At 40.8% G+C, this 71,613-nt stretch overlaps 6 protein-coding genes across 8 annotated transcripts in view; 4 read left to right on the forward strand and 2 right to left on the reverse strand.

The window, feature by feature from the left end:
• LOC308083013 (nuclear GTPase SLIP-GC-like) overlaps window positions 1-10,530 on the forward strand; it is a 69,243-nt gene extending 58,713 nt beyond the window's left edge. For all 3 annotated transcript variants that reach the window (XM_080425107.1, XM_080425106.1, XM_080425105.1), the window contains 5 exons: window positions 6,731-7,250; window positions 7,708-7,954; window positions 8,296-8,369; window positions 9,910-10,025; window positions 10,479-10,530. In XM_080425107.1, the coding sequence (XP_080281233.1) occupies window positions 6,731-7,250; window positions 7,708-7,954; window positions 8,296-8,369; window positions 9,910-9,942 (874 nt within the window). In that variant the 3' untranslated portion in view covers window positions 9,943-10,025; window positions 10,479-10,530. The remainder of the gene's footprint in view (window positions 1-6,730; window positions 7,251-7,707; window positions 7,955-8,295; window positions 8,370-9,909; window positions 10,026-10,478) is intronic.
• Window positions 10,531-12,562: 2,032 nt separating this feature from the next.
• Window positions 12,563-16,458, forward strand: LOC308083015 (caspase recruitment domain-containing protein 18-like). Its single transcript, XM_080425110.1, has 3 exons — window positions 12,563-12,927; window positions 14,010-14,157; window positions 16,036-16,458. The coding sequence occupies exons 2-3, from the start codon at window positions 14,070-14,072 to the stop codon at window positions 16,353-16,355; spliced, it is 408 nt and encodes a 135-aa protein (XP_080281236.1). The 5' UTR covers window positions 12,563-12,927; window positions 14,010-14,069; the 3' UTR covers window positions 16,356-16,458.
• Window positions 16,459-24,703: 8,245 nt separating this feature from the next.
• LOC308082756 (nectin-4-like) lies at window positions 24,704-36,414 on the forward strand. The gene is made up of 9 exons (XM_080424755.1): window positions 24,704-24,796; window positions 27,280-27,345; window positions 28,468-28,815; window positions 29,636-29,944; window positions 30,413-30,506; window positions 32,117-32,271; window positions 32,797-32,908; window positions 33,000-33,106; window positions 33,243-36,414. Exons 2-8 carry the CDS (start codon window positions 27,291-27,293, stop codon window positions 33,091-33,093), a joined length of 1,167 nt encoding a protein of 388 aa, XP_080280881.1. The 5' UTR covers window positions 24,704-24,796; window positions 27,280-27,290; the 3' UTR covers window positions 33,094-33,106; window positions 33,243-36,414.
• A 4,196-nt stretch (window positions 36,415-40,610) lies between these two features.
• Window positions 40,611-46,489, forward strand: LOC308082758 (nectin-1-like). Its single transcript, XM_080424757.1, has 6 exons — window positions 40,611-41,028; window positions 41,847-41,940; window positions 43,930-44,084; window positions 44,604-44,712; window positions 44,815-44,915; window positions 45,059-46,489. Coding segments are annotated over exons 1-6 (693 nt in total). The 5' UTR covers window positions 40,611-40,796; the 3' UTR covers window positions 45,061-46,489.
• A 1,577-nt stretch (window positions 46,490-48,066) lies between these two features.
• Window positions 48,067-55,074, reverse strand: ccndbp1 (cyclin D-type binding-protein 1). The gene is made up of 11 exons (XM_080423672.1): window positions 54,917-55,074; window positions 54,216-54,275; window positions 53,764-53,843; window positions 52,023-52,104; window positions 51,548-51,644; window positions 51,070-51,143; window positions 50,761-50,837; window positions 50,376-50,638; window positions 49,534-49,594; window positions 49,342-49,388; window positions 48,067-48,381 (listed from the first exon to the last, which is right to left on the reverse strand). The coding sequence occupies exons 1-11, from the start codon at window positions 55,026-55,028 to the stop codon at window positions 48,270-48,272; spliced, it is 1,065 nt and encodes a 354-aa protein (XP_080279798.1). The 5' UTR covers window positions 55,029-55,074; the 3' UTR covers window positions 48,067-48,269.
• Window positions 55,075-56,688: 1,614 nt separating this feature from the next.
• Window positions 56,689-67,092, reverse strand: pck1 (phosphoenolpyruvate carboxykinase 1 (soluble)). Its single transcript, XM_080424225.1, has 10 exons — window positions 66,750-67,092; window positions 65,437-65,717; window positions 63,846-64,030; window positions 62,902-63,105; window positions 61,827-62,014; window positions 61,211-61,373; window positions 60,016-60,240; window positions 58,935-59,066; window positions 58,652-58,747; window positions 56,689-58,144 (listed from the first exon to the last, which is right to left on the reverse strand). The coding sequence occupies exons 2-10, from the start codon at window positions 65,658-65,660 to the stop codon at window positions 57,687-57,689; spliced, it is 1,875 nt and encodes a 624-aa protein (XP_080280351.1). The 5' UTR covers window positions 65,661-65,717; window positions 66,750-67,092; the 3' UTR covers window positions 56,689-57,686.
• Window positions 67,093-71,613: the final 4,521 nt, after the last annotated feature.

Here is a 71,613-nt window from a genome sequence, read left to right on the forward strand (position 1 = left end):
TTTCCTACAACAAGAGAACAGTGAACATCTCCTCTTTCATTTAGGAGTCTCACGTATGAGCACTGACCATAGCCTTTCGTGCTTGCGTCCGAGAAATGATGCAGCTCCGTCCTTGAGACCTTTCCAAATCCAACAGGTGAGTAGGTGCGGGCTATGGTAACATTCTGCAAGTTAGCTAGATCACTTCTCCACAGTTCCCATTTTTGACGAAGCTCATCTGTGAGAGGTTCGTCCCAGCCTGTGCCACGTCTACATATCTCCTGAAGAATGATCTTGGCCTTGAGCAGCACTGGCGCTACAAACCCGAGAGGGTCATAAAGAGAGGCCACTGTGGACAGAATGCCACGGCGAGTTACAGGCTGCTCCTTAAAGCTGACGTTAAACCTGAAGTGGTCGGATTCCAGATCCCATTGAATCCCGAGAGCTCTCTCCAGTGGTAGATCATCGAACGCGAGGTCCATATCCTTCACATTGATTGCACATTCCGACAGTGGTATACTCTTTAGAACATCTATGTCATTTGACACAAACTTGTGTAGCCGCAGACCACCCATAGCGCAGAGTTCACGTGCTTCTCTTGCCAGATGTACAGCATCTTCAGTGGTTTCGACACTAGTGACCCCGTCGTCTACATAGAAGTCCCTCATAATAAACCGGGAGCCTAGAGGGTAGATGTCACCATTCTCCTTAGCTAGATGCTTCAGCCCATAGTTCGCACACCCAGGAGAAGAGGCTGCACCGAACAGATGTACTCTCATGCGGAACTCGCAAGGTTGTGAGTTAAGGTCTCCTTGCTTCCACCAGAGGAAGCGCAGGTAGTTGCGATCGGCTTTAGACACATGAAATTGGTGAAACATTTTTTCAATGTCGCACATCAAGGCAACAGGGTTCTTTCGAAAGCGGATGAGAACTCCACTCAAGTTGTTCAGCATGTCAGGGCCAGAGAGGAGGTGATCATTCAAGCTGGTTCCCTTGTAACTGGCCGAACAATCAAACACTACACGGAGTTTGTCTGGCTTCTTGGTGTGATACACTCCGTGATGAGGTATATACCATTTTTCTCCTTCCCTACCTTCATCGTGCACTTCCTCTGCATCCCCTTTCTCGATCACCTCTTCCATAAACCTCACATAGCGTTCCTTATACGTTTCATCTTTTAGCAGCTTCCTTTTAAGATGACTGAGCCTTACGATAGCAAGATGCTTATTGTCAGGCAGGTGAGGTCTCTCTTTGAAGGGGAGAGGCATCTCATAATGCCCATGGTTGTTCTTCCTTATGCCTCCTTGTAGTTTGTTCAAGAAGACGATGTCCTCCTGGGACACCGTTTTTCTATCTTCGCCAGAGTCTTTGAAATCAGACTCCAATACCTGAATGACATCAGCTGGAGTTACAGGGGGGAGCTCCTTAATGTTTACCCGGTGACAAATGGTGTTGACACTTGGTGATTCATGGCTCGGTGCTAAGCAACCCACAATGCTCCATCCTAGGTCTGTGTGAACAGCATAGGGTTCATCTTCTCCCCCGAGGATCACTTGTTTTGGTGCTAGTGCCCTTGGACAGCTGTAGCCTATCAGGAGGCCAACCTCACAATCCTGCAGAGGTGGAATTTCATCCACAATTGTAGACAGATGCTTCCAGTGTCTAGCTGTCTGACGGTTAGGAATGTGAGTGCGGTTTACTGGGATGCAGTCCTTAGTATAGGCAGGGGGAAGATTGATGACAACGTTGGAGTTGTAGCCTCTTACTCTGAGACCTGAGACTCTTTCACTCTTTATGACAACGTCCTTACCAAGCATGGTAGTCAGCTTCAGTCTGACAGGACATGAGTCGGCTTGAAGATCGTTGCTCACATCCTGGTCGATAAAGACAGTATCACTCTGAGTGTCAAGTAATGCATAAACAAGTTTTTCAGTGCCTGGATTGCTCTGTGATGATACCCAGACTGGCACGATCATAGACGTATTTGCTGACGACTTTTCATGCTCGACATTGAGGGACAGAGCAGTAGCCTTTTTCTCGTTGGTGTTACCTTGGCTTGAGATTGGTGCAAGGTTAGTTTTCCTATAGTTGTCATCGTGCAGGTATGTAGGATGTTTGCCTTTGCAGGTGTTACAGGAGTGTCGGTGACGGCAGTCCTTTGAAATGTGGCCAGGTTTCATGCAACCATAACAGAGCCTATTTTCCTGCACGTACTGTCGTCTCTCATCCAATGACCTTGTGACAAATTCAGTGCAGTCGTGAATCATGTGATTAGTGTCTTGACAAAACAGGCATGGTTTAGCACTTACTTTAGTCGACTCTCGCTCATTGTTCTCTGCAGATGCTTGTGTTTGAAGAACGTTGGCCTTTCCTGTTCTATTGTCTTTAGGATTCCGTTTCTCCCATGTGGGCTCTGAAGCACGAAGAGCACTGAAGGAGGTGATCGGGTTGCAGGCGATCTCTGCTTCCATCGACATGAATCCTGCAAAGTGTTGAAAAGTTGGGAATTTTTGAGTTTCGTTCAAGGCCTGTGTTACTTGACGGTTCCACCGAGCTGCTGCCCAGTCAGGTAACTTATGCACAAGTTTCTGGTTTTCCTCACAGTCGTTCAATATGTCAAGGCCTTCCACATGAGGCATAGCTTCCTGACATGCATTCAAGAAATCAGTGAAGCCTCTTAAACTTTCAGCATCCTTTGGTTGTATCTTCGGCCATTGTGCAAGCCTTTCTCTGAATGCCCTCTGTATTGTAAATGGTTGACCATAACGTTTGTTCAGCTTGTTCCATGCATCCTTATAAGCTTCATCATCGCTTCTAAAGAAGATGCCGTCTAGAGTCTTTCGAGCTGGACCGCCAACATACCTTTTCAAATAGTGCAACTTATCAGCTGAAGAGATAGTCTTTCTGTCAATGAGTGATACAAATGAGGCCTTCCACTCAATGAAATTAATTGGGTCACCATTGAATACAGATGGTTCAGGTATTGGGAGCCTGTTCAGGGCAATGCTATCTTGGAAAGCTTGAGCAAGGAAGGATATATCTGTATTTGAAGGTGGAGAGGCTGACATGACATCAGTAGGCTGTCGAATGGAGGAGGATGGAAACAGAGGTTGCTGTGTTGCTGCCATTAGGTTAGCAGGCTGTTGAATGGGAGATGAAGTTACATGCGATGCTGTCATGACACGTTGAATGGGGGCTGGAGACACAAGTGACGCTGTCATGACATGTTGAATAGGGAAATGAGACACATGTGGTGTTGTCGTAACATGTTCAATGGGGGATGGAGACACATGTGATGCCGTAGTAACATGCTGAATGGGGAATGGAGACACATGTGATGCCGTAGTAACATGCTGAATGGGGGATGGAGACACATGTGACGCTGTCATGACATGTTGAATGGGGGATGGAGACACATGTGACGCTGTCATGACATGTTGAATGGGGGATGGAGACACATGTGATGCTGTCATGACATGTTGAATGGGGGATGGAGACACATGTGACGCAGTTATGCTTGTCTGCTGCTGTTCTTGGGCGTTGGGGCGAATAGTGGCCTCTTGTTCCATTTCTTGAGTGTAGGCCTGTAGTCTTGCTCTTGCTACTCTTATGTCCTTTTGTTCCTCAAGTCTTTTCAGCTCCCGCTTCTGTCGTGCTATACTTTCTGACATTTCATACTCGGCTTCCTTGCCTGCTAATTCAGCTAATGCGTCTGCCCGCTTAGCTGCAATAGTGCTTGAAGACCTACTTGTATTTGTACTGGACCTTGAAGACCGTTTGCTTGATGCTCTGCTGGACTTGTGTGTCGCAGATGAGGCTGTGGATCCATATACAGAATGAGCATAGTCTGGCTCAAGTAGCTTACGAAGGCATTGTTTCACATTTTGACTGTCAAAGTCTTCGTTGATGCATTTTATCCTCTCATTTATGATCTTCACTATGTCCTTTGTAGCTGCATCACAGACATCAATCTGGCCTCTTGTCTCATTTGATGGAATGATGTGATCTCGTATTTCTAGGTAGATGCTTGTGACATCATCCCTTGCCTTCATAAGTGTATCAACAAGCGCTGTAAGTTCACTTGCAGGAATCTCTGTTTTTAGCTGTTTTCTTGCTTTGCAAACCTGCACCTTCCATTGTTCGAATAACTGGATAATTCTTTTCTCCTTTTTCTGAGCCTCCTCTTTCATAAATGCAGACATCCTCTCTGTGGGATTTCGTCGGCGGTCAGAGCGGCGAAGCCTTTCCATCTCCGCTTCATCCTCATGAGGGGTCTCCTTTTCCATGGATGCAAACATTTTCTCCACTGAATTCCCTTGATGACCAGTGTGGTGAAGCTCCTCCTCTTCTGTTCCTTCATTATGAGGGGGCTCCATCTGTTGGTCTGGGTTTTCAGATGTTTCCATTTTCTTTATAGGAGAACCACAGTCTTCAGAGACGTTGTGGGATCGATGAGGTGAAACTCTACTGTCATCAGACAGCGTGGGGTGATGCTCTTTGTTGCTGTCATTAGACATGAAGGGTCAAGTTCTTACTGTAAGCAAACCCCGGCTGATCAAGGATGAATTCTCAAACTGATGATAATGAAAGTTTATTCCAAAACACCGTAAGAACTGTATAGGTGGGAAAACAACAGAAAACAAAACATACATTACAATATGGCTGTAATATACTGTAACAAATGCAAAATAATACAGAAACAACATTTGACAAAGAGCCTGTGAGTTGCAAAACCTCAGCATAAATAGTTTTGACACAAAATGACAATCTCCTTGTTTAGAGTGCAAACATAAGAAATAGCAAAAATATTAACCATCTTAATCACAATAAAATGTCTTATCCTTTGAAACCAACAATAAAGAAATTGTTACTGTACTGTTATTTGTATTATTTATGTCCTTTAGTAAACATGAAATGTATGTTTTACTCCATGAATTATGCATTGCAATTGTGGATTACCGATCTAAACCCACGGTAATTATTTAATTATTTATTCACGCCACTGAGGCCTCCCAATGGGTCCAAGAACAGATCGGCAGAACGACACCCAATAAGTGACTAGTAACTTCAACTTTGTGAAAATATGCAAAAGATACAACATAACATAAAATTCAAACGACACAAAGCAGCATGTAACTAACATACCTTATGCCCTCAGCCAGGTGCTTAAACAAAATAAACGTTTCGGTAAGAACGCTGAAGTTCTTTGTTATTGTTTCATTCATTCGTTTACGTGCATTTTGCAAAGACGCGCGCTCTCAAAACAGTACAACTTCCAGTTCCTACTTCCTTCCTGTTTAGGGCGTTTTCACAATAAAAGCTTTACAAAAACAGATTAATAAAAACGAACTCAAAGAGAATAATTTCAAGCAACCAAAGTAAGTGTCAGTAGAGGCAAGAATAATAAGACATTATAAGGCCAATAAAAACAATTAAAGGACCCAAATGAAGTGCATATATTAAACTTTGGCAAATGTCCACATCAAAGTATTTTGAAGTCCAAAGGCTTGTGTTGTTTTAGGGAGACAATAGCGCCGTCTTCTGGCCAGGAGGTACACTGGTGGGCCTTTCTTATGGAAAGTAATACTTAATTCTGGTAACAATTTCTTATGCAAGGCAGTGCTTAAATGGTTAGTTACAGTTAAGAATACTCTTTATTGAACAATACGGAATATACGGGTATTTCTGCGGGACCATACAGAATTGTAACATCAATGGCCATGCGGTAAGCACTTTATATTTGAAATCTGAACGTTTATGTAGATGTACGGGCCGTAAATGGAAAAGTGCAAACACCTGGTTGAAGTTCGGTCGGGACAGACGACCGTCGCGTATCCATGGCTTGTTGTACATGTATCCCATCTTGTCCGTGTAAACTCCTGAACCTCTTCTTTCTGGACAGACATACGATTCATATAGCATCGTTTCGAGTCCTTTTGCCGTGCTTTTGAAGGATATTTTCATTGTTTTGACTTATTTTCTTCAGACTGTAACGTTGCTATGGCTGTTGTTGCAGGAAATGGTGGAAAATAGAGGCGACCCCATTGGTTGTAACGGGAATCACGTGCCAAAAACCGCACCACCCCTTTGAAAGTATTACGACGCTGCTAAGAAAATAGTACCGACTTTTAAACACTAATTATATAAATACTGCGCCAGGACAGATGTCGGTAATTTTTTTTCTTACTTACTACCAATAGATCTTTTTTAAGAAGCAGAGATTATTTAGGTCCACTTGATGGGAACGAAACTGAACGAAAAGGACCTAGCCAACATGGCCTATATGTATCGGGTCTGGATAGCATCCTAGTGAACTATCCTACAGCGTGTGATCCCTAGTCGGTGATCAATCGTATAGTGTGAAAACCACAAGGATATATGAGAGACGATTTCAAGAAATAGACTCCTGTAGTGTGAAATGCTTAACGATCAGACGACCCCCGACCACTTTAAAAGTCCTACAGTGAGTACCTGCCCTTAGAATAACCCAAAAAATGTAATATAGCTGATGTACAAGCTCACAATGCAATGCGACACGTTGTGAGCTTTAGATCAGCTATTGGCCCACGTGACAGTCTATGACGAAGGCATTAATTTTCAAATATACATACAGTAAAAAGTTTAAATATGGAGATAGAAGGCTTCTGCCCTCGACATCGGCAATGTTAATATATATAGTCATTGCATGTGTATGTCTCTCTCTCCATCTATCATTCACTCTCACCCCGTCTATCCCCCCCCTCACCCCCAGCTCCAGTGAGTTCAGCTCCAGTGTACTGACCGCAGACGATGTAAGGTGTTGTGAGTGTCGTTCCACCATGAGGGATCCTGTCTCCATTCCCTGTGGACACAGTTACTGCAAGCATTGCCTCAATACATACTGGGTAGAGCCAAGCCCCAAGGGAGACTATGTGTGCCCCCTGTGTAAGGAGAGATACCCAGTCCGCCCTGTGCTCTCTGTTAATGTAACCTTGAAATGGGTGCTGGAGGCTCTCCAGCGGACAGCCAGCGGACAGCCAGCTCTGGCACAGACTGGATCTGGGGATGTAGCTTGGACACAACAAGAAGAAGTTGCTTGTGATGTTTGCTCCAGCCTCAAGCCCCGAGCCGTCAAGACCTGTCTGACGTGTAGCGCCTCCTACTGTGAGAATCACCTCAGGGAACACAACACCGTACCAGCTCTGCAGAAACACACCCTGACCCCGGTCAATGAAGACACAACACTCTCAGAGCAGGAGTGGAGCGCTGGTAGAATGGGGGTTAACAAAGTGGTGAGAGCAAAGTTTGTAAAGTAAAACAGTTATTTGTTTGTTTGTTTGTTTTTTGCCATATATACTATACTACAGTGAAATACTAGACTATGGTTAGGAAGTAGAGCTTAAAAAATGCAGGCACTACTCTACTCTCAACGATCAGTCTCTTATTGGCCGCCGCCGGTTGCACGACTTCTAATAAGTTAATTTAAGCACAAATATCAGCACTCACAAAAAAAGTATTTTAGGTCACTTCTATTTAGCAGCATACAGATGCATTTTGGCCGAGACTTCCGCTGCATAAACATTTACAGATTATGCTGAGGAAGGCTCTGCTGGACTGCATCCAAATGCTGGTGATGTTTGTGCTTTTTGGTAGAGCTATGCTTAGTCTATCCTTTTGATCAAATCCAAGTATGCCAAATTTAGATACCAATGCATAAATAAATAAACTTGTGATCATAATTCATGAAAGGAACCAATTTGCGAGCCTGAAGAGCATCAGGGGAGTGCATGTAAGAGGAGGAAGCTGGCTGGAGAAGAGGAGGATGAGGTGTTCCAACATAGCAGCGAGCTGCGCCCAGAGCAGTCTGACCTGAACACACAAGTCTACACACAAACAGAACCCCAACAGGGAGGAAACATTGAAATGGTCAGCCCTGCCAGCTCCCCAATGCAACCACAACAGGACAAACCAGGAGACAGACACCCACAGGCAGAAGGTGAGAACACAAAGACCATTCTCTACTATTGATCATTTACTCTACTTCCAATACAGAGCTGGAATAGACTCAGTTGTGAAGAGCTGATTGAATGTTGGTGTAATCTGCATAAGTAGTGAAACAGGCTGGCTCAACCAGCTGACTAATCATTATGTGCACAAGAGACCTCAGACTTTCTCCAAATGTATTTATGTCTGCCTCCAGCAGATTCAGTTCAGTTCCTGTGTTAGCGTGCAATTTAGCAGCTCCTCACCCTCGCTTATCACCTCATTTAAGCCCGTTCATCCCACCTCCTCGAAATTCATCAACACTCACAACATTCTCTGGTCTTTACCCTCCAGACATGTGTCCCTTTGACAGCATCTCCCGAACGCCAGTGGAGTCAGGGCATGTGACCTTAGCAAAGCACATCCCGGTAAGTGTAACTTACACTGAATCCATCCTCTTTGGGTCCAGTCCTAACCTTAGCAAGGCTGAGAGTTTCACGATCAAAGTGGGTGATGATGTTATCACAAGAAAGGAGGAAATTACCTACCTGGGTTCCATCTTGGAGGCAAACCTCTCAAACAAAAACGCCGAAAGAGTGATCAAACAGGTCAACCAAACAACACGCTATTTGTGGAGGATTGATCGTCTAGTCAGTAAGAATACTCTGAAGATTCTTGCAGGGGCCCTCATACAAGGTCATTATGATTATGCATGCACTTCATGGTATCACAACACCTCCAAGGCCTTAAAAACAAGGCTCCAAACATCCCAAAACAAACTTGTAAGGCTACTTCTTGGCCTCAATCACAAAACCCATCTAACCCCTGCTCATTTTGCTAGGATTGGATGGCTTAGGGTTGAGGACAGAGTACAGCAACTTTCTATGGGCCTGGTCTTCAAGATACACCACAACATTGGGATCCCCCTGTATTTGTCAAAATACTTCCAAAATGTTAATGAAGTCCATGATCATAACACCAGAGGCAGCTCCACAAATCATGTTCAACCCAGATTTGGCTCAACAAAGGGAATGAACTCGTTCTCATGCTATTCATCAAAAATGTGGAATGTCCTACCAAAAGGAGTAAAGGAGTGTAAAACCCTACTCACTTTCAAAACTGCCCTAAAGATACACCTTCAGGAGGCTGCAATTCAAAAATGGCCCCTGTCCAAGTCCTAACCTACCCCATGACCCTACCTAACCTGCCCCCCTACCCCCCCCCCCCCCTCTCTCTTTCTTCTTTTGTACATATTTTTCACTTTTCATACCAGTAACCTGTAAACGGTTTGTATGACATTCTGTATACAGTAGTAGCGTGTATATCAGAATCAGAATCAGAATCAGTTTTATTGTCACATCACAGGTTTACAAGGTAAAAAAGTGGGTGAAATTCTTTTTTGTACATCGTTCCCATCGCAACGTTAGTTTCCATAGAAAGAAGAGGGGGGGGGGGGAGAAGAAGAGGGTGGGGGGCAGGTGGGAAGGAGATCAAAACAAGAGAGCAACAGAAGGCCAGACAAGTTATCTACATATTTACAAATTACCTGAGATAATAAAAAAAAACAAAAAACAAAATCTGTCACTGCAAGCATTGCCTCAATACATACTGGGCAGAGCCAAGCCCCTGTCTCTTATATGTCATCATGATTTGTGTGCATGGGGTTCTCATCTTAAACAAGCTTAGTGCTTAATGAGTTTTCCAGTTTAGTAGACCTTGTATTGTGACTTCCATGTACTGTTATGTACTGTCATGTACTGTTCTCATGTCTTACTAAATAAAGTACATCAATCAATCAATCAATCAATCAAACACACCGCAGTGCAGTAATGTGCAATATTCTGAAAACACTCACGCCAGGCTGCTTGTTAGCGATTCCCCCCAAAAATGAGCTCAACACCTGCCTGAAATGCAGGCATGTGCGGTGTTCGTTTTGGTTCACATTATAATCTATTCTGTCCACCACAGCTTGCCAACTTGGACGGCTCACCGACCAATTAGGCCTTGAGGCTTGTGAACCATCTCTGGCCGATCAGCTATTGCCAGGTTTCCAGGTCATGGCTGGAAGACAGAGGAGAGAGGAGGTGAGTACGCAGAAAAGTTATATTTTAAATTTCCAACTCTGCATTACTCTAGCGCACAATACAATACTACCTCAACATTAGTCAATTGGACTCAACCACCATTATTATAAAATGCACCATTTGAATGGTCCTGCAAAGTGAGATGGAGAGAGCGAGAGCACGAGAGCGAGAGAGAGAGAGCGAGAGAGAGAGAGAGAGAGAGAGAGAGAGAGAGAGTGAGAGAGAGAGAGAGAGAGAGAGAGAGAGAGAGAGAGTGTGTCTTTATAGACTATTTTCTGATGAGGTCAAGAGAGAGAGAGCGCGTGTCTTTATAGACTATCTTCTGATGAGGTCAATCATTCAAACAGGGACAGTTTGAGTAACACTAACTTCTCTAAAGGATCATCACATGCACAGGCTAAGCATCAGGAAAAATACTGATTGTTTGTTTCCTGACTGCTTTCTGTCTTTCAGACTCGTTTTACCCCGAGTATGCACACAGAACAGACAACTATAGAATACAGGTAACACTTCTTAAGAAGCCACTGGTACCAATGTAGAACCTATGTCTTTGAGCCGAGCTGTGATCACTCACCAGACCAGAGTCTTCCTTTTCCAACGTTTCTATTGAACCAACCACTGTGATTGTAGCTTAACTTGATGCAACATGTGGCAAAAGGAGACCTAATGAAGTCAACAGATTGGATCAATAAAGATAGTTGTTTTGTGTCACAGCTTCAAGTTCCCCTGGGCAGGGCTGTTCCACTGCAGTCTGACAAGGTTGAAGTTTGAAACAACAGGGGAAGGAGAAGTCCTCTTCAAGACTGTTCAGTGGGCTGAAAGATGGCTGACTCGAAATACTCCTGCAGGCCCGCTGTTTAGCATTGAGTGTCCTCAGGAGTCCATCTGCCAGCTACACCTGCCACACTGTGAAATTACACCCGGTGAGGCACTGTTCTTCTCATTATCCAATTGTTTTCAAGATTCTTGTTCAAAGCGACACAGTATAACAGACAATAATATGTTGAAATCCAATATGGGATGTTGTATTTGATATTTTAGGCATGTTGTTAAAGAGAGAATCATATGCTTCTTCTGAGGTTTTGTTTAGTGTAAAAAGGAATCTATACTGTTTAAAGGAGAACATTGCCGATATCTAATATTCACCTGATCCTTAGTGAGGGGGAAGACATGTGAAAACCAGACAGAACACTTACCAATGAATTCTACGTGCCAAGTATGCAAATCGTAAATAAATAAATATCATAAATATTAACCCATTAAAGGAGTAGTTCACCCCCCAAAAATCATATTTTCTATCAATTACCCAGACCATGAAGCATTGAATTCATGGATATTTGTTTGTTTTTGTTGCATTCCTAAGCCAATAATTTGATGACCGGGGGTCTGCGGAATGTGACAAAAACAAAAAAATCTCTATGAATTCAAGGCTTCATGGGGTGGGTAATTGATAGAAACTAAGTTATTTTTTGGGTGAACTACTCCTTTAAGACCTGAGGCAGATTCTAAAAATGTCCTCTAAATCCTACCAGTTTTCTGAAAGACTGTTTCTATATCAGGTATGCTAAAAACTTCTTTGGGCGTGGACCCCCCATGTGATATCAGATCTACAAGCTTATAGCAGGCACAAAGTGAGGCGCTATAAGCTTCTTCTATTTTTGAATAGCCAACCAAAATGCTATATATATATATATATATATATATATATATATATATATATATATATTAATATATATATACCTTTGTAAAAAAGGGAATGGACTGCACACTCCAGGGAAAAGATGGACAACTTGTTACTGCATTATAGTATTTTATTAGCATAATAATATTTATTAATGCTATTTATCCATTCCCTTTTTTACAATTTATATGCCTGCTGACTAGACTTGCACATCCAACGGGTTTTTTTGGATGTCCCCTTTTTTGTTCTATTATATATGTATGTATATATATATATATATATATATATATATATATATATATATAGCTAAAATCTAAAATGACAGATGCTTTCCTGGTTTTAATGGGTTAAGATCAACAAATACTTAAAATGTTCAACTTAAAGTGTGTGCTATGAGGGGGGGAAATTATTTACATTTTTGGTTTCCTTTCTATGCTCGAAATGGGCCGCAATTCTGGAAAGTAAAACTCAATAGGCTAGCACTCAGCTCACATTGAGGAGTGTTGTGTCTGGTTTTCACTTCCACCTCACAGTTAGAAAAATAGGTTTCATGTAAAATACCTGAAAAATGTAAAACACTTTCACAGGTGATGACCTTTCTGTGGCCCACATCACAGATGAGGGGGTGGAATTCTTAAAACCGGTGGAAGTGACCAAGACTCACGTGGTTGTAAATGTGACCCATCTGTCTCTCTTTGGGTTGTTGAGGATTTTCAACTTTTTAAAACCTGACCCTACCCCCGAACCATCCTTTGGTCAAGTTCTGCTGTTCCGTCGAACACAAAGTGACAGACTTGTGATGAAAGTATTTCTGCTGCCGGAAAATGTGACTGTTGAAGAGGTAAAATATGTATCTGTTGCTTACGTATTATCACAGAGAATTTGAATCTCTGTAGATTTATTATAATTCGACATTAAATTGTTTCTTTTTTTCGAATAGACAACCAGAGGCTAGTCTGTAGGTGTGGTCACATGTGACAACCAATTTAAGACCAATGTTTGTAGTAAGCTATAAGGACAAAAGAGCAATGTCAAAAATACCCTAGTATTGACGGTAACAGACTGTAGCCTGAAAAATGTATTGGTCAAGTTGTGTTTGTATCATTGTAGGTGAAAGTACAACATAAAGACGATACATACATCGACACTACCTCAGACTGTGTGCTCACCCCAAAGCAAGTCTACAGTCTGCACAGTACTCCACATGAAGTACATCCACAGGTAGGCCTATGACACACTAAGGCTATGTTCACACTAACCACCTTTTATGAAAAAAATATAACTAGGAAACTTACCGAATATTGAAAGCAAAGTTTTAAACTAATACTGCAGATGCATTTATGGAAGTAATCAAAACTGAGCAATGGATGGCACATTTATCACCTACAATGTATCGATATTTTATAGACCAACTTCCCGAGCCGAGCACCAAGGTTTCTGTTTCTCCTCCCCCGTTTGATAGCTCTGCTGCCAGTCTATGACTGCTTGCTTTGAGTCACCTGGAGAGCTGGACCACAACTCGCTTATGAAATTGCTATCTATTAATAGGCACGCCTTTAAGAAAATACACCTCCATGGTGAATAGCAAATACGATATAATTATATCAGGAAATAATATGTTTAATATTCTATTTTTCTTAAGCAGAAGAAGAGGTAGGGAGGGATGGTGGCGGTATAGTTGAGTGTGGGTGCCTCCGACTGTTGGTTGAAACAACCATTTAAATTGCTTTTTCAGCCTGTGCCATGTTTTCCCATTGCAGCCGAATCGGGAGCAGCCTATTGAGTCTACTGACACCTGCGGTCAGGGGTTGAATGAGAAAACATGGCACAGGCTGACTAAATATTTAATTAAACGGTTGTTTCAACCCGTCGCTTAAATTTTACTTTACGACAATTTTGCAAACATCAGCGTCTTGGACTACCCCTACCACCCCTACTTACTGTACAACTACTCAGTGGCGTAACGGAGGGGTAGCAAGTGATGCGGTGCGGGGGGGCCACCAGCAGCTGGGGCCCCGCCTGCGCTGATACAAATATTTTTACAGCAAAAAAAAGAAAAAAGTTGATTTATATTGGTCAAATAGAACCGAATTAGACCCCAATTAGACCGAATTAGACCCGAATTAGACCCGAAATTTTTCACGCAGGTTGTGCACAAACATGCACGCGCGCGCAGCACGCGTGTACGTGAAACTCCCGCGGGGAGGCCCCGCGATTCTGCGTTACGCCACTGCAACTACTACCACTGCTAGCACTACTACGGTAATACAATGCAATAGTAAAACAGTTATATGTGTCTTCAGGAATCGGCGCCTTATCGTCAGAAGTATGGACCAAATTACCATCAAACATTTGAGGTGTTCATGGATCTCAATACAGCAGACATCTCATTGGAGGTGCGGGGACCTGTGGACATAAAAGTCTGGCAGCACCAAAAGCTGAGAGTTAAAGGTACAGTTATTAATGTGCTCGAGACCTGACCTGAATTGAATTGACATAATGATCTTCATCGACAAAATGCATTGTTAGGGTAGCAAAGATAAGTATTACACAAAAATAAAATCATCAATAAATATGTGTATATGGAACCTGCTACAACTCAACTATTTAATGGTTCAAATTGGGTCCAGTTGCTATTCAGCCAGGTCTTTTTGGAGGACTTGAAATTAACAATGGAGCTAATTGACTAGCTGGAGCTAGCTGTACTAATATGTAACTTTTTGATAAGAACAGCTGGATGGACCTCTAAGCTCACAATGAGGTTGGAGGTCAAAAGGGTGTGGAGCAGCCAAACCAGCTAACTTCACCCCCCTTTGGTGGAGTTAGCTGGTTTAGCAGAAAGTTTGAGGATCCAATGGAGTTTTGGTTTTGTAAGAAGCGCTTTTTAATACTTTTTATTGGTTCAATATTTTTTTAACCAACACGCAGATGTCAAGGGTGTTCAATAGCACTGATTTATAAAAATAAATGAAAAATTGAGTTAGCTGGTTTCTGCCCGACAGCAGCAATATTATATAGTTATTAAAGTGTGTCTTTGACAGCAGCAGTTACAGACACAAACATGTTTTTGTCAGGGTATGAGTACAGAGTAGGACCCAAATGCAGGACGATGCAGGCAAGGATCAATTAAAAAAGGTGACAAAATAAATAATTCCCAATCACCACCAGAGGCAAAGCAGGTTTTTACAGAACACACTACTCACACCTACACTGAAACAACAACAAATATTTTATAAAAGAAGGTAAGGTCATCTATGTCATTTTCTCTATCCAGCAATTCCAATAGGGTTGCCAACTCCCAACTTCCGGCGAAATTGTTTTTGGGGGGCAAACCCTCCAAAACCCCTGAAATGCATAGAAAACTAATCATTAAGGCCATTTAGGCACAGTTGTACCTATACCACAAACAAAAGAGGTCTTACACCTGCATTACACTTACTGTAACGTGGTTGTAACAAGTCCTATTCATACCATTATCAATTAAATGCAATTCTTCAACCATACACCAGACATGTATTTTCTATGTATGTTTTCCAGTTTTAAATTGGCAGCTGTTTAGCAGATGTTTCCTCAATGTGAAAAAGTAAATAATACAAGTCAAGCATGTTCAAAACATGTATACTGCCCTGCCAAGCCAAAGTGCAGTAACTACGAAAAAAAATCACTGAAAATGGGCTTGAAAGTGATTCAACTGGTCAGCCAAATGAGATATCGGCATATGAGTGATATTACACTAATTGTGCATCTGTTCTTGAGGTAATTGTTTATCCCCCAAAATCATGAACGCTAATTTGACCTTTTGGTTACACAAGTCGGTGTGTCCAAAAACGTAGTTATTGCACATTGGCTTCGGCAGTATAGCCTCCCCTACCGTAACATATTTCAAACCATTTCTCATGTGTCTACTCTTCTGGTTACCCAGTTGTTTAACTAGTCATATTTGCATACTACTAGCCTAACAACACTGTGATAGTGTCAGTGCTACCTGGCTTCTATGCTGCTTCTCACTTTTCTTTTGGATTTCACCTGATGCATGTTGTTCTATCATTTTGGGGATTAACACAAATACATTCATTAATTAACATTATGTACACTTCACATTATTTCCAACCCCTTTCCACAGCATACATTTCTAATTGTATGCTAAACACACACACAGATAGATAGACAGACAGGCCGATAGGTCTTTATTGATCCCGCAGGGGATCCTGAGGCAGCACAGCAGTTAAGTTACAGCAACGGAGTGACAGAAGTACTGAGAGATACAGTCATAGGAAGCGACGTGTTGCACTGCGTGTGTAATTCAACAAGGAATTATTTTTCCTCCAGATTGCTGCCCAGCTTCTGCCAGTCAGTCAAACATGCCGACGACGATTACATCATCACAGGAAGTGGAGCGGTTCAGGCGGTTGTTCATAACACGAGTCACAGAGCCCGTGCTCCAAGGTCTGCTGGACCAACTACTGGAGGACAGGGTGCTGAACGATGAGGAGATGACCTCCATCAGAGCCCAGACGTACAGGCAGGAGAAAGCGAGGTGCTTCTTTGACATGCTGAAGAAAAAAGGCAAGAAAGCAAGTTCAAAGATGATGGACGCGCTTCATCAACTGGATCCAAACCTTTATGAAGTGCTGAAGGGAGCAGACTGATCATCATCAGCCATCTGCTCCGCTGGGCAGGGAACGCTCACTGAATGTTTCTAAGCAGAAGTACCAAGGGTATTATGGTTTTTGCATTTTTCATTATTTTTAATTTTTACTTTGTTTAGACTTTTTCTTTTCCATTTCAGGTTAGTTTTAGGTTTGCTAGTGTAGTTTATTTTTTTATTTTGAAAAGGCTTAGTTTTTATTTAGTTTTTTATTAGTGTTTTGACAAAACCAGCTAACTCCATTGGACCCTCAAACTTTCTGCTAAAGCAGCTAACTCCACCAAAGGGGGGTGAAGTTAGCTGGTTTTGCTGACTCCAGGCTCCACCCCCTTTTGACCTCCAACCTCATTGTGAGCTTGGAGGTCCATTCAGCTGTTCTTATCAATGATGAACAAAATCTCCTAACTCCACTTTTAACATTTTGGAGTTAGCTGGTTTCTGCCGGACAGCAGAGATATATGTCCATATGGAGATCCCTGATGTCATCAATGTGTCATAGTACTGACATTTCCAAGTACTATGATAATGGGTACGGCACTAAACTCTGACAATTGGGGCGTGCGCTCCCAATGATCAACCTAGTAATGATAATGTTCTATCTATGTGCATTATGTACGTGAGCTAATCGACTTCAAACCTGGCAGGTATACGCCAAAGACCGAAGGGAGTGGGAAGTCAGTCTGATGACAAATCCACAAATCTCTGTATCTGTTGGTCTGTCTGTGTACCTTTTATGCCCATATACTATGGATGTCATCAATACATGATGTCATACTGACATCATAGACCGGCCTCAAAGTACTATGATAATGGGTACTGCACTAAGTACGGGTACAACGGCCACTCTGACAATGGGCACAACGGGCATGCTTGTTAATACTTATATCTTATATGTTCCTATGGTGTATGTTTTATCATGTTTGATCTTTTTCTATGTTTTGTTTTTATTTTGAAGCACAGTGTGCCTCATTCATGAAATGTGGGTCCGATCAGATTTGACCCTAAAGCGACCCTACGAGTGTTTCCATGAGCATAAGTCTGATCCTTGGTATTCACAAAACTTAATTGGCCACTGAGCCAACCAACCACGGTAGCTGTCAGGCTGTTAGCCTTGAACCGTGTGTAGAATAAGTTCAGGGGTTCACCACTGTAGCGTCAGTACTCCTGATTGACGTGCGCTTGACCATGTATAGCTGATTATAACATTATTTTATATCAGTTTGAGTTCAAAAGTGAAACTTTCTTATTTTTTTGCAAATAGCAACTTGACAGGTGTTTGTAAATTGAACCTGAGCTGAGTAGTCTGTAGGATTATAAGCCAACTCTTTGTTCGTTTGCCTAAACAAAAAAGTTGTAAAATATAGCTGTTTGAAGGCATTCAAACTATTCTTTTGCATTGTACAGTGGTCTCCCTCCTAAATTGTTTTTTTTTGTAAATTGAACCTGCCTTAATGAAGATCTAGTGAAATGTTGTGAAAATGAATAAATCAACAAGTGAACTGTTTTTGGTTTGTCCTTCATTTTATTGTTTCTACATGTATAGAATAAAATGACCTGCATACCGTCTACACTTGCACAATACAAACAACTTTATTTAGGAAACGTTTCGGTCAATAGACCAATAGGCATCTGAAGAAAGAGATGCCTGAAAAAGGTCTATTAACCGGAACGTGGCCTAAATAAAGTGTACGGTCACTGGCGGTGTGAGGGTCATTGTCTCCACCAGGCCGAAAGGCATGACCGAGACTATGTTTTGCACCCTGTCCGTCCGTCCGTCCGTGTGTCCGTCCGTGTGTCCGTCCGTGTGTCCGTCCGTGTGTCCGTCCGTCTGTGAACAGCTAATCTCCGGCACTGTTGGCTTGATTCCAGGGTTGCATTGCTCATGGGACGGCCTTGCACGCCGTGCAGGAACCTGTTTGAACAGGAGCACGCGCAGGCACATGCATAGATTTAAAACTACTTTAAATTCACACCTCAACAGAGTTTACAAAGGCTCCCGAATCACACCAGGTGAATTAACATAGGAATGAGCCTAGATGCATATCAATTGTCCATTGTGTGACCTGTAGTGTAGGTGTTAAGCGATGTGCGCGTGACGTCATTAAAATAGAGTGCAACCACGTTCCAATTCAGCAATGCAACACTGGCTTGATCGCAGCGAAACTGTGGCTATTTTTAGCCAAGTTGAATAAAGTTAGGAGCCCTTGCATGAAAGTAGTTCTGACACTGCATTCCTTTAAATCCTGTCATACCCTTTATAATTATCAAATCACTCATCATGTACATACAGTACGTGGTACATACGTAGGTGTACAATGTGTTTGAGTCTGACCTTTCTTTTTCCATTGTTCCACATATCTTACACCACAACTATGCAAGGTCTAAGACTTCCTCGTCATGATAGAAGATTTCTCATGAAGATATGTAATGAAAAGAAACCACAACTATTGAAGTTACCATACCAATCCAAAAAATAAGTTTGGATTGGTATGGTAACTTCAATAGTTGTGGTTTCTTTTCATTAGAACTGGTAGAACTTGATCTCCTCCTGACCTCAAGTAACACTGTCCTCTGAAAAGCCAGCAATCTCTATAATAACCATATGACACGCACCCACTCACCCACCTCTGCACCTAAATGGCCCTTTGCTAATGTAATGTGCGATGGAAGCACTGTACTGATAAGACCAATTATTGAAATCCCAAATACGGAATAGACTTCCATCATGCCATAATGTAATGCCACCTCTGGCAGTCTTAAGGTTTTCTTCAGAATAGAATAGCCTAGGTAAACTCTTTAACACTGGCCTCCCCATTTTGGGCATGTCATTATAGGCCAAGTAAATAAATCAATAATTACAAACATGTTGCGAGCTTATAGATTGGCTTTTAAAACAATGGCATACTATATATTTCTTTGTGGCTCAGTGGTTAATGTAGATATACTATCATTGTAAAATGTGTAGCACATTGGCATAGACAATATGGCACATTAGGAGTTCATTATGTATTTCTGGTAAAACAAAATATTGATCACTTATTTTGTATGTCTGTGGCAAAAATAAAAATATTGATGAAAATGTCCATCACAAGCTGGCATGGTGATGACCCCTGGGTTGGCAGGTATGGCACAAGGACGGACACCGGACAGACCCTCTAGATATATTATAACTCTATGGGACAGACGCCTTCGGCCTGGCGGAGAAAATAAAGTGTTACTCTAGAGTCTAGGGGCAACCAACCATACTAATACAATAGTTGGTGTCTGCCGCCATCTTCTGGCGGAAGTGAAAACAACGTGTGCGCCTGCAGAGCAGGGCCGGACTGGGACCAAAATTCAGCCCTGGCATTTTGGTCCGGACCGGCCCACCACCCCCCGGACCGTTTTGTCAACGGCGGGGGGGGGGGGGGGGGGGGGGGCGTTTCACTGTTTCAGCCCAGCCCTGCACATGAACTCTGCAGCCGCACTGAGGCCCCTGCTGGAAAGCATCCCAGCCCAAACATTAACGTAACTAATAATTGGGCCACACGACCCTGAAATGACCGTAATAATCCTAAAACGGGAGCAAAAATATTTGATTAAAAAAAATAATAATAATGCCCACCGGGCATTTGCCCGGTACGCCAAATGGCCAGTCCACCCCTGCTGCAGAGAGCAGATCATAGCCAAGAATTCCGGTAGCTTGGAGGGAATTCGGCCGAAATCATCAAGATCGTGCACTTGGTGACAAGTTTTAGATTTTTTTGGCATGGTGTTAGGTATGGGCATAAGGTTTTCAAAAACCATCGGATGCAACTCATTCAAGTTGGGATTGCCCCCTATGGTCTGTTTCCAATGAATCCAATATTAGATACAGTGTAGGTATGGTTGAAACCCCAAATAATTGATGGAAGAGATTTTTCAATGGATTCTGTTACTATTGGGTATGCTAAATAACATACAAAGATTTTTGGAAAATCGAACTTCTAGAAACGCATAATTTTCAAGTTGGCACCACGATGGCTGGCAGGAGCTTAACATGCTTAGGCCTACTCAGTGCTCCCTGGCTTCTATGCTGCTTCTCACTTTTCTTGTGGATTTCACCTGATGCATGTTGTTTACATCTGTAATTTTGGGCATTGACAAAAAGTTGAAAGGTACATTTTGGTTTGATGATGTACCATGCATGTTAACATTATGTACACTTCACATTATTAACAACCCCTTTCCACAGCAGAGGTTTCTAATTTACTTTACAAATTCATGTGCTAGGCCTACTCTCACGTAGGCCTAGGAAGAAAAGCCAAACTCCCAAAGGGGGCCTTTCACACTCATGTACAGTATGTATGTATGCATGTTAGTTATATCTAATTTGTGTGTGTGTGTGTGTGTGTGTGTGTGTGTGTGTGTGTGTGTGTGTGTGTGTGTGTGTGTGTGTGTGTGTGTGTGTGTGTGTGTGTGTGTGTGTGTGTGTGTGTGTGTGTGCGCGTGGGCGTGGGCGTGTGTGTGTGTGTATATAGGGTCTCAAGGCACAGATGAAAAACACAAAAGTTATGATTCAGGAAAGTTGTAAATCTGACAGATTTGACCAGAACCCTGCAGGAGGGAAATGTATTAGTTTGTAATGATAATAATTAAAAGACGAGTGTTCAAAAATGTATTGCTTTATATCGATTTTTTACTGGGATTTTTTACTTTACAGAACCTCTTCCCCAAATGCATCTCTGTTATAGCGCCACCAGCAGGCTGATTTATGCAAAACAAATTTATTTGATATTACTCCTACAAATGTTGTCGTAACATCACACAAATCGGTAGACAGTATCTCTATAGTCATGATTTTTCATATTCCATCCCAAGATTGGCTTCCAAAGTTGCCTCCCTACATCTTTTAAATCAGCCTCATGGTGGCGCTATAACAGGCAGATTCACGTTTTGGCCAATAACTCTTGAAGTGAAGGTCAAGGTCATACAATCAACATATTTTTTCCCTGTGGCATTTCTTACTTGTCCTAGTGGGAATGTGGGAAATTTCACGGCAATTGGACGCTGCGTTCATGATTTGAGGCATTTTGTACAAAACAGGCCACTCATGCAAACTTTGGAAGCCAATCGTAGCCAATCAGGATGGAATATGAAAAATCCTAGGATGGAATACAGACAAATCTGTCTTGATCACATGACTATATAGATACTGTGTACCAATTTGTGTGATGTTTGGATGAAATGTGTAGTAAGTAATATAAAAAAATATTTCAAAAATCGCCCTCGTGGTGGCGCTATAACAGACTGATGTGAAAAATTTGGGGCAGTGGTTCTGCCCCGACCTCCATGCCTTCGGCCTTGCGGAGACAAAAATAGAGGGCTTATTGTGTTTTTTACCAATTACTTGAATGCCCCCGCCCCAAGTAAAAAATTGCTATAACGACAGAAAGCTATAAATGATTAATTTTTTTAACACTCATCTTTTTATTATTATCATTATAAACTAATACAATAAACCTTGTTGTAAAAAAAACTAAGTTGTCCTGTAAGACATTTGTTACAGAGTATGTTATCCTTAGATTTTTATGAAGACATAAAGACATTCCTTTCGAAGAATTGGGGGAGTTTAGTCAGTAAAGTCAAGAACGTGGAGTCCATCGTAGATGATCTGCGAAGTGAGGGATTCCCTGAAGAAATGGCCAACAACGTCCAAGCTGAGAACACAGACCAGGCACGCATGAGGATCCTGGGCAGTGTGACTACCACTGCCTTAGCAGAGGCCCTGTTCAACGCCCTTCTCTAGCATGAGCTCACACTCATGATGGAGTTACTGGGAGAAAAACACCTCAGGGATTAGATAGATAGACCTCTATTGATACCGCCAGAGTGACACCACAGTTAGAAGCACAGGACAGATAACCGTGTTAGTCCAAAACTGTTACTTTTCAGGAAATGGAAAAATAACAACCTGTGTTGAATGAATCCAACGTATGGTAGTTATTATTTAGTTGGTCACAAGCTCTTGTTGGTACTTTTCATTGGTTAAATATTTTTTAAACTCACACACATTTAACCACTTTAACTTAACAAAAACATGCTGTTTTTGCTACTTTTCTGCAACCTTGTAGTATGACGAAGTAGGGCATAAATTTAGGAAAAAAATGTGGAGAAACAAGGTTTCTGCTCGACTGCAACGATATGGGATACATCTAAGCTTCGAGAGACAGAAAGTAGAAATAAGATTTGCATGATGTGTGATCTGTTAACAGGTATGAATATGAATGTCCAAGCATCAATGAACAGACTATCACTTGTAGGCTACTACAGATACATAGGTTCAGTTAAAGGTAGGGTAAGTGATATTTTTTGGTTAAAATAAAAAGTATTTTGTTAAAAGGTTAAAGCACTATATTCTGATAGTAATCATTGATATAGAGTGTTTTTTCAGTAACATATGTCTCCCTGTCTCTCCAGCTCTTTAATAAACAGAAAATACATTTTTCGGTAGGTGTCAAAATCTCAGCCAATCAGGAGAAAGTACCCATTTTTAAGCTTAATTTGTATAGTTTTCCAGTTCCAATTTTGTCTGCTCATTTCTTAGTGTCATCACTTCCAATTTCACTTGTTTAATCTGTATCCTGATTGAGTTCTCTGTCCTGGTTGGATAAAATTGGAAATGAAACTGAAACTGAAACGAAAATGCATTTTCTGTTTTATAAAGAGCTGGAGAGACAAGGAGACTCCTTTTACTGAACAAACACTCTATAGCAATGAGTACTATCAGAATATAGAGCTATTTAACACTTATTTTAACCAAAGCAAATCACTTACCCTACCTTTAATCTACAGTGGATAAATGAGGAATATATATTGATGAAAACATTTACATTGCACACACACACACACACACACACACACACACACACACACACACACACACACACACACACACACACACACACACACACACACACACACACACACACACACACAGTAATCTGCCGTGAGTAAAAAGAGGAATATAAAATCTACAGAGAATTATACAATTATTAAATAAAATAAAAATCAAGGAATATAAATTCAACAATGAGCTGGGCATTATTGGGACACAATATCGGCAGGGTGACACACAGGCCCGCTGCGAAGCAGAGTCTTCTTCACATACCACCTATAACCATCGTATGAAAGGTTTGCTATAGCATTTACTTGTATATTTTTTGCAATGTGCAGAACATTTACATTTTACCTATTGCATTAGCCTATGTAGTGTGTTTCACTATTCAGGCTGTAGTTGTGGGAACATGTTTTGTAAGGCTGTAAACTATCCTCTGGTTAAGATGTGACATTTGGATTTTGTAATTAAATGATTTGGTCCACACCGTTCAACTTACAAAACAACCATCTTTTGTGTATGGACTTTTACCTTTATAGTTTCATGTTTTAGTTTAGAAATAGTAGAGAGAAGTACACCATATTTGATATGAACCCATATTGTCTTGAAGTGTTGTTTTATCATTAAATATCATTACCAGAAAATCACATCCTTTGTTGTTTTTCAAGTCCATATAGAAAGTTAAAATCATAGGTTCAAGACCGAGGTCTCTCTTTGGGAGTGAGTTCTCTTAGATTTTGAACCATTTTGACCAATCTGCACAAAACTTTCTACACCAAAGTCTAAAATCCCAACCCCCATCCCAGTTGTGTGTACAGTATGTAACAAATGAAGCCTCCATGTGCAATGAACAGGCTTATTGCTTGCAGCTATATTTAGGCGGCCAAAAACGAAGAGAGAGAGGGAGAGAGAAAGGGAGAGGGAGATAATTGTCTGGTACATGATATGTAGGCCGACTGTATGTCCAAAATAAAGAACCAGTGTGTCACAATTTGTCTTATATGGGAAGGAAGAATGAACCTTTTCTGAAAAAAAACGTTGCTTCTTCTTTCGAATTCCAAATTCAATAGCTAGATCAAGAGCAACACATTCATATCAATGAAATAACCACAGTCATCATGAGAACATTCCACTGAGATCATAACTCATGATTTGCTTATTTCAAACCTGAATCCTACGGTTCTATATTGTGATTTACTCCACATCACGCTCATGTGATGATGACTCTGACATGGTTACACAATTGTGGCACAAGTTACTGGCCCGCAGTAGTTTTAATGTTCCATTCCACTATGTGATCACCAGGTGTCGCAAATTCACCACTACATAATTTTCCAGTGCTAGTAGACCTACAGCAGCTGGTATTAGACCCCCGCTTCAGGCACAGGGAGAAGAAAAAAAAGAACACCTGTCGACCTTGATAGTTTGCCTGGAAACCACCTACAGTATGTCACGTGTTTCAGGACGAGCAGAGTCTTTTGTTCAGTGAACAAAGGATGCTCTGCTGCCAAGAGCAAAGTCACACTGTCTGCAACACGTGGATAAACTTCAGTCAAAAGACTCAAAACAACATGATGCTGTAGCAAGTAAGTAAGACACATTTTGCTCGTAGCACCCCAAAGGCTAACTTCATTCAGCTAAATAGATTTCTTTATATTTTGTTTATATATTGTTGCAGGGATAGGCAACCACCAGTTTATGAGATTGGGGTGATCAACATGTTGATTTGTTGTTGTTTTTTTATTATGAAATTACTGTTTTACATTATTATTACTACATGTACTGACTTATTCTATTCTAATTCTCCTGGAAAACGGTGGCCACAAAGCTATTGCTCTATATTCTGATCTCAATAAATGGGGTGTTAAAATGATTATTGTTCTAAAATAAGTGTTAAATAGCTCTATAGCCTATTCCTATAGCAATCATTAAAGACGGGGTGCCGTGATTTTCAGTGATCCCCCCCCCCCCCTAAAACATAATCATCAGGTATTATGGGTTATACTAGGAGGAAGATTTTTTTCAAAAAAGTGTACAGAAATTGTTGAAATTATGTTTTTATGTGGACACGCCTCCAGTTCATTAAGTATACCTGGTTCTCACCTTAGCACCTCCTCCACCACCTTAGCACCACGCACCTGTCCTAGTCCCTCCTCCTCCTCATGCCCACACCTGTTGTGTTATGATAATGAGGGGCAGGTATATTTTGACTGTCACAAAAGGGCTGTTTTTCTATTGGCACGTTTGACCCTCAAGGTTTCAGCCTCCAGGTAGAAACACAAAATAGTCAGAAAAAACACTATAAAAACACCACCAGGGGGCTTAATGAAGTTCTATCAACCTCATAGACACATGAAAAACTGAAAAAGTACAAAACCATGGCACCACCTCTTTAACAAATGGGTACTCTAACCTGGATGAAATTGACAACCTACTTAACATCCTCTCTAGCAATGATTACTATCACAATAAGCCTACACCTTTACATTTTTATAAATAAATCTTTGTTTTGACTGAACATTACTTTCAGCACCTTTAAATGTAGGGTTGGGCACATGATATTGCAGGTCACAGTCTTAATGTGGTGTATGGTGTGTGCTGCGTACAGGCAGAGGCAGGTGCAGTCATACATAACATTCTGAAACAGGCCTCTGAAAGGCAACAACACAAGACTAGACTACTGTTTAAATGTCTAATAATACAGTTTTCACAGCTACTGTATGCCAGCATCGTCCTCCTCAATTTAGGTTTCATAATTGTCCACGGCACAGCCCTCCTCTGAGACACAGACACAGTAGACAAAGATCGTACTATATTATATTGAGCATTAGTGAGGACCAATTATATGAAGATAGGTTGAACATGGGTGAAATTGTCCTTTATAGTAAAAAATAGTAAAAAAAATGTTTTAGATCTGTCTTTCTTCTCCTGCCACGCCCACGCAGCTGGCATGCAGCTGGCTCTTTCTCTCTTTCATTTAGCTGGAAACAAACTGTCGTTTCTATTCTGTGGAGTGTTACAAAGAAAAAAGCAGATTAGGCCATGCCCTAAAGCAATGTTTACTACTACGAATTGTAAGCAAGTTCTATGCTCCATTCAGCCCCGGGCGTCAGGGACAGCGCCTGCGGACAAACGTGTAAGTGCGTACACAGCGTCTATTTTGTGTACAGACGTGACATGAGTCCTTGAGCTACAAACCCTTTGAGGGAATAACACGAGGGGGATAGACCTGCATTTTCTGTTAGTTTTATTTTATTATTATATGATTTAAGACTGAAAAGGGAAATACTTAATACTGTGATGTATGTGATGTATGTATGTATGTGTGTGTGTGTGTGTGTGTGTGTGTGTGTGTGTGTGTGTGTGTGTGTGTGTGTGTGTGTGTGTGCGTGTGCGTGTGCGTGCTTGCGTGCGTGCGTGCGCGTGCGAGCGTGTCCATGCATGCAGGGTGGCCTTCTGGGCAGGTGTATGACTTCCGGCCTATAATTACTATCTTTTGTCTGATAGGTGTAGTCGTGCTAGTGCCCAGCCCAAGACTGATTGACAACTGATCATTATCGCCCACTTAAGGAACACCAAGTTTCACTGCTGCATCTTTTTAACTTGTTTTCATTGAGATACAAATACGTTATTTTTCCCATCATGATTTCAGAGTGCAATTGTGCATACTGCACCAGCCTTATGTAGCCAGCCCAGCAGACAGGCTGAGTAGGCTAGCTATTATCGGAGAAAACATGGCTTCAAGTTAATAACAGGTGATAGAACAGGAGAGACCAGCATTAACCGTGGTGACAACCAATTTTGAGAGCTAGCCTACTCCAACAGAATCAACAAACCGGAGTAGCCTAGATTGGCTATAGCTAAATTGATACAAAATAAATGTTTGCTGATGACGATACAAGGAAGTAAGTGGAGGGACAAGAGTCGATGCTATGGAAACAGTAAACTGTCGCAGATTTCAACCCTGCTTGTTGATCAGTTGCTTTAAGAGGAGACAACAGTGCATTATTTTGGGCCGTACGCTTCAATGTCTTTGTGCTTGAATTCTTTCTTTTTTGTGTCCTGACAGAACAGCCTACCATGTCATCTTGGAACATCATGCTGTGGACGTTGATTCTGTGGAACACAGCAGAGAGTATGCTTCAGCTTCTATTATTACATTTTTACTATTTGCAGGCTCACTGTCAATTCCTCTGCCCTTTTTAGTCAACACTTAATTACTATAAGGACATTATTTAAAGACCCTGTAAAGCAAACATAATATGATACAATATGTATTCCGAGTTTGTCACACCACAGAGTAAAGTGTTATTAACCAACAGACCAAATTTGAATGATGACAAAACTTTGCGAAGATCATTACATATTACAGGAGGATCATTACATATTACAATATCACCGTCTTTCGTCATGGGGTGATGATTTTAACCCTGCCCAAAATATCCTAACTCAAAACTCAAATGCTCTTATTCCACAATGCTGTAAAACATTGTTCCCAAAATGTGTACAGGTTTTCAGCCATGACTGAATGTGTTTATAAACAAGTAATTGAATTCACTTTACGGGTTCTTCAAATAACAATTTTTATAGTAATGTAATACTTGGCCCAAAAGCATGTGGAACAATTTCATGACATTTACTTAATCCAATTATGATGATATATATTTTTTCTGTGGAGTCCCCTATTAGTGTAGGTTGTAGCCTATTGATTTTGCGCACATGCATATCAAGCATAGTTTCATATAAATCAAGCACATTTTCATGAAGTTATATAGCCATTCAATGTTAGTCCACACCTTTGAAATGTTCTGTAGATCTATTTGCGTATATCTTCAGAACGGAAAAAGATATAAAAAATTACAATTTAAAGAGCTTGGTCTATACATACTACGACCAGGTTTGGTGGAGGATATATAATATTATTCACCACAAATTCTAAATAGTGTAAAAAATAATTATAGGCAGAGCTTAGTGGTCCAATTAGCAAAGTTGTAGTGCCTACTGATACCTGAAAATATGCACCAAATTTAATCTCAATCACAGTTATGGTGTAGGAAATATTTCTGATATTGAAAATGTAGACCTTTATCTATAGCACCACCATCTGGCTATTTGGGGAAATGTTTGACTTACGGTATAACATCTGGTAATCCTGAAAGTTTCTGTCTTCAGAATTGACCAGGAATTTGTGAAAAGGTGAGGGAAGAAGAAGAACCATTGAAACAAACCTTAATGAAATATACTTTGTGTTGTCCAGGTATCAAGGTGACTGGAGGAAAGCAAACGGCAGTACAAGGACAGAATATCTCCTTACCCTGTACACTGACTGAGAAACCTGAAAACGATGAAATCTCTCAGATTTTCTGGAAGAAGAAAACCAGACAAACCCAGATAGTCCACGACTTTTTCACTATTTCACCCGAGTACGGACCTGAGCCCGTTGATGGTGTTGACTTTAGATTCAAGTTCATTGGGAACTTAAAAGAAAACAATGGAACTATCCATTTATCTGATGTGAGGTTGTCAGATGAAGGAGTCTATACCTGCATCTTCACTCTCTTTCCAAGTGGATCCTACAGGATTGAGATACCTTTGAAAGTGCTTGGTATAATGTACCTTTTTTTTAACAGGGTCAAATTGGAGCACATGTTCGAAGTTCTCTGTAGTATAATGAAGATAAATCTAACCCAAGTTGATCGAATGAGAGTTTCATGGGCCCGGTCAGAGAGGGCTGGGATGGTTCTGGAGAACTGCTCATCCGATCTACTTCATTTACACCTCACATTCTTTGGGATCTCAGCAATTCACTCCCAAAGGTGAAGTTGATCGGATGAACGGTTCTCATGTTAGATTCCTGGAATTTATAGATAGATATATGGACAGACAGACAGACAGACAGACAGACAGACAGACAGACAGACAGACAGACAGACAGACAGGCAGGCAAGCAGGCAAGCAGGCAGGCAGGCAGGCAGGCAGGCAGGCAGGCAGGCAGGCAGGCAGGCAGGCAGGCTGGCTGGCTGGCTGGCAGCTTGATTGATTGATTGATTGATTGATTGATTGATTGATTGATTGATTGATTGATTGATTGATTGATTGATTGATTGATTGATTGATTGATTGATTGATTGATTGATTGATTGATTTGTGACTATTGTGAATTTGTGAATTAATTTACCAGCATTTCTTGTAAATGAAAGGAACCTGCTTGCTTTTCAATTAATATATAGCTGATAAATGTTTGTTTACATTTGGTAAAAAATAATAATTGATATATACAATATAATTTTGATATTGTCTTTATAATGCTACAGTACATGATAGCCTTATACTTAATAGCCATTTGAAATTATACATTTACTTTCCTTAACATTATATTCAGTTGCTGATACATTTGTGTCTACTTGCTTGTACAACTCTCCTAGTCCCTCCAGTCACCAGCCTGAAAGGTGAAGTTCCTGTTCCTGTTGTGGGTGACGATTGGGTCACATATGCAAGCTGCATGGCTGCTGGTGCCAAACCTCCTGCAGAGGTGACCTGGGACACTGGGTCTTCTGGAGAATCTCTGAGGGCAGTGACCAACTCCACTCAACATGCCAACAGCACCACCACCACAGTTAGCCATCTGGTCGGCATACCAACCATAAATACCAACCACCTCCTCATCCAGTGTGTGGTCAAGCAACAAGCCCTGGCAACAGAAGACACCCTGCCATTCACCATCATGGTCCACTGTGGGTATACCTTCACCCCTTGACCTATAGCTTATACACTTTCATTTGTCACAATACAGAGTCACAATTAAAGTAACATAGTATTGTATTAATATAGGTGTGGGTAGATTTTAAGGACACATTCCTGTGTCTAATGAGTGTGATTAATGATTAATAAGTGTCTAATATATGTAAACCATGACTGAGAACTCTCTAACCTGGTGGAACAGTAAATGATTGGCGATGCAAAACAATCCATCAAGCAGGTGTCACAAGGCGGCAGTGTGGATATTCAAAAGAGCCATTCATCTTAAAGTCAGTTGCAGCATTATGTGTAATCTCCAGTTCAGAATTTGGCTATTATTGATAATCGTGTGCACCAGTTGTACATTGCAGCTTATCTACAGGGGTGCCATTATCTCCCGTTTATGGGTGTTACTGACATCATTCATAACTATTGTCTACACTGTTTCATCTTCTTTCTTGCAGATGCACCTCTGTCAGTGAACATCCATGAAACATCCAAACACGTGTTTGAATGTGTGTCTGTCTCCAGTCCAAAAGCTACGTACACCTGGAGCAGGTACAGTAGTTTCAACAAACCAGTTCAAATGCAAATGTTAAGTCTCAGCACACATATGTACATTTACATTACATTTTTACATTTTGTTAGCCTCATGGCCTAATTGCCTATTAAGTCATTAAGGTTTTCAGGAAAGAAGAGACAAAAAATACTTTCTGCCTAAGTCATCTAGGTGACTTGAAAATTACTGTAGTTGAGCAAAGTGCTAGCCTGACACTCAGCCTGAATTTTCATTTTGTTTCACTCCATTATTCAGTCTGAAAGCCCTCACAGTGCAGCCGTTTTCTGAGATGGGGGCGTGGCCAAAGTGGGACTCTTTGAAGATTGGTTCATACTGGATTATCCCGATCTCAATTGAGCCGGGTCGCCGGTTCGATTTTCAACCGAGAAAACCCCACCTTTGACAGCCACCAGACCCTGAATGAGAGGCTAGCAATTCAGGGGCTTGAGCCAGGCTAGCAAAGTTCAAGAACAGGTCAAGAAACAATACAACAAAACAATGCAATAAAATACAATCAAACAAACAATCAAGCAGGAGGTGAACAAGTAAAAAAAAAAGCTCGGCTGTGATTAAAAGCTAAGTCGAAAAAGTGAGTCTTAAGCAAGGACTTAAAAACCCTCAATGGACTGGGCGGATCGAATATGAACGGGAAGATCATTCCAGGCAATCATGACTAAAAAACTAATTTTGCCTAAGTAATTATTATCTGCCTTTATTTATGTCCTCCTAACTCTACTCTCCTAACACTGCTGATTCATCCTGCCGTATTGACAATGTGCTCAGCCATCAGAATGCTTGTTACAAAAAAAAAAGTCAAAAAGTTGACTTAAAAGCACTTTCTGCCTAAGTCATTTTGGAATGTAACATGTAGCATTCTGATAGGCTGAGGACATAGGCAATAAGGCACAATGAAGCAGCAGTGTTAGGAGAGTAGAGTTAGGCAGAAATGTCAATTAACCTTAGCTAGACAGACACCATATAGACAGGTGGTATTTAGAAATACCATCAACACTGAATTTCATTGTAACAACATATTTAATTTCATATCAATATGCATGCCAAGATGACAAAGTTCAGTAGTATTTTGTAAATAATTTACAATACATGACTTACTGTTCCACATAAACAATAGGCCATTGGTTCAGGCACAATAATGAATCAGGCTTTGTATTAATGAAACTGGGTAGGATGAACGCATAGTTCTTTTTCCATTTTTATTTTATATGCTCTGTCAACAGACTTTTGAAATAAAAACTTCTCTAATGGAAAAAAGAAAACGGTTTCACATGCCGTAAGGTTTTAAACAGTATACTGTGAACTATGATTCCGGCCTGTTCTATGAAAGAGCTCTTGTTCTTCTCTGTTTGACAATTAGTATGACTGTCTCTCTCCAGATAAAATGTTCCTTTTCACTTTTTAATTAACTAAATAAAAATGTATTTTTTCCTGACCCCTACCATATTCAGTAGAATGGTATTATTTAGAAACATAAACATATACATATAAAACATATTCATTGTCTTATTTTCTCAAACATTCTATTTTACAGTGTGACACTATTATTTTCTGTGTGGGATTCACTGATCGTTTGTGTGTGTCTCTGTTGTAGAATGAACCAGTCATTGCCCAGGTCTGGGATCAGTGCAGAGGGAGGCAGGCTGCAGTTTATCAGCCTCACCTCTGACCTGGGAGGTCTCTACGTCTGTGAGGCATCCAACCCTTATGGACAAAAATATGCGTCTCTCTATGTGTACTATGACACAGGTGAGAAATATGCATTAATAGCAAGAGAGAGACGTTAAATCACAGGGGAAGTTGAGTGTTATGGAGGAAGAGATTACATTTATGCTGTACCTGTTTTAGCAAGTTCTGAAGGAACTGTAATTTGAGAGCGACCAAAACGTAAAGTCTTTTCTTACTATTATCACTTTTATATCCGTGAGAAAGCACATGATAGCGAAAATAAAGATAAGAAAAAGAAACACAACTATACGCAGGAGTGTGAGAAGCGGTCATGGTTTTCTTACGTTTCAGAGTTGATTGAAGGGTGATCATGGAGAGCTTTTTGAACACAGACCTCTGCTCTACTTTGTTAGATTTTGGGGCTGCTGTAGCTTAGTGGTAGAAAGGCTGTCTGATAATGAGAAGGTCACTGGTGGTTCGCCTCCAGGCCCCAGTCTATGTGTCAAAGTGTCCATGAGCAAGACACTGAACCCCCAAAGAGTCCCAACATGCCCTTTTGTGTTATGACCATTTTGAGTGTTTTACCTCTGTCTTCTGCTCCTTTAGGACCCTGCACTACGTGTTGGACTCTATTTATAATTTTTATTGTGATAATTGTTGCTGTTGCTGCTGGTGTTGCCTTGTGGTTCTACAAGCAAAAACACGGAGCTTTACCCTGGTAACTATCAGTAGCACATATTTGTATTTTAGATACTCTGAAAATGCATATCCATGAAGTTTTTGATATAAATTGATGATTACTTAACCAGGAGAGAAGAAGCGAGGCATCTCCGTCACTCCGAAAGATCTCCTAACGACCTACATGATGAGAACCAGAGAGAAGAAGAAGAAGAAGGAGATTGAGAGACACAATCATGTAAACCATTTCATTTGACATGAAGCTTAATTATTTCAAGAAATTTGTTTGTCCGTTTTTTTGTTGTCTTATTTTGATCATGGATGCATGCATAAAAATAATTATTTTGAATCGTTGATTGATTGATTTATCTTAGAGATCTCTGGAATGTCCCAAAAGAAGAAAGAGAGGGACCACGCTTGGACAACATGGATGCAGTAGTGTCTCATTCTCTTAACATCAAGGGACCATTCTGATGAAAACAACAATGATGCATTGATACCAAGAGAAATGTTAAACCATAGGGGAAGTGAGAGTGAGTGTGGGTGTTATTGAGGAAGAGATTGTTTTAGCGAGTAGTGAGGTAGGTCTAACCAAACATACTTCTTTCTTTTTCAAAATCCGGATTGGACTCCTTCACAGAGAGAATGTGTGTGCTTAGCATTTGCATAGACCACAGTAAAAACAAAACACAAAATAAAAAATACAATACAAATTGTAATAAAAAAAACAAAAATGAAAAAAGTATGAGTGCATATGGCAAAAAAGGGTACAGTCACACCGAACTTTGATTCTGACTATGTGGTGGATTCTGCCAATGCTTTTCAATGGGAACGGAGCAGGGTTTTTTTTCTGGAAATCCACAAATGGCAACAAACCGCCTCGTTTCCACTGAAAAGGATATGGCACAATCCGCCGCATAGGCAGAATCAAATCTGGTGTGACCTTACCCTAAAACAGTGGGCCTTTAAAGGTGTTAGAAGTGGATGCAACATTAGCTAATCTGAGCTCTTCAGGAAGTGTATTCCATATAGTTTTAGACATTGAGATGTACAGTAGGAACAGCTATAGAAGAGACTTTTATCCGATCTCCGTGAAACTATGTACGCACGTCCCCACTAGGGCCTAGGCTACGGAAGTAATGCCACCCTACATTTTTCAAATCAGCCTCATGGTGGCCCTATCACAGGCAGGCCTATAACTCTTGAACATATTTTTTTCCCCGGATTCTTTCAAAGTTTCACGGCAATCAGACTACTACTGCGTTCATGATTTGAGGCATTTTGTACAAAACAGGCCACTCCTGCAAACTTTGGGAGCAAATCTTAGCCAATAAGGATGGAATATGAAAAATCTGTCTTGATCACATGACTATAGAGATCATGTGTACCGATTTGTGTGATGTTTAGAACAAATTTGTTGAGTAATATCAAAATATTGTTTGGCAAAAATCACCCTCCTGGTGGCACTATAACAGACCGATTCGGGGCAGAGGTTCTGCCCTGACCTCCGTGCCTTCGGCCTTGCGGAGACAAAAATAGCCGGCTTATTGTGTAAAAAAAATGTAATCTACCAATTACCCGAATGCCCCCCGCCCCCCAGTTAAAAATTGCTATAACGATAGAAAGCAATAAATGTTTGTTTTTTTAACACTCATCTTTTAATTATCATTACAAACTAATAAAATAACCCTTGTTGTAAAAAAAACAAAGTTGTCCTTTAATTGTAATGTATTTGACCTCTCGTTTATAAAATAAATGTAAAACTAAAATCAAATATAAAATGTAAATACAAAATAAATACATATTTTTAAAATAGTTCCCAGAAATACCTGGTGCACTGTCCCGGTTACCCCTGGAGAAAAGATGACTAGACAGAGTTTCATTTTGATAATGGCTGTATTAATAAACAGATCTTTTGAATCATTGATTGATTTATTGATTTTTCTTAGAAATAACTCGAATGTCCACAGAAATGGGAGGGACCGCATTTGGACCACATAGATGCACTAATGTCTCCCTTAACGTCATCGCAATGCTGCCACAGTTGGATTAGCAGAGGAAAATCGTTTATAACCATTACATGATCCTTTTAAAATGAGATGGTGTGGTTGTTATTGGCTCCGATAAACAGCTTCAATGTGGGAAAACTGCCCTACTCTTACAAACTTTGCTCCCATCCGTCCTTCCTTGAGTGTGTGTGTGTGTGTGTCCGTCCGTCTTTTAACAGCTAATCTCCGGCACCGTTTGACCGTTCGGCATTAAACTGTGTACGCACACTCCCTGGAGGCCAGAGCAGAACCTCTGCCCCAAATATTTCACATCAACCTCACGGCCTGTTATAGCGCCACCAGGCGGCCAATTTAGTATTTCTTTCTCTTACAGATTTTGTCCAAACATCACGCAAATCGCTACACATTATCTCTATAGTCATGTGATCAAGACGGATCTGTCTGATTTTTTTTATTCCATTGATTGGCTAAGATTGGCTTCCGAAGTTTGCAGGAGTGGCCCGTTTTGAACAAAATGCCTCAAACAATGAACGCAGCGTCCGATTGCTGTGAAACTTTACATGCATGCACACCACTAGGTCAAGGAAGAAATGCCACCCTACATTTTTCAAATCGACGTCATGGTGGCACTTGTGGTGAAGTGCATTAATCTGTGGGACTATTTGCCCTTGTTTAAGGAGAATTAAAGAGTCCAGGCATTCTTTCTCCTCAGCTGATTTTATTAAGGAGAGAAGAGAATTACTTACATGGTTACATAGGACAGGACATGGCAGCTTTCAGCAGGAAAGGAGAGAGAACTCAACTCAGGGTGGATATTTATACTCAGTGTGTGTGTACATGCACACTGTTTTCTAAGCTTGTGCACGAGGTGTGTGTGTGTGTGTGTGTGTGTGTGTGTTCTGATCCAGATGCCTAACTGTGTGTATGTCCTGTGTGTGTGTGTGTGTGTGGGGGGGCATGTATGGATGTACTTCAATGTGCACATAGGTGTGTGTGTTACAAGTGCTGAGACTATGTGTGTAAATGTGTATGTGCTAAAATAAAAGTTTGGTGTGTGTGCAAGTCCATTGTGTGAGTTGGTTAAAACAATATAGTAGTCAGCTAAGGTCATATGTCCCCTGGATACTGGACATCTGGACCTCCTAAAAGAATGGGCCCTTATCTCCTATGAAAGGGTTTAGGGTTTCTGTAACTAATCGGGAATGTCTTACTAGGCCAACTAGTAAGGGTGACCACAGTAATCAATGGACTATGTCTATGCATAGTTATATTGTAATGTGAGTGCATTACAATATAGGTACTGGTATATTAGTGTATAATGATATATGATATTATGTATGGATACATGTATGTACGTACAAACACTATGTGCTGTTTTAGATCACTGTTAATCATTGACCATCGGAGTTTCCTGTGTGTGGCATTCAGTGGGGGATGAGTGTTTTGAGGCCTGTTCATTATGTGGCTCAAATCAGACTCTGTAAGCCCTTATGTGTGTTCATCTCAGGTATATCTAGAACTATGCTATTTCAATATACCACACACTATAACAGGCCGATTCACGTTTTGGCCTATAACTCTTGAACTGTAGGCCTACAGTACAATAAAAAAAAAAAATGGTTTCCTGATTTTTATTTGGTAAAGAGTTTTTTCATCATGTTTTTTCCTCAATGTTCAAGTAATTTTTTTTATGAATTTTGAATAACAGTATCTATTTTTCAATGTTGTATTGATACTTTTACTTAAATAAAACATTTGAGTACTTTTCCCACCACACAGTGTGGTCCACACTAATACAATAGTGGCTGACTGGGGCCATCTGCTGGCGGAACACGAGAACGTGTGCGTCATGAAGAGGGCAAGGGGGATTTGGTGAAACATGAAACAACATACATCACCTGCAGAGAACAGATCAGACAAGACGACTCGCTATTCCAGACTATATGGTACCAGCCTGTCTGAGGATGTGGGTCAGTAAAGTTTAAAGACAGTCCGTCAGTCATCAGTCTCCTAAAGCAATGGTAAGTGATAGAAATACATATTTCTAAGATGATGAAGCGGCCAGCTTTCAGCATTTTCTCTTGTTGGTATCTCTAGTTAAGCCAAGCAGTGGTGGAAAAACCTACTCGCACTTTTAACTTAAGCAAAGCATCAATACCAAAATTTAAAGTTTTCAAATATTTGCATTGGAATAAAAGTACAATAATGCCTGAGATGTAGTGGTAAAAGTAAAGAAAATTGGAAATACTCCGGTAAAGTAAAACAAAATACCTCAAATTTGTACTTATAGTATTTGAGTAAATGTACTTAGTTACTTCACACCACTGTCTGCAAGTATTATATAGCAACATTGGGTCAGACTCTCCTCATATAACAATAACTCCAGCCTGCAGCAGTGCAGCCTCATCGGTGCAGAACAGCATGGTCTTCTAGACTACACAACATGTAGCCTAAATAAATGAAATGACCACTCAACCAAAACGTGCATATATTAAGGTAGTCAGGTCGCGAACGTAGGCTGGCTAACATATTTACTGAGAGAGAGAGAGAGAAGCCTGTAGGCGGTAAAGTTATAATGTTGTATCTTGTTTATTATGATTTACCAAATAAGACATGGTAAATGACAATATGGGTGTAGCCTACATGTTAAAATTGGCTGCTGGTGGGTCACTCTGACTCAGGCATAATCATAAACAAACCCCATACGCCCATATATAGGCATTCGATGTCACTATGACTCAGACATAACCATAAATAAACCTGATATGCCCATATAAAGGCATATCACTATGACTGAGACATAACCATAAACAAACCCGATATGCCCATATATAGGCATATATGGAGATCCGGTTGATCTATACCCAAGTGTCCTAGGCTGAACTTGTCTCCACTACATCCCTGGGGTGTTAACAGAACTTCTCTACATGATATTTGTTCAGTGACAAATCCCCAAAAAGGCCATTCCTTTGGGGTATTTTTTGTTTAAGCACAGCACAATGCTCACATTGTTGCACCAGTGCAGCTGTTTGTTCAGTTATTTTTTCATGATCTCAATGTTATGTTATCTTGTGTCAGATGTTATTTTCAGCCTTGCAGGCGGGGTTTAGGCCTAGTGGTGAAAGCTGTGGGATAGTGTAGGTAGATGGATCCATGAGGCTTTCTGGTCTGTTATTAATTAATTGTTAAAAAGATAATTTCAGCAAATTCTTTCTCGCCTGTTCCTTGTTTAATTAACAATTAACTGTTAAGAAAGATAATTTCAGCAAATGCTTTCTGGTCAGTGTATTGTTTGGTTAATGAATAGTTAAAAAGAGACTTTTGTGGGCTACCGTGTGGGAAACGTCTGATATGTTTGGTATTTAACATTTCAGTGTGTCAACACTAATGATCATCACTTTACATTTTTGTGTCCTGACAGAACAGCCTACCACCATGTTGTACTACGTTACACTGTTGTGGATGTTGATGCTGTGGAAGACAGTCAAGAGTATGCTTCTATTATTGCATTTTTGCTATTTTTAAATTCCATTTTCCACTGCTTCTTCGTTCCTTTTGCCTTTTCCCTCAGTGCTGAAGGGGACATTCCATGATGACTGGGCATTATAAATCCTCTTTACAGCCACATCTGCTTTCCTCGCATGCATTTTCTGTTTCCATCACTAGCCACAGTTTATTGCCGTCATCGTTGTTGTTGTTGTTGTTGTTGTTGTTGTTGTTGTTGTTGTTGTTGTTGTTCTTATTATTATTATTATGTATTATTATTATTATTATTATTATTAGTATGTATTATTATCATTCTCATCATCATCATCTTCATTCATTATTATTATTATTATTATTAAGGTTTCTCTTTGTTTATAGACAACACAAGGTAGCCTGACTAAAGAACACCACGTTTCACTGCTGCGTTTCATCTCGTTGTTTTGACAGTCAAGCTTTGAGGAGACTCTTTTTCATTGAGAGAACATTACTTTATTTTTCCCATCATAATTTCAATGTGCTCGCAGCACCAGCCTCGTGTAGCCAGCCATGTAATATTTGGTCCAATAGCATGTGGAACAATTCTATGACATTTGGTCAATCCATTATGACGATATCCTTTTCTTCTTCTTTTTCTTTTTTTACATTTATGGCGCCCCTTATGGGTGTAGGTTGTACTGTCACTAAACGTTTCATCAATCAAGCACATTTTCATAGTGTTCATACTATAGTGTTCCATCCTACATCCACAATAGACCTTAATAAAACATCCTTTATGTTGTCCAGGTATCAAGGTGATAGGAGGAAAGCAAACGGCAGTACAAGGACAGAATATCTCCTTACCCTGCACACTGACTGGGAAATCTGCAGATGATGACATCTCTCAGATTTTCTGGAAGAAGAAAACCAGACAAAAGCCGGTAGTGCATGACTTCTTCACCATTTCACCGGAGCATGGGCCGGAGCTTGTCAATGGTCTTGACTATAGATTCAATTTCACTGGGAGTTTAAAAGAAAACAATGGAACTATCCATTTCTCTGATGTCAAGCTGTCAGATGAAGGAGTCTACACCTGCATCTTCACTCTCTTCCCAAGTGGATCCTACAGGACAGAAATACCTTTGACAGTGCTTGGTATAATATACCTTTTTTATAACATGATCAAATTGGCACATATTGAAGTTCTCCGTTGTATAATGAAGATAACTCATGTGGATCAGATGATCTGAGCGAGCTCAGAGCAGGCCGAGTTGGTTCTGGAGAACCACTTATCTGATTGACTTCACACTTGGACTTTGCACATCCTTGGGTCCTCAGCTATACGCACGCCAAGTGTAAAGTTAATCGGATTAACGGTTCTCGAGATATGCAAAGGACAGTTAGAGATACAGAAATACATACAGAGATCCCTGGAATAGATAGATAGGCAGGCAGGCAGGCAGGCAGGCAGGCAGGCAGGCAGGCAGACAGACAGACAGACAGACAGACAGACAGACAGACAGACAGACAGACAGACAGACAGACAGACAGACAGACAGACAGACAGACAGACAGACAGACAGACATATTGATCAAAGGGAACTGCTTTATGTTTCATTTATTGCTAATAATAAACCAATGTTTACATTTGATGAATTAGATTTGCTTGATTCTGATTGGTCAATCACTGAATTCAGCTGCGTGTTATTTCTGTATAAGACCAATGAGCTCTATAACAGGCCGCTGTCTAATCAAAGACTCAGAGCACCTGCTGCGCTGCTTGATTTTGTGCCGTATCCAACATGACAGCCATGTAAACAAACACGCAATGTCATGTACAGGCAGCTAAACATTACTCTCAAGAATGTTTTTGAAAACATTTGAAGCAAGAAATAGACGATGCAGTAGCCGAAAATGTATTCTTGTTTACTACTTACTTACTTCTTTTCCGAGGCGATCGTGCAAGAATCCCAGTGCAAGAATTATGGAATACTTTCATTTCCGTAAGCAAGGAAATACTTCATTTTGTTGTTACTTTTAGGTCAATTTATTAATTAATGTATTAAGTAGCCGTGTAATAAGCGGGATAATTGGTGGCCAGGCGGTCATGAAATAATCCCCTTCAGGGGGATTATGGCACCTCCGCTACGCGTCAGTGCCTAATCACCCTGTCGGGTTTTATTTCTCAACAATGACCGGCTGGCCGTCAATTATCCCTCGCATACGATAGCCCTATGCTGCTTGATAGCAATTTGAAATTAGAAATATTTTCCTTTTTTCACAGGATAAACATTGGCTGGATCAAATACTTTAATAATGTATGCAACTTAACATTGGATAGACTGCTGTTGCTACTTAATTGCTTGTACACCTCTCCTAGTCCCTCCAGTCACCAGCCTGAAAGGTGAAGTTCCTGTTCCTGTTGTGGGTGACAATTGGGTCACATATGTGAGCTGCATGGCTGCTGGTGCCAAACCTCCTGCAGAGGTGACCTGGGACACTGGATCTTCTGGAGAATCTCTGAGGGCAGTGACCAACTCCACTCAACATGCCAACAGCACCACCACCACAGTTAGCCATCTGGTCGGCATACCAACCAGAAATATAAGCCACTTCCTCATCCAGTGTGTGGTCAAGCAACAAGCCCTGGCAACAGAAGACACCCTGCCCTTCACCATCATGGTCCACTGTGGGTATACCTTCACCCCTTGACCTATGTAGGCCTGTCACAATTATTACATAATCGCCTAATCGCAATTATTTGAGATAATCGCAATTATCTTTTGCATGATCGTCATAATCGTTTCCATGTTGAGAAATATTCATACATTTTCAAACATTTTCTAAACATGGCAGAAATGGCCATTGCTACTGTTTACGAGCCTAAAAGGCCAAACAGAAATTGCAATTGTATTCATATGTTACAATGTTTAATGCCAAAAACACAAGTAAATCGTTAATCACAATTATTTGTATGACAATTAATCGTAAACTTGAATTTTGTAATCGTGACAGTCCTAGACCCATAGCTTACACTCTCCTATGTGTCACAATACAGAGTCACAATTAAAGTAACATAGTATTGTATTAATATAGGTGTGCGACTTTCATCCGTAGTTTTTTTAAGGACACATTCCTGAGTGTCTAATGAGTGTGATTAATGATTAATGAGTGTATAATATATATAAACCATGACTGAGAACTCTAACCTGGTGGAACAGTAAATGATTGGCGATGCAAAACAATCCATCAAGCAGGAGTCACAAGGCGTCAGTATGGATATTCAAAAGAGCCACTCATCTTAAAGTCAGTTGCAGCATTATTTATATAATAATGCTATTATCTCCAGTTCAGAATTTGGCTATTATTGATAATCGTGTGCACCAGTTGTAAATTGCAGCTTATCCACAGGGGTTCCATTATCTCCCGTTTATGGGTGTTACTGACATCATTCATAACTATTGTCTACACTGTTACTGTATGTCACTTTCATATTCGTTCTTGCAGATGCACCTCTGTCTGTGAACATCCATGAAACATCCAAACATGTGTTTGAATGTGTGTCTGACTCCAGTCCAACAGCTACGTACACCTGGAGCAGGTAGTTTCAACAAATGCAAATGTTAAGTCTCGGCACACATATTTACATTATATTTACATTACATTTTTACATTTACATTTAAACCTGAATGCTCACACACACTCTTACGTTGAAATGGCCACGCTGTCTGATGTAATGATTTCTTGTTAAAGGTAGGGTAAGTGATTTGCATTGGTTAAAATAAGTGTTAAATAGCTCTATATTCTGATAGTACTCATTGCTATAGAGTGTTTGTTCAGTATTAGGAGTCTCCTTGTCTCTCCACCTCTTTATTAAACAGAAAATGCATTTTCGTTTCAGTTTCAGTTTCATTTCCAATTTTATCCAACCAGGACAGAGAACTCAGTCAAGATACAGATTAAACAAGTGAAATTGGAAGTGATGACACTAAGAAATGAGCAGACAAAATTGGAACTGGAACACTATACAAATTAAGCTTAAAAATGGGTACTTTCTCCTGATTGGCTGAGATTTTGACACCTACCGAAACATTTATTTTCTGTTTATTAAAGAGCTGGAGAGACAGGGAGACATCTGTTACTGAAAAAACACTCTATAGCAATGATTACTATCAGAATATAGTGCTTTAACCTTTTAACAAAATACTTTTTGTTTTAACCAATGCAAATCACTTACCCTACCTTTAAGTTTATTTTGTATCCATGAACACGAATGTAACCAAATACACTCAACCTCAGCTAGACTGACACAGTGTCAGTGGTACCATATATTTCATGTATTTAGAAATTCTATCAACACTGAATGTCATTGGACCAAAATACTTAATTTCATATCAATATGCATGCAGTATGTTCGGTAGTATGGGTCTGTTATAGCGCCACCTGGAGGCCGATTTGTGCAAAACCCATTTTTTTTACATTACTCCTACAGATTTTATTCAAACGTCATGCAAATCGGTACACAGTATCTCTATAGTCATGTGATCAACACGGATAGTCCGATTTCCCATATTCCATCCTCATTGGCTCAGGTTCGCTTCCAAAATTTGCAGGATTGGTCCGTTTTGAACAAAATGTCTCAAATCATGAACGCAGCTTGCGATTTCCGTGAAATTTCCCAAACATATTCCCACTAGGCCAAGGAAGAAATGCCACCCTTTTCACATTGGCCTGTTATAGCGCCACCAGCAGGTCTAATTTAGCAAAACACATTTTTGGAACAAAATGCCTCAAATCATGAATGCAGTGTCTGATTGCCGTGAAAGGCCTAAGATGAATGGCACCCTTTTCACATTGGCCTATTATAGCGCCACCAGGAGGCCAGAATAACGTACCTGACCTGGCGGAGACCTGTGCTCCGAGGAGCACTTTTTCTAGTTATACTTGTATCCATGTTGAGACTGAATGACAGGCACAATAATGAATCAGGCTTTGTATTAATGAAACTGGGTAGGATGAACGCGTAGTTCTTTTTCCATTTTTATTTGAATGCTCTGTCAACTTTTAGACTTTTGAATAAAACCCTTCTCTTGTGGAAAAAAGTGAACTGTGTTCCATATGCCGTAATGTTTTAAACAGTATACTGTTTCTCTCCTTATCTAAGAAGAGACCTTGAATTATGTAAGAGCCTGGCCTGTTCTATGAAAGAGCTCTTGTTCTTCTCTGTTTGGGTATGACCCTTGTCTCCCTCCAGATAAAATGTTCCTTTTCCGTTTTTAATTAACTAAATTTCCTCTCAGTCTTGCCATACAATGGCTTAAGAAACAATTGGTCTACGACTACGGTCAGCCTTTCTTCCCGACCCCTGGCATATTCAGTAGAATGTTATTATTTAGAAGTACCTTCAACACAGAATGTCATTAGACCAAAAGACTAACTTTGAACCATGGAAATATATTTTCACAATATAGTATGGCCACTTATTAATTGTCTTATTTTCTCAAACATTCTATTTCACATTGTGACACTGCATTATGTTCTGTGTGGGATTCACTCATCGTTGGTATGGCTGTGTGTGTCTCTGATTTAGAATGAACCAGTCATTGCCCAGGTCTGGGATCAGTGCAGAGGGAGGCAGGCTGCAGTTCATCAGCCTCACCTCTGACCTGGGCGGTCTCTATGTCTGTGAGGCATCCAACCCCTATGGACAAAAATATGCGTCTCTCTATGTTTACTATGACACAGGTGAGAAATATGCATTAATAGCAAGAAAGAGACGTTAAATCACAGGGGAAGTTGAGTGTTGTGGAGGAAGAGATCAAATTTATGCTGTACCTGTTTTAGCAAGTTGTGAAGGAACTGTAATTTGAGAGCGACCAAAACGTCTTTGCTTTCTATTATCACTTTTATATCCGTGAGAAAGCACATGTTAGCGAAAATGAAGATAAGAAAATCAAACACAACTATATGCAGGAGTGTGAGAAGCGGTCATGGTTTTCTTACATTTCAGACGCGATTGAAGGGTGATCATGGAGAGCTTTTTCGACACAGACCTCTGCTCTACGTTGGTAGATTTTGGGGCTGCTGTAGCTTAGTGGTAGAAAGGCTGTCTGGTAATGAGAAGGTCACTGGTTCGCCTCCAGGCCCCAGTCTATGTGTCAAAGTGTCCATGAGCAAGACACTGAACCCCAAAAAAGTCCCAACATGCCTTTTTTTGTTATGACCATTTTGAGTATTTTACCTCTGTCTTCTGCTCATTTATAGGACCCTGCACTACCTGTTGGACTGTATTTATAATTTCTATTGTGATTATTGTTGCTGTTGCTGGTGTTGCCTTGTGGTTCTACACGCAAAAACACAGAGCTTTACCCTGGTAACTATCAATAGCACATATTTGTATTTTAGATACTCTGAAGAAATGCTAAAAACATATCCATGAAGTATTTGTTGTATAAATTGATGATTACTTGACCAGGAGAGAAGAAGCGAGGCCTCTCAGTCACTCCGAAAGATCTCCTAACGACCTACATGATGAGAACCAGGGAAAAGAAGAAGGAGATCGAGAGACACAATCATGTAAACCATTTCATTTGACATGAAGCTTAATTATTTCAAGAACTTAGTTTGTTCGTTTTTTGTTGTTGTTTTAATTTGATCATGGATGCATGCATTCATAAAAATAATTTATTTTGAATCGTTGAATGATTGATTTATCTTAGAGATCTCTGGAATGTCCAAAAAGAAGAAAGAGAGGAGCCACCTTTGGACAACATGGATTGCAGTAGTGTCTCATTCTCTTAACATCAACACAGTCCTGCCACAGGTAATCGGTGGACCGAAGCAGAGGAAGAGCTGTTGGCATCTGCATTATTGTAAAGTGTCTCTGTTTCATGACATGATCCTTTTAACCCATTAAGACCGGGAACACATCTGTTTCATTAAAACATTTCTTTGGCTATTCAAAAATAGTAGATATACATAGCGCGGCACCGAAATGTTCACGATAAAAAAAAGAAAAATAGCCCAAAGTATAATATAATGGTTATAGCAAAAAAACTAAAATGACACAGTATGCGTTCCCGGATTGAATGGGTTAAATGGTACCACTTAGTGGCAGTGGGGTGTGGTGTGGTGTTGGCTGCAAGTGGTGAGCCACAGGGCAGCATTCTGCGCCGATGCGGCAATGAATTGGGTAAATGTGATTAGCTGTCAGCCCATAATAGACATTATGTTGCATTGTCGTGCCATCCCGTGGCTCTCCGCTTGCAGTTGATAACATACTACACCCCACTACCACACATGACTACAGTCAGACATCTACCAATGCATGTTAACAAACTACTGTTTACTATACTGTACTGTACTGTAGGAATAGAATGCTAAAATTCAAACTGTATACTGTTTTGTAAGACATAATGTAAAAAGGGTAAGCTAAGCTACAGCAGCCCCAAAATCTACCAATCTAGAGCAGAGCTCTGTGTTGAAAAAGCTCTCCTTCAATCACGTCTGAAATGTAAGAAAACCATGACCGCTTCTCACACTCCTGCATACAGTTGTGTTTGTTTTTCTTACCTTCATTTTCGCCAGCATGTGCTTTCTCAACTAAGAGGCACTGAATTGTATATATTTACATAATATATTCAGTGCCTCTAAGTTGGAGAAACATTGGACTTCACGTAGATGTACCATTTCACGTTCATCATGGGATTTGTGATACTTGGTAGAGTAACAGAAGTTTTGTGATTGGATATTCATATTTCACAGGTCCATAATCAGGTATGTGCCTGTCTGAGAGCATAATACAAGCTCAACACAAATACAGATCCCATAGTCCCAATAAGGTGAAATACGCACAAGAACGACCACATAACTGTAAATGTCCCTGTCTGACGATTGGTCGTTATGTCACTATAGCTACTGTGGGTTCTTCCTGACACAAGTGAAAGGATTTTGATAAAAAATAGTATGTGTTGAGAGAAGTTGTACAGTAATAGCACGTTCATGTGGAATGGTTATTCTGAAAAAATATACCAGTGAAAGATTATATAAAAAATTACATTGTAGTTGAAGTCATACATTCATTTTAGCAAAACATGTTTGTCATTGCAGCCTGTCTATGCGGAAGTACTGCTGTAGGGTCCTAATGCCTTGTCGGAAACTGTATTTATACATTTTAAGACTCATAACTTGATTTACAAGTTTAAAACATACATTCATTAACCACTTAAAGGTAGGGTAAGTGATATATATATATATATATATATTTTTTTTTTCTTTTTTTTTTTCTGAACCCTGAATAGAGTTCTTAGTTCTTAGCTCTCAGCAGACTACATGTTGTAAATTGTTCTAAAATTGGTAATAATCAGAATTAGTTTTTTAAGTCTGACGTCATTTTGTAGTCCGACGTCACTTCCGGTTCCAAGAGGCACCAAGCGCCGTCCACTCCTCATTGTAATCAAACATGTCGGTACCCGTAAATCTTTTTACAATAACCTCCTTTTTCAGAAAGGAACCATTGAGGGTTATTAAGGGTCTTAATGCTAATTGCGAACGCAGCGGAAGGAGGCGCGCCTCCGCGCAAGTGGAGCATACTATGAAACCGTGCTCGGGTTGTGTGTGTGTGTGTGTGTGTGTGTCTGTCTGTATGTCTGTCTGTGTGCATGCAGTACCTATGTAGAGGGCGCCAGAGTGCAGGAATTTAGACAATGCAATGCAACACACACACACACACACACACACACACACACACACACACACACCATCCCCCATCACAGTGAAATAACACGGATTACAAGTCCGTAAATACACAATATTTTCGAGCTGCGTTCGCTTCCAGCGTTCGCGCGTCTTACTTGTATATATATATATATATATATATATTTATATCTATTATATATTATTATATTATTTATGTGTGTGTGTGTGTGTGTGTCTATATATATATATATATATATATATATATATATATATATATACAAATAAATAAAGTAACCATTTCCTCTTCTCTTTGTCGTTGCCAGGAAAGCTGTAGAGTAACACTTTAATCGTTCTTTTAGTCTCAGATCTGTTAAAACAGCAAGGGACACAGCACTGCGGTATATTGGCAAAACACACACTTGGACCCGGAAGTTGTTCTGGCGGGGGCACATACGCCACGGCTTAACAGAATAGGCACATACGCCCTATGACATGTTTTATGAGGGTTTATGAGAGGCTGGGTAAGGACTTGCAGCATCCAAAGTTAACATATCCATCCTTCAGCTCCCCGTATCAGGAGGATGGATTTCAATAGGTTTGCAGAATACAGAGTGCCAAGAGCTGAGTAGACTAACACCTCACAAGTCAGTGATTTCAGGACCTATTTCTTGTGTTTCAAATGTGACGTAGTTAGGAGGTTCAAAGGGAAGGGCCCTAGCTATAAAAGCATGTACTACTTCATACTTCACTATGTTAACCTGATGCAACAACTTCAGTATCTTGTGTCAACTCGCTGCAGCTACTTAAATAAATCTGTGCTTCAATGAGGATTCTGGTCTCTGTCTGGTTCCTGAAATTACTCCATCACAACACGCTTGTAAATAAATGTTTCTATATCGTTATTACTGAAACCTGAGTCAAGTTGTTTTATCTGAATCATTTGAGTTTTCATTTATGCTAGAAATAATTCTACTGGAAGTCCGGAAATTAGTATGTAACAGGAGAAATACACTTTTATTCATATTCCTTGGCATTCCCAACATAAAAACACATTTCTACTCCTGTATTAATGCACTTGACTTGCTTTCGCACACACACACACACACACACACACACACACACACACACACACACACACACACACACACACACACACACACACACACACACACACACACACACACACACACACACACACACACACACACACACACACACACACACACACACTCTCTAGCTGTCTGGTTGTTGAATGAGGAGTCTGGTCTTCTGCAGATTGTGGTCGATGGCTCCTTCTAGGAACTGAACCCAGGTCAGCTCTGACTCTCCACACACATGACTGGACCTGAGAGAGAGAGAGAGAGAGAGAGAGAGGCCTTTAACATGACTAGACCTGAGACCTTTACACGACTCGAACTGAGATAGACCTTTACATGACTCGAACTGAGAGAGAGACCTTTACATGACTTGAACTGAGAGAGAGCTTTACGTGACTAGACCTGTGACAGAGAGAGCAATCAATTTAACAGCTGCAATTCTAGTGTTCCAATTATGTTTTTTTTGTTTTGTTTGTTTCATCACTTTCACTTGTTTATCCTGTATCCTGAATGAGTCCTTTCTCCCGACCTGAAAATGTATTTTCTGTTTACCAACTAGCCAGTAAACAGACAGGGAGACCCCTGTTACTGAAATAACACTAATTGATTACTAAGGGAATATAGAGCAATTTAACACTTAATTAACAAAAGAAAATAAAAACTAATAAATAACTTCCACCACCCTCAAATGAATAACATTAAAGAGAGTAACAGGGATTAAAGCAAAAGCAAATCTCACGACACATCATTCTAAACCCATGTTCCTGCTGTCCTACAATACTGCCAGGTGAAGAAATCACAGATTGAGGCTTTAACCTTTGCTTTATGAAATATCCAAGACTATTATGGTTTTATGGAAGATGCTTCTCAACTAAATTAGTTTGACGTGTTCTAATAGTCTTTAATTTTATAAAAATCAATCAATCGTGGCGACTAAGACCTTTAATTCACTGTCTACTAAAGAGGAATTATGGGCACCAGTCAGTCATTTCTTTGTATTTAAGTTATTAGTCATAATCTGCCCTGTGCTTTATTTACAAAGCTTAAAAGGAAACAGGAATGTAAATTTGTATTTATACGTATGTTCCAATGTTCAATGACAAAAACACAATCAAATCATCAATCACGATTATTTGTAGGACAATTAATTGTCAACTAAAATGTCATGATCATTAACAGCCGTCCAGTGAATAGTCCAGTGCCCTCACCTGGTGATGCCCAGAACCTTCTTTAACACTGATGCCGCTTTAGACGCCTGTGGACAGAAACACATTCTATAAGACTGGACTTCAAACACTGGACAACATCCAGGTCATTATTCGTGCATCTTGCATTCTTGAGCACAGAATTAACTGTGTGTGTGTGTGTGTGTGTGTGTGTGTGTGTGTGTGTGTACGTACATTGTTCTCCACTCCACTGTACTCCATGGGAGGATACAAACTCAGTGCCAGGTCATCAACACTGAGAGAGCGAGAGATTTACATAGCATCTTTATACTTTACACACGTGAAATGATATAATTATATTGCTTTAACATTGATCAGCTTGTTTTCCTAAACTGTGAGCTGAGAAACAGGGCTTAGACTGTTATCTGTTCAGATAAGCCTAGTAAGGAGTATCCTGTCTACACTCACAGCTGGCAGAAGAGACAGCCCGTGTTTTACGGCCATGAGAAAAAAGTTGAATAGAGAACTGTTTGTTGTTTTACTTTAGACCAGTTTTGAGTTGACGGTCTGGGGAGAGTTGGCCTGTCTGTCGGTGTGCCTTGCTGGTGTATGATGTATGTTGTGTGACTGTTACTGTTAGCACAACATACATCGCGCTGTAAATAAAACTTTCTATTATATTTTAATATTGCATCCTGAAATTTAAGGCATTATCTGATCTTTTGAGAGTTACTGAACTCTTGACGAAAACATCGCTTTGATAGACGTTGTGTCCACTCAGCCATTGCAGCATTAAACAAACTGCCTGGCCGACATGTTGTTGTATGTTAGCCAGTATCGATGTGTTTTAGAGATTCTACTTCTACATACATATGTCTTTGCTGTATATTGTGTTGTAATTTTGTTCTTGTAAGTGTAATCTTAACTTTTTATTATCTTTCGTGTGTATGTATTGTGTGTATGTAATTGACGGAAATGGTCATAAATCGTGAAAATAAATAGTGAAAATAGCAGGTGTGTGTTTCAGTGAGAGTGTGTGTGTGTGTGTGTGTGGGGGGGGGGGGGGGGGTACCCACGCAGGACTGATGTCGTTGGTGACATCAGCGAGGTCGTCCAGTTGTTCTATGTTCTGGGCGGTGGTGACGTCACCGTTACTCCTCACAGCCGCCGTCAGCTTCCTCAGACAGGCCGCAGACACCTTCATCAGACCCTGGCACGGACCAATGACACGCCGGTCTTGCTCCGACCAATAGGTGTCCTGGTTATCTCGAGGCTCCACCCCGTCCTGAATGTCGTTGTCCATGACGTCACCGAAGGGGTCGTTGACCTCTAGCAGAGCCTGGAGAAGAGGAGAGGAGAGTGCATATTATCAACCAATGTGCACTGGTATTGGTTTCCTGTAACTGTAGTCTACATTTTTCAGCGAATATAGCCTATTTATTTTCTTTTACATACACACACCTGCTCAATCTCCTCTATTGCATCTTTGACCACTCCTATGTGAGAAGAAAGGACCAGCAACACTGCTGCCTTGTTATCTGGACGGACAGACACACACACACACACACACACACACACACACACACACACACACACACAGATGTTACCAACAACAGAAGGTTTCCCTGGCCTAAAGCATTAACTAAATGTTAAAAATATTTAATGTCAAATAATGTAATATTATATACACAATAATTTTCATGGAAGAATCCACTAAATAATAACATGTTCTGGTCTGTTGAATGTACTGACTGTGTTGGATGTACTGACCTTGAGGCAGTTGCCCAAAGCGGTCGCATGCTGACCACACAGTTCCTGTTGTATTCAACTGCTCCTGAGACAGACTGGAGACAGACAGACAGACAGACAGACAAACAAGACAGACATTTTGAAAACAAAGTTACAAAGTGCTTTCCAACTAACACAATGAAAATAGTTGAGTAAATAAAAGCATGTTGTTCCCCTACACAAATGCCGAATCAAGTATCTAGTCCAATCTCACCGGTCACGCTACGAGTTGGAATAAAAGATGGAAGCACCAAACAAAGTATTCCAAGAAAGTAACTGAAGAAACTTGTCGGATTCATCAAATAACTAATTTAATCCGGTCGAGGGGGAATCATTTTGGAGGAGCGCGTTTTTGGTTTCCATGCTTGATGACGCCAAGTTATATTCGCTCTAGACCGGATAAGAAAACTGCAAAAGAAGTTGATCCCAGTCTAGGGTGAACTCTAGTGTGTGTGTGTACCTCTGTAAGGGTGAACTCAGGATGACCTCTACTAGCTGTATGACTCCCCGCAGTACATTTACTGTGGCGTTTCTGATCGCTCGCCGCAGACTAATGCCTGAAACACACACACACACACACACACACACACACACACACACACACACACACACACACACACACACACACACACACACACACACACACACACACACACACACACACACACACACACACACACACACACACACACACACACACACACACACACACACACACACACACACACACCCACCCCTAAATCAATAGTTCAAACTTTTTAGTGATCCTAAATCCTGAAAAGGGTTTGCCTGGCATTGGCCAGACTGATAACGTGCATGAGAGTGAATCCACGTTATCAGTCTGGTTAATGCCAGGCTAGAAAAACGTATGTTGCTATATGTATATAGCTAAAATCTAAAATGACACAGATGATTTCCCGGAGCTGTCACTGTACCTTGACTTTTGGGAAGCCAATAGTAAACAGTGGACAAAGTTAGAATGCTCTTCTGAATGGACTCTGACAACCTCTCACCATCCTGGAGCGAGAGAGAAATGGAGGGAGAAATGGAGGGAGGGAGGAAGAGATGGATGGAGGGGGGGTGAGGGAGGTAGAGAGAATGGAAACAAGGGAAATTGGACATTTAATAATAAGTGTAATCACTCGTTGCTAAACACAATGCTCTAGTGCTGTACAGTGGTATCAAGCCGCACTCTACACAATCAATGATCGGTCGACCGATTGATCAACAATCAATCAATCTACTGCCATTCAGTGATAGTGGCAAATTGCATTGGATAATTTCACTTTTATTACTGACTGCAATCACAAATGACATTTCTACAAATAATAATAACTAGAGGTTTGAGCCGCTTCGCGGCCCTCACATCTAGGCCCTCTCCTCTCCTCCTCGCCTCCTCTCCTCCTCCCCTCCCCTCTCCTCTATTTCCCCTTCTCTCCTCTCCTCTTTTTTTGGTGCTGTGGCTAAAATGTAAGAGATGTAAGGGATGTAGATGTACAATAGCTCTGCACAGACGTCTTGCGAAGTCCGGCATAAACGCTATGCGAAGCCCTGCCAATCACTCAAGTCAATTAGAGTAGCAGGATAATACAATTTATAATATAAGATAATAATTATTATTATTTATATTATTTATTATTATGAGGGTCTGATTGGCCTATCAGGGAATCAGTCAAGCTGAGAGTCTGATCACTGATCAAGGTGGGGTAAGAAGCCTAAAGAATAGCCAGAGCTCTGATCAATAGTCTGTGGCAAGTTTGGAGGCAAGTGGAGTGATACTGTGCTGACCAACTCCGGACGTACTTTGGAGGTCATTTCCATAGATATATATATATATATATATATAAACACTAGATGACTCACCCGCGCTGCTGGCCAATGGAGTACGACGTTGCCACATGGCAGCCATCTTGCGACAGTCAGCTCGCTCATTCATAACATTATGTCTATGGTACATGTACTATTGAAATAACCATAGCGTGCTCAATTTTCATCCAATTTTCAAACGGTTTGGTGTGTTGTAAACACCAAAGATGTAGTTATGATACTGCATACTTAATGTTATTTTCATATAAAGTCCATGATTATAATTATAAGTACTAGACCATACCCGGTGAAGGGTGCAGGCGAAAGTACAGACCTTGCTGCTTGTTTCTCGCGCAAAACCTGGCAACGTTATCTCCCATTGTTTGACACATAATGGCTAATAAATTTGATGAAATTGAGAAACGGGCTTCGCAGTTAAGTTCAGATGGTAATGGGCAATGGCTGTGTGCAAAATCAGATCAAGTGCTCCAGCCAGTGAGGAGAAACGGGCACACAGTTTTGCTGACACCAAGACACCAAGACAGACACCATGGCCACAGAGGTTTGTCAAATTATAGGAGGATGCAGTATCATAACTACATCTTTTGGTGTTTACAACACACCAACCCATTTGAAAATCGTATGAAAATTGAGCACGCTATGGTTATTTCAATAGTACATGCACCATAGACATAATGTTATGAATGACGGTCGCAAGATGGCCGCGGTTGAGCTACGCTTGCGACGCCCCCTTGAGCCATCTAGCCTTTCTTATATATATCTATGGTCATTTCAATTAAAGTAATAGGATAGGATAGAATATATAAAAAAAGATTATAAAAATAATAATAATAATAATAATGGTCTGACCTCTTGTGATGGCACTGGGGGTTTGGAGAAGGCCAGGCTGAGTTTAGTAGCTTCCTGGGACACAGTCTTCACTGCCTGGTCTGACAACAGAAGAGAAATGTTTACTTTGACGTACTATACATGAGGACATGCAGACAAGCAGAGTAAAGGACGAGGCTATCAGCCGAATGATAGAAAACTAGAATAGAGAAACACAATGACAGGTTGTCATTCTTTTCACCACATCTCGTTTCCCTCGTTTCGGGGAGGGAAACATGACGTGGGAGAAAGAGAGAGAACATGATGCTTATGGGAAGGTAACTTCAATAATGAGACAATGATAAAACGTAAACCCTATACTTTGCCCTACACCAAATAGCCCAAAAAAGGAGCGCCAGGTTGAAAGTGGTTAATACAAACCACTGTACTGATTGATCATGTTTGTATGAGAAGGAACAGGAAAACAACTCAACTCAGCGTATCCCAGAAGTTGGAGAGGTTGAACGCTCCATCAGTCTCGTTGGACTCGCCATCTGTGGACAAATAACACACAGAAAACAAAAACATTAAGTATTATAATGATTATTATGAGAACCACAGAGTGTTTGAACACTTTAATGTGTTGTCCTGTAGGCCGGACAAGTGGATAACACTTCAACACTCAAATAAAATCAATCAAGAATCAAAGACAGAAACGGTTTAAATACAGGCTACTATCATGTCATAAATAATGCTGCTGCTATGGAGGAACTGATATACAAAATAACTAAGACAGACAGACAGAGAGAGAGAGAGAGAGAGAGAGAGACAGACAGACAGACAGACAGACAGACAGATTTGATTCAGGAACATTGACAAGACTCTGACAGCTAGACTGCTAAAAGTTACAGTTCACCAACGTCTTCAGGGAAGACAGGAATGCATTTATTTATTCATTTGTGTGTGTGTGTGTGTGTGTGTGTGTGTGTGTGTGTGTGTGTGTGTGTGTGTGTGTGTGTGTGTGTGTGTGTTTGTCTATGTATAGACGGACACACATTTCAGTCCCTGTTAAATAAACTAAAAAGCCCTGTGTTAGTTAGTTAGTTAGCTAGCTAGCAGGTTAGCATTAGCATGCATGTGAACCTGCCATGTTGTTGTTGTTGTATTATGTGTGACTATAAACCTCCTATAATACCTCTGACCGTGTCTCTGACACACTGGATGGTGTTGAGCAGGTTCCTCAGAGGAACACGGACATCTCCACGGATGTTCTCATCATCACCCACAGCAGCTCCACTCATCATCATCCTCACGCTGAACCATCAAACACACGAGGACTGCGTGTTGTTGTGGAACTTTGGGATCGGGGACCGTTTACAGGTGTTACACCACATCCAGCGTTGGGTTCTGTGAGAGAAATAAGCAATCGGGTCTAGGAAAACGAGCCCAAAAGAAGCGACTACATGAGGCCACATGCACTTTATAAACCGATATGCATTGATTGGCTAATTGAAGTAGGTACTACTTGTAGATCTGCTATTTTCAAAAACTCTTGCAATTAAATGTGGAATTTTTTTTTTTTTTTTTTTTAATTTAAACATTCTAACAACAAAAATGCTCTCTGGCACGAAACATTTTCATGAAAATATTTGAGAACCACTGGTTTAAATAATAATTTTAAAAAATGTGGAAGCAAGCCCAAGTAAGCAAGTCCGCTTTAGAACGAGCCCAAAAAACGCAACCCGCAACTACCAATATTTACAAGCAACTTTAGATAAAAACAAGCCCAAATTCGCTTATAATAAGCGGACATGGCAACACGGGTGTTACACGCCACATCTAGTCGGAAGGAAATAAGAGCGACACGTAGTAATTTTTAACTGCACTACACTGCTGCCATCTTGTGGTGAAAGTAAGGCACTGCAATTTGAAAGAGGTTGAACAAAAAGTGATTCTTCTCAAAGTGGGGGTCCGGAAAGAGACATTTTATGTCTCCCCTGGACCAAAATTAGTGAAAATAGACGATCTTCAGTATTATTCTTTTTCTCTAATGTATGGAATTTCTTTGATTTTCTTTTTTTAATATAATTCATGTATGAAATTCTTTTTGAAATGTTTTTTGTTTGTTTTTGATTGAATTAATGAATTGTGGACTCTTGTGAAATAATAATAATTTAAACAAATGAAAAATAAGGGGATATTTACTCATGACCCATAAAAATGGGGCTTTAGAGGGTTCCAGGTCTCCAGCTAAATGATTGATAGTTAGAAACCAAATGGATCCTTTCAGGTCTGTAACTCTGAAAGTGTAAGATGGAACCAAATGGATTATGGACCCATAGCTAATGGTTCCATACAGTATGTACACTCTCAGAGTTTTAATGCAATACCAAACTCGAGGTCCTTGAAATGAAAAGGTCTGGGAAATGTACAGTACCTGTGTGTCTATTTGCGAAACACGTGTGATTGCAAACGTTTTAACAGTATTAGCACAATCTACTTGTACCCAGATCCCCTAACAAAAGTTTTCAAATAATTGTAGAGGAGTAAAAAGTACAATAATTGCCTTTGAGATGTAGTGGAGTAGAAGTAAGAGTATTGACATTTGGAAACACTCCAGTAAAGTAAAAATACATCAAAATTGTACTTACGTACAATACTTGAGTAAATGTACTTAGTTACTTTCCACCACTGGTTGCAATCACATGCAATTGTGTATGCCGTTCAATAGCTGGCAGGAGATCTGTAGAACATTGTCCTGCATAGTGTGACCATGGCCATGCTCAGGTTAAATACCGGTTTACACCACTAATCACCAAATTAATTTGGAGCAACAGCTTCATCGACATTGATGGATTTGCATAAGCAATTATTCTTATGATTTATTTTAATTACTATTACATGTGTAATGGTACACAACACACAACCACAGTCAAAGGCAACTGACAAACGCAACAGAGTCACAAATACATTTAAATAAAGTTTATTCAAGTTTTTTTTCCCCGTCTTTGGAGGTTTGAGATTACAACCGTACAGAAACATGAAATAAAACTACAATATAAAAATAAATTAACATAAAATAATAATAACAACAACAGGAAAACAGGAAAGAAAACCAAAAATGTTCCAGATTCAACATTTGAACCCAGATCCCCTTGGCATTATTATTTCTCTGACAACCATATCAACCAATATAAATGGTTGTGCTAGAAATACTGTGCGTTTCAATAATGTAGCTATGTTTAAATAGCGGCAGGCTTGAGGTCTGAACTGTGAAGCAATGCATCGGAACAATAACTAAGAAGAGAGAGACTTAAATCATCTGGAGAAGGTACTGTAGGTTAGAGAAACAGCCATCGTCTGTTTGTATCAGCGAACGGACTCAAAATGGACCCCATAGAAGTCTAAGTTCCTACATTTGTTGACAATTTGTCTCTACGCTCTCTATTAATTTAAGACACACACCTTCCCTCAGGTTCAACTTATCTGATGGAGAGAGGAACAAGTATAGCCCTTTACAAACACTATCAGAGAAACCAAAAATGTTGGTGTAATGTTCTCTGTCAGTGATTTTTCAGCATTCAATTGCCACAATAAAAAAACTCTGGCATCCATATATTGTATCTGTCATTACAGGCATTTTCTTTTTAATTATAAAAAAAAGCATTTTGACACATTTCAAAAATAGCAAATCTACAAGCTTGTAGATCAGCAATTTGTTTCTACAGCTAGATTCCTGTCCTACAACACAGAGAGTTTCTGATTTGTCATACGTTTCCTTCACCACTGGTTCTCAAAGAGGGGTTCGTGGACCCCCAAGGGTGAAGGAGTTACGGGGTAGGCCACAGCAATGCAAACCAAACTTTGGTGTCCTTGAAATTAAAATGTTTGAGAAGCAATGTCCTACACCACTTGTGTTTGTCCTATTACTCCATGTACCATCATCTTAACTTCTCTCTCTCTCTCTACATCTGGTTGACCCTGTGCTCCAGCAGGTCCAGCTGTCTGGCCACCTCACCGGGCAGGTCGTCGTTGACCTGGGTGTCGAAGTACCTTCTCACATCCTCCACCTCCTTCCGCCAGAACTCCTGGTCCAGTGAGAACAGCTGCTCCAGGTCTACGGTGTCCCTCATGCCCTCGAGGTTCAGGGACTGGGCGGAGGGTAGGTACCCCACGGTGGAGGGCATGGCGCCGGTCTCACCGCTCACCCTGCGGAACATCCATTCCAGGACGCGGATGTTCTCGCCGAAGCCCGGCCACAGGAAGCCGGCGGTGGGGCTCTTGCGGAACCAGTTGACGTGGAAGATCTTCGGCAGCTTGGCGTTGGGTCGCTCGGCCATGCTGAGCCAGTGAGAGAGGTAGTGGCCGAAGTTGTATCCGAAGAACGGGCGCATGGCGAAGGGGTCGTGCATGATGACCTTGCCTGGAAGGAATGGAGGGAGAGAGGTTGTTAATACTGAGATATTTTTGACAATGTTTTGGTCTCTGATCATTATATTTCTATAGATTATGGGTTTTTGTTGAGATGTGTGTAATATATAATTCAAAAGCCTCTTTCTACGGCTGAGGCTCTGTTTAGATCTGTTTCAGAATTTCGCTTGGAATAGGAATTCAAGATGCAATAAGTCTGAGTATCTCACGACTTGGTTCTAACAAGGAAACAATTCCATTCCATTGTAAATTCCATTGTAAATTAGTCTCTCAGACCTTTGGCTCACACAATGTTTGATGCTTCCGTCCGCCTAACAGAGGATGGTTTAAAATATGTTTTGGTGAATGGAATGACAAACAGATGACACCTTCCTGTACAGAACCTTTACTAGTCAGAATTACAGACTCTCCCTGTAGCTGTGGAAGAGCTGTCTGGCTTGAGAGACTATAAGTAAATTGACTGAAGGCGAATGGTCTCAGACCAGCGTCAGGTACTGACCTTGGTGTTCTGCTGCTGCGGTGGATTCAGATCTCATTGCTGCTCCCACGAACACTCCATGCTGCCAGCTGAAGGCTTCATACACCAGAGGAACACCTGAACACACACACGCACAGAGATAAGGACACATCAGACTGTGATATCATCGGAGAATAAGCTGCTATGTTCCACTATAATTACACTTCAGTCCCCCCAAAATTGTGTATTCTATTCTATTCTGTTCTGAAGTATTCTTTTAAATGTGTCCTATGTTATTCCATGCTATTGTCTTGTCTCCACTCACCCTCAGGCCTGCGGCCTCCAAAGATGATGGCCTCGATGGGGACGCCCTCTGGGGACTCCCACAGGGGGTCGATAATGGGACACTGGCCAGCGGGGGTGCAGAACCGAGAGTTGGGGTGGGCACTGGGCTCACCTGGAAGGGAGAGAGAGAGAGAGGCGGGGGGGGGGATAAGCCTTGTGAAATAATCAGCTATGATTCACTGCGCTTTATTGACAGGTACGCTGATAGAATGATTACTCAGTAATAGTTTGTTTATTCATTGGAGTTTTCAGGGAGATAGTATTTATCTATTCAGGATCACATGATTTCTGTCTGGACTTTTTAACTTGGCGTCCCTATTTTGGGCATTTAGGCATTATAGAGAAAAACATTAAAAAATATATATATATTTTTTTCAATGTATTATTATTATTATTTTATTTAAAAAAAAACTAGACATTTTCAAAAATAGCGGAAATAGTTGATCTACAAGCTCACAGCACTATGTGGCTATTTTAGCTATTTTTGAAAATAGGGCTTAAGTGATTAAGGCTCAGAGTGCTTCTTAAAAGGCCATCCTAACCATATCCATAACGATAACCATAACCATAACCATAACCATAATCATATCCATAACCATAGCCATAGTCATAAAGATAATCATAAGCAGAATCATAAAGATAACCCTAGTGTGAGGAGTAACCACCCAATGTGTTCTATAGCTTGAGAGCACAATGGGAAGTGTTGTGTCAGATTCGAGACAGACTGCTGGCTCACACAATTTTCAAATTAGTGAAATGTTGAGCAGAAATGGACATTCAAACTATATTGATGTGAGTGAACGCAATTGTCAACTTTTGCAAGGCTGAGTTACAGACTGTAGCATTCAAAGATTTTGTAAGAATTGTCTGTCTGTCTCACAATGGAACGATAGGATTAAAGTAGAAATGGTCAAATCTGACCATTAACATGGATGACCAGTGATGTTGCGATGTAGGAATTGAAGCCTATATGCTACAGTTACATGTGTCATGGTGTGTAAAATGTAAACATGTCTAAAATATTAAATGGTGAGTGCTGTTTGATTGACAGGTGGACCTACCATCCTCAGCGCTCCAGGGCTTGTTCTTCCAGGAAGTGACGGTGACTCCCTCGGGCAGTGATTGGTCCATTCCCTCCCAGTACACGCCCCCGTCGCTGGTCTCGGCCACGTTTGTGAACACTGTGTTCTTGATGATGGTCGCCATGGCGTTGGGGTTGGTCTTGGCCGAGGTGCCGGGGGCGACGCCGAAAAAGCCGTTCTCTGGATTGATGGCCCGCAGGTTGCCTAGCAACGGAAAAGGAAGAACGAGAGACAAGGTTCATTTATTATTTTGCGATTTTTGCGTATTTATTGTATGTCGTGTGTTGTTTTTAACTCAAAGCCAAATCCTTTAAAGGACAGCATAAGCCCACCCATCTGGCCATCACGGCAGAAGTGGTCAGATGGGAGGACCGCGTGCATTTTCAGAGCATGTTTATTTTAATGATCAACCAATCGATTGTGTTTCGGCTTGGATCAATGGAACAAAGGTAGTATGTATTAAGTTCCTACTTCCTATTTATCTGCATCACAATGAAAGCTTATTTTTCACGGTTTATAAAGAAAAGAAATACCATGAATTATCTTTTTTTACATTCATTTTGTATATTAATGTTAACACATTGAATGCCAAAAACGGTCCGGACCGTTTTTGAGGGTCCAAACGAGAAGTGCCGAAAACGGTCCGGACCGTTTTTGACCCAATTCTATTTTTATACGAGTGGCCCACGTGGGGCGCTAAAACGAAACTTTGACATCACCCAAGGAGTTTCTGAGAAGAAGAGGCTGGATGAGGCTCCATGTCAAAAATCCTTCCGGTCGGCGTTTTCAATGTTATCTCCTTGACTAAAAGCTTAATATCTCCATTTCTTTTTAATGTGGTGGAAACGAGCCGTTTCCGATCGGCGATCACGCTGCAATGGAGGATCGCGTTGGAAATATTATTGTTCCAGGCGTTAGTCGGGACCCTCCGCCGTCTCGCACGCACGCTTTGTTTACATGCACTTCCGCGTCGGGGCTTCTGCAGCACGAAACGTATAACGCAAGTGGATGGAAGAAATGCAGGCACTCAACGTATAATATTTTAATAAACCTCTGGCACCCAATGTGTTAATAAATATAATCAGTGTTTTGTCAATTATGTGGGGGCCCACTTGCAATATCCTCACGGCCCACAGGTTGGGAATGGCTGTTCTAATCGTTAAAGAAGCCTCACCCTGCTCGTCAAACTTCATCCACGCTATGTCGTCTCCCACACACTCCACCTTCCACCCGGGCAGGGTGGGGCTCAGCATGGCCAGGTTGGTCTTCCCACAGGCACTGGGGAACGCTGCTGCCATGTACTTCTTTACACCGGCTGGGTTGGTGACTCCCAGGATCTGAGACAGAGAGAAAGAGAGAGAGAGAGAGAGAGAGAGAGAGAGAGAGAGAGAGAGAGAGAGAGAGAGAGATGTGAGCCTTCACTGTGTATTCATTGTATTGGCAGACAGGGTGAACCCATTAAGACCTGAGGCCGATTCTACAAATGCCTCCTAAATCAGTTAGTTCTCACACTTTCAAGATTTTTCAATAATGTTCAAAAAGTAGCAGATGTACAAGCTCACAGTCTGTCTGTCTGCTGTGCGTTGACAGCGGACAGACAGACAATTCAATTCAATTCAATTCAAAGGGCTTTATTGGCATGAGAAAACATACGTTTACATTGCCAAAGCAGAAAGCATAATACAACAATACAGCAATACAATCAAAACAAAAAATATGTACATTTGAAAGTCAGAATCTTCAATAGATCTATTTCTATGACAGACAAGGCAGTAATAAGTCAGTCCTACCAGCATGTGTTCGGCCAGCCAGCCTTCCTCCTTGGCGATACGCGAGGCGATGCGCAGAGCGAAGCATTTCTTCCCCAGCAGGGAGTTTCCTCCGTAGCCGCTGCCGAACGACACGATCTGCCGACGGTCTGGGATGTGAGCGATCAGAGTCAGATCAGGATTACACGGCCAGTTGTTCACCAGAGGCTCTGAGGAACACAAAGAGAGAGAGAGACAGGCATGGGTGTCAGAACAACTCATCGGTTCATAGAATCTTTAATCTTTTCAACGTGGGGTCCTTGGGGGGGAGGGCGATACCAGGGGGTCCGCAGCCAAATACAGTCCAACTCTGTTCCACTTAATGAACAATGCTCAACACATTCTAACTCTGCCACTGTATAATAGTACTTACACTTATTGGCTTTTATTATGATGAAATCTACAATTACTGCTACTACTAACCTCTAAGTAGTAACTTAATCTAATTATAATTGAGACCAATTTCTTTGTTTAAGCATCAGTGTTGAGCCATATATAATGATTTCCTTCAGTATTTAGATAGTATTATGCACAGTATGTATATTACTAGTTAAAAATGTAATATTGTATGAAGCTTCAATTACATTTAAATGTAATTATAGTATGTATACATATTATAGAGGTACGTACAGTAGACTATATACTGATAATTGTTAAATCTGTTTTGTTCTTTCCAGACCACACCCCACATACTCACACATAAAGATACAGTTATGTAACAGTGCATACGGTATGTGTTTGTGGTCAAAGTAAATATTATGTTAAGTCTTTGTTATCTCTAAGGACAAAGCCTGTCGTAGCTGTAGACAGACCCTAAATCAGCCAGCTAACAGGTTTTTAGAAGCTTACATAACATAACATAACACTTACAACACATTTTGAGAATCACTAATTAAATTCTCTGCGTGTTATATATAACTATAATTGTGTAACAAATCCCTCGATCTGAGACTCTGAACCGAAACAACTAATACACATGACTGTAAAGTGCTATAATTTTGTTTGTGTCCGGCATTGAACAGCGGTTTGAAAGAGACATTACGCGGCCTTGGCTTACTCTTGAGAGGCAGTGGGCATCCTACAGAGTGCAGACAGCGGACAAACTCCCCGGTTCCCAGAGCGCTGAGGACGGCTTTCCCCATGCGGGTCATGACCCGCATGCTGGCCACCACGTACGGAGAGTCTGTCAGCTCCACACCGATCTTAGAAAGAGGAGAACCCACCGGACCCATGCTGTAGGGAATCACGTACATGGTACGACCTGAGAGAGAAAGAGATACAGGGAGAGAGAGAGTTATAGAGAGAGATAAAGACATTTGATGTCCCTTGAAGGTGCTTTTTGTGATCTTTGTGGTAGAAAATACAAATAAAAAAAATTTAAACGTTAAAGCTCTATATTCTGATAGTAGTCATTGATATAGTGTTTGTTCAGTAACAGGGGTTCTCCCCGTTTCTCCAGCTCTTTAGTAAACAGACAAATACATGTTCAGGTGAGACACCAATTTCATCCAATCAGGAGAGAGAAGCCATTTATCATCTTCAAGTTTATAGCGTTCCAATTCCAGGATGTCTGCTCATTTCTTTGTGTCATCACTTCCTATTTCACTTGTTTTTCCTGTATCCTGTATGAGTTCTCTCTCCTAATTCGACAAAATTGGTATCCCGAACATGTGCTATTATAATTTTGGAAATGTTTGAACATTTTATAGTGACATGCCCAATTAGGAACAAGGCTTTTACACACCTACAAAGCGACAGGTGAGTAAGAGAGGACCAAACTAGGTAATCTGATGAAGGAATATTGTCCCAATAAAGAATCTCAGATTTTTTGGCATTTGAAGACAATGTGCGAGAGTTTCTTCTGCTTTATTGACATGCCCAAAATAGGGACGCCATGTTGAAAGCGGTTAAACCAATAAACGATAGGTTTCTACAAATTCAACTGACAAAAGAAAGCTTACAGTGAACGTATAAGACAGGATGGGTTTGCATCAGTCTTACCACGCATGCACCCGGGGAACCGCTCCGCCATGGCTTTGTCAAACTCCTCCTGGGACATCCAGCGGCCCAGCTGGCTGACTCCACCCCCCTTAGTGCGGGGCACTGTGTCCCTCTGGTCCTGGGTGATGATCACTGTTTTACTCTCCACCCTCGCCACGTCCCTGGGGTCTGTCCTCGCCAACCAACTGGAGGAGAGGAGAAGAGTAAAAGAAAAAAGTTAAGGGGACAAATAAATAGCAGGGAGACAAAATGGAGGGAGGTGTGCTCATTTAATGTGTCATATGAAAATATTTCTTTTCAACCCTTTAACCGTTTAATGTTTTAAAGCAAAAAAGAATTACTCCGATCTGTGCTTCTGGGGGGGTCCCTGGAACAACATATTTTGAGATGGGGGTCCGCGGCCAAATACAAAAGTTGGAGCACCACTGATATACTGTAGCAACACAAGTTTTTTTTTTATATTGTAGAATATATATTCAAAGATTTGCAAAAATGTTCACGATTTTTCAAAAATAGCAGATCTACAATCTCATAGCGCGGCACACGTTGCCGTGCTATGAGCTTGTATATCTGCTATTTTTTAATAGCCAAATAAATCTAAAGTGACACAGATGCGTTCCCAGATTGAATGGGTTAATAATGTGTGTATAGTGAAAACACGCCGGTCCCTTGCTGCAAACATTACATAATTGTACCGAATCGTTCAGAACCAGACCAACCACTAATCATGACCTTTGCAGGCATGTTGTTTTTGTGGTTTTGAAATACTGCTGGTTCCAAATACTTATCCAATATACCCAACTTTAATAAAGTACAGCTACTGTATATGCAGATAACATTTCCATTACTGCACATTGGCATAACTTTGACTTTGGGCCATTGGCTCTATCCTATTCTATTCTACTTAAACCATAGCGTCCCTATACTGGGCATATCAGACAGGGTGAACAACATTCGGCCGAAAATAGCAGATCTACAAGCTCACAGTGTGTCGCAACCAGGGCAGGAATTTCAGGCCGTCGTTGCCCCTCAGTTTGGGCTTGTGCCCCTCAAAACAATGGCATGTCCTTTATGCCCCAGCTGACTGTACCACTTTCTCCTCTGTCTCTTTCTTGTCAATATGTAGACACCAGTGTCTCTTTCTTTCCAGTGTGAATTCTTAACTCCCCTGAGTCCCCATCTTTAAACCAATCCAGTAACTTTGATTGGTGCCGGGCTGAGCATGTAAATACCATCATTTATTTCCCTGCAGATAGTCTACATATAACATTTTAAATCATTCTTAACTCTTAAATTCAATTAATTCTTTCAATGGACTAAAATCTTGTTTTATTTGATGGTCTTCCTGCCCTGGCATTTGGCCTTTGTGCCCTCAAAAAATGGACATCACCAAAGGCCAAGAGGCCTTGCCCCTAAAACGATGAAATTCCAGGTCTGGTCGCAACACTGTGTATAGGGAATAAAAGGAGGGTGCCAAGGATGGACCCCTGGGGGACCTCGCTCAACGAAGTATACAGTTTAAGTGCTTAATTTTATTCGGTTCTGGTTAATTATGCTTCATTATATTCGATTGCCTATTCATTCATCTTACCAGTTCTCATATTTGCGTAGCTTCTTGATCATGCCCTGCTCTTCCAGCTGGGCCAGGACGGCCTGGTTCTCTTCCTCGGAGCCATCACAGATGTGCAGGGAGTCGGGCTGACACAGCACTATGTTGGCCTCCACAAAGTCCCTGACGGCTGGGCTCAGGGAGCCCAGGTCCCCCTGCACCACCTTCGGACTATTCTGGTTCTGAGACTGCAACTGGGGAGGCATTCTGGAGCTATGGAGAGAGTGTGTGAAGGAGGAGAGGAGAGCTTGGAGTGGATAAGACTGTGGAGGAGGGATAAGGAGAAAGGGGGAAAGGAAAGGAGGACAGGAAAGATGGATGAGTGGATGAGATAAAATAAGAGATGGGAGGAAAAACAAATACTTTAGGTTAGTGGTTCCCAAACTTTTAAATTTCAAGGACCCCCATAACTCTATATGTGTATACAAATGCAAAATCTATTTTCTTTTGCGATTAATAATGTTTTGACAATGTTTTGTGTAATACATTGAGAATAATGTTTGTATTTACATAATTGTTAATGTATATTGTTGTCTTGAACTCCAGGAAGACTAGCTGCCCTTCAGGCAGCAGCTAATGGGGATCCATTCCAAATAAACAAAAATAAACAAATAAACCAAGTGGACCCAACATGCTGTAAGTAAGGGTCCATTTGGAAGCCCCTGAACCCTGAGGGTCCCTGGGCCCCACCTTGAGAACCACATATATAGCAGAACCAGGAATTAATAAAGACATTTGTCTCCTTGAAGACTTTAAAGTTAGCCTACATATTATAGCTCATCATGTTCCATGAGGTGGGTGATGATGCACAGAACATTCATCTCTAATTCATTTCATTCATTCAATTTTCAGACTAATGGCAAAATAAACGCATTATTCTCCCTAAAAAAAAGCTACTAAAGGCTGCAGGATGAGATTTTGTTTCCTACTGAATATAATATAATATATTATAATAAAATATTACATTATATTATATTATGATATGATATGATATGATATGATATCAATCAATCAAAGTTAATTTATATCAAGTGCAGTTCAATGTGCTTCACAGAATAGGTTTAAAATAAAGAGGATAAAACAGGAGGATAACAACAAATAAAAGAAAGCATGTGAGAAGGGGAAAACCCCATCACTGTTCATTCAGTGAACTTCCAATTTGTCAACTTCTCAGATTACCGCGCATCTTCCAGAGCAGAACAATAAAACATGAGCAACAAGTGCAACAGAAATCCAAACACTGTCACATAATAGGCCTAAATATAAATGCCTATAATCACACAACAAATAATTACCTTTTCAGTGTTTGAACAACGGGGTAGTATTAGACCCTCATCAGTCCTTTTGCTTGTCTTTTTTTGGAGGGTAATTCAAGCTGCTTGTTGCTTGAGTTTAGATCTAACGTCCCTGGAGACGATCACTGCTTTTATATGCTGGGATCTCCCTGAAGAGGAGGAGGGGGGGGGGTCCACTCCACGTGGGGTCTCTCGTCCTGGCTGTTATTTGTATGAACTTGCCGTTCTTTTACGTTACGAAGAAAAAAACGCACGCATCTATAGTCGCACTTTGTTAATCATTAATCGGCCAAATTGACGTCGTTAAGGGTTAATCATCGAGCAGCGAGTGTGTTGTGTGTTGCAAGCTGTCCTGACTTTTTCTCTCTCTCTCTCTCTCTCTCTCTCTCTCTCTCACTCTCACTCTATCTCTATCTCTCTCTCTCTCTCTCTCTCTCTCTCTCTCTCTCTCGCTCCCCCCTCTCTCTTTCTCTCTCTCTCTCTCTCTCACTCTCACTCTATCTCTCTCTCTCTCTCTCCCGCTCCCCCCCCTCTCTCTGCATTGTGAAGTTCTTCCAACTATTGTCCAACTCCATCGGAGCATACTTTGCAGACTCTTCTCTCTCTCTCTCTCTCTCTCTCTCTCTCTCTCTCTCTCTCTCTCTCTCTCTCTCTCTCTCTCTCTCTCTCTCTCTCTCTCTCTCTCTCTCTCTCTCTCTAAGTGGTGATGGACACATTTGAATAGGCCTACAAATATACGTTTTTATGTGGTTTATTATAATCAATATGCTTTTATTAGCCTAATAAATCGGGGATTCACTGTTGCTTAATCACACTCAGTCTCTCCTGTATCAGCAGGTTAGTTGAACTTTGTTCCACATGGTGGTCGGTGGTGAGTGTGTAGATGAGGGTAGATGATGTAATCTGGACTGCAGCTGCATCATGCATCCTCTGTCCTGCAGCACACACTGTCACTGGGACGTAATGTCCATCCTTGGCCGACTGCCCACTCATTGGCTGGCTGAAGGGGGCCCGTTCCGATCCGCATGGACAAAGGTCACACACTCACTGTGTGTGTGTGTGTGTGTGTGTGTGTGTGTGTGTGTGTGTGTGTGTGTGTGTGTGTGTGTGTGTGTGTGTGTGTGTGTGTGTGTGTGTGTGTGTGTGTGTGTTTTTATATTTGATTATTTCACTATATTGAATTAATGCAGCAACCAAAATGTGTGTATAAATAAGTGCAATATTGGTGCAATATCCTCTATCCCTTATCCTATACTGTATGCTGCTGAGGACTCATTGATTGATGTGCAATAGTTTTGGTCTATTGGGTGGATTTTGTCTTAGTAGCCTATACTATTGTTTGTATATTTTAACTAGGAGTAGTTTTAGAATTATGCAAGCCAGTGGAATGAAATTTCGTTCAATTATGCATTTGATGTATTTGTTGAATGGCCCCACAAATCTATCTATCTATCTATCTATCTACAGTAAATGCCATTATTTATGATACATAGCTACTGTACAATAATGACGAATTGTTACATTGTTGTTCTGGATGAAATGCTGGCAGACAGACAGACAGACAGACAGACAGACAGACAGACAGGTGGGTTTCGCCTAGACTTGCTGCAGTAATTCACTTGGAATGTTTAATGTTAAGAAGTATAGTCTATAGGTGACTGACGCCAGTTGATTAAAGGATTCTTGAACAAATGTTGCATGACATGTACAATACCTGATGTGATGACACAGTGTCAGTAATCGTTCTGTTTCAAAACATTTTTAACAATCCTTTAAGGACAGGTAAAACATTATCATTCTTATATTATTCTTATTCTTAATCTTATTCAAACTGACATTGAACCAAGCGTACTCACATATGTAGGCCTACTCACACATAAGACAATCGTATAGAGCAGGGGTTTTCAACTAATTGTGAACGAGGGACCACCACCCTGACTAAGAATCAACCTGGGGACCACTGTTGTGTTGGGTTAAGATTAGTGCTTTGGTAACACTTGCTATGCATCCTGTGATGGCCACATGTGATGGCCACACAAAGTTGGTAAAACATGGTGGACACTTGTCTTTTTTGGTTTATTAATTTAGTAAATTAGTTGTTATGTACTGCAGTGTACATCCATTAAGTTATCTTTTGTCAAGGTCAAGTTGTTTTATCAGGAGTTATTTAATTTGTATTTAAGTTTATTTGGTTTTTGTTATCAGTTCGGATGAGTACTTGAGTTAAGATGGCTGATCAAAGAAAGTACCAGCTGCTTCAGAGGTGATTATGAGGAGCTGATTACTAATTGGAATGCACCATGTCCCCTGTGCATATGGGGAGGGGCAGGGGTTTGTTATGAGTTTGAATTTATTATTACAATTGTGAAGAAATGTATTTTGATATTTCAGTTGTATGTAATTTATTTATTTAATATGAGTTAGTGCTGTAGTGGATTATGTTGTAGTTATTTGTAGTCTGTTTAATGTTAGTCTTTGTCTATTCCCCTTTGTGTCAAGAGTGGATTGATCACCCACTATATATGTTCCCCTCATTTGACACTTTGGTTGGTGAGATATTGTCATGCCGTGCTGTTGACGTCTGTTCAGTTGGTTTAAGTTGTTTTAGGGCCTAGCATTATGAATTGTCAAGTTTTTATGGGAAAAGTAAAACACCAAAGAAAGTCCTTTTAAAGAAACTACACACATGTCCTGGTGTCTCTCTTGCGACCAACTCTGGTCCCTGACACATCCCATGTTTGTACAGTGTACTGTACATCCCAGTTTCTAAACCAATGGTCCACAAGACTACTAGTGGTCCATGGTATAATTAGGCCTGCAGGTGGTCCATGGGAAAATGTTTTAACATGTAAATAATACATAATGCAATAATAATAAAATACCGTAAAAATATGTTTAAATAATATTGTATAAGTCCATCAAATGTAAGAAAATACTTGAATTAATGGGCATGGTGTGGGAGAAAAAGCTTGAAATTAAATAATTACTGTTAAGGGCTTGATTTAATTTGTAGTTACACGATAGTATTGTGCAACAGCCGAGGCATTATTTAACTGAAATATGCGAGTGGTCCAGAGCTCAGAACCACTGATCTATTCCTATCCCACGGTTACCCTTATTCCCAACATTCCATGAAACTCATGCAAATGATGATTTGTATCTTATGTATGAGTGAGCAGACACATGCGATTATATGAGCACATGTGTGGTCAGCCTGTGATGTCAACACGCTCTGGCAGACATCATGCATACGTTTTGGCTGTTGGTGCATTGTTTGGGGTTTTTCCTTCTTTTCCTTCCCTAAAGCTAAGAAGGATGATAATGGCCTTTGTGACCTTCTTGGCTAGGAGACTAATCTTGTTGAATTGTAAATCTCCTGACTCTCCCTCCCATACTCATTGGATGAGAGATATCCTGTATTTTCTTAAACTGGAAAAAATTAGACAAGATAATTGTTTTTATATTACTCCTACAGATTTTGTCCAAACATCACGCAAATCGGTACACAGTATCTCTATAGTCATGTGATCAACACGGATCTGTCCGATTTTCCATATTCCATCCTGATTGGCTAAGATGCCTCAAATCATGAACGCAGCATGCGATTTCCGTTACATTTTGCATGCACATTCCCACTAGGCCGAGGAACAAATGCCTGGGGCGGCCATAGCTGAGTGGTTAGTGAGCCCGCCTAGGGAACCAGCTGGCCCTGGTTGCCCCAGGTTCGATTCCAGGCTATCCCAGCATATGTGCCGATGATATGAAATTTGTCCCTGAGCAAGACTCTTAACCCCAATTGCTCACAGGTTCTCATTGGAAACAAGACCGCAAGGACTTTCATGAACGACCTGTTAAAAGGAATTATCCTTATCCTAACCCTTTTCACATTGGCCTGTTATAGCGCCACCAGCAGGTCTAATTTAGCAAAACACATTTTTGGAACAAAATGCCTCAAATCATGAATGCAGTGTCCGATTGCCGTGAAAGACCTAAGAAGAAATGGCACCCTTTTCACATTGGCCTATTATAGCGCCACCAGGAGGCCACAATAACCTACCTGACCTGTTGGAGACCTGTGCTCCGATGAGCACCTTTTCTAGTTAGATATCAAATCAGAGGTTACAATTACCAGCTACATGAGTCCTGATTGATATTATGGAACTGGGTTTTATTAAACAAGACTGGCTCTAACGGCTATCTATGATGTATGACTCTGTATTTGGGCAAGGTGTCCGCCCCATTCGCCTTTCACTTCCTTACAGACGGCTTGGCCCTGATAGCGTCTAGCCAATGACACGGCATCCATGTCCAAATTTGGACAATCTGCGCCACATTGGCCATAAAAAAAAGTCTAATATTTCAAAAGGAATTGAATATTGTGCAAATAGAAACTGTTGGATTCTACATTAGCCCAGTGGCAATGTGCACAAGAAATTTGGCATTGACTGGCCCAGCGGTTTGCAGAATTAGCACCGGACACGGCGCACGCACGCACGCACGCACGCACGCACGCACGCACGCACGCACGCACGCACGCACGCACGCACGCACGCACGCACGCACGCACGCACGCACAGACGGACACACAGACCATAAATCTTAAATCTTTCAGAGCCACACAACAAATAAAAGGCTGAAAGTTATTAGAGGAAACTTTGGGAATATCAACCTGTTTATCTCCCTTGAAGCATGACCGAAGCATGACTTAAACATGAAGCAGCATGTAGAAGGATTACTATTACTATATCAACCCGATCGCCAGAGGAAACGTTCTCTTTGAACGTTTTTGAAATTCCGTGAATAGACACGGAAAAACCTGAAATTCCGTGCATAGCCGCCTCGCATCTCCCCCATTGTGACTAAA

This window comes from Gymnoscopelus braueri (genome assembly GCF_963280865.1).
Source record: "Gymnoscopelus braueri genome assembly, chromosome: 3".
Classification (NCBI taxonomy): Eukaryota; Metazoa; Chordata; class Actinopteri; order Myctophiformes; family Myctophidae; genus Gymnoscopelus; species Gymnoscopelus braueri.

Excerpts from the sequence above, each read along its gene's own strand:
- LOC308083015 (XM_080425110.1), top strand. The coding sequence starts at position 14,070 with ATGGATCTCAATACAGCAGACATCTCATTGGAGGTGCGGGGACCTGTG. Across the intron at positions 14,158-16,035 it reads CCAAAAGCTGAGAGTTAAAG|ATTGCTGCCCAGCTTCTGCC; the intron begins GTACAGTTATTA and ends TTTTTCCTCCAG.
- LOC308082756 (XM_080424755.1), top strand. The coding sequence starts at position 27,291 with ATGTCATCTTGGAACATCATGCTGTGGACGTTGATTCTGTGGAACACA. Across the intron at positions 28,816-29,635 it reads GATACCTTTGAAAGTGCTTG|TCCCTCCAGTCACCAGCCTG; the intron begins GTATAATGTACC and ends CAACTCTCCTAG. Across the intron at positions 29,945-30,412 it reads ATTCACCATCATGGTCCACT|ATGCACCTCTGTCAGTGAAC; the intron begins GTGGGTATACCT and ends TCTTTCTTGCAG.
- LOC308082758 (XM_080424757.1), top strand. The coding sequence starts at position 40,797 with ATGGCTGCTGGTGCCAAACCTCCTGCAGAGGTGACCTGGGACACTGGA. Across the intron at positions 44,085-44,603 it reads CTATGTTTACTATGACACAG|GACCCTGCACTACCTGTTGG; the intron begins GTGAGAAATATG and ends GCTCATTTATAG. Across the intron at positions 44,713-44,814 it reads AAACACAGAGCTTTACCCTG|GAGAGAAGAAGCGAGGCCTC; the intron begins GTAACTATCAAT and ends TTACTTGACCAG.
- ccndbp1 (XM_080423672.1), bottom strand. The coding sequence starts at position 55,028 with ATGATGATGAGTGGAGCTGCTGTGGGTGATGATGAGAACATCCGTGGA. Across the intron at positions 49,595-50,375 it reads ACCAACGACATCAGTCCTGC|TGTTGATGACCTGGCACTGA; the intron begins GTGGGTACCCCC and ends TCGCTCTCTCAG. Across the intron at positions 49,389-49,533 it reads ACAGTGGAGTGGAGAACAAT|GCGTCTAAAGCGGCATCAGT; the intron begins GTACGTACACAC and ends TTCTGTCCACAG.
- pck1 (XM_080424225.1), bottom strand. The coding sequence starts at position 65,660 with ATGCCTCCCCAGTTGCAGTCTCAGAACCAGAATAGTCCGAAGGTGGTG. Across the intron at positions 64,031-65,436 it reads CTACGCAAATATGAGAACTG|TTGGTTGGCGAGGACAGACC; the intron begins GTAAGATGAATG and ends CCTCTCCTCCAG. Across the intron at positions 59,067-60,015 it reads GCCCTGGAGCGCTGAGGATG|GTGAGCCCAGTGCCCACCCC; the intron begins GTAGGTCCACCT and ends TCTCCCTTCCAG.